General features: G+C 35.7%; 4 protein-coding genes across 4 annotated transcripts; 1 reads left to right on the top strand and 3 right to left on the bottom strand.

The window, feature by feature from the left end:
• Positions 1–6,586: 6,586 nt before the first annotated feature.
• LOC128984385 (uncharacterized) lies at positions 6,587–12,282 on the bottom strand. The gene is made up of 6 exons (XM_054403702.1): positions 12,151–12,282; positions 10,629–10,690; positions 10,125–10,259; positions 9,698–9,830; positions 7,881–8,171; positions 6,587–6,643 (listed from the first exon to the last, which is right to left on the bottom strand). Exons 1-6 carry the CDS (start codon positions 12,280–12,282, stop codon positions 6,587–6,589), a joined length of 810 nt encoding a protein of 269 aa, XP_054259677.1.
• Positions 12,283–34,764: 22,482 nt separating this feature from the next.
• On the bottom strand, positions 34,765–36,018 carry LOC128984384 (ATP-dependent DNA helicase PIF1-like). Its single transcript, XM_054403701.1, has one exon. It carries the CDS (start codon positions 36,016–36,018, stop codon positions 34,765–34,767), a length of 1,254 nt encoding a protein of 417 aa, XP_054259676.1.
• A 534-nt stretch (positions 36,019–36,552) lies between these two features.
• LOC128984383 (uncharacterized) lies at positions 36,553–38,568 on the bottom strand. Its single transcript, XM_054403700.1, has one exon. The coding sequence runs from the start codon at positions 38,566–38,568 to the stop codon at positions 36,553–36,555; it is 2,016 nt and encodes a 671-aa protein (XP_054259675.1).
• Positions 38,569–66,748: 28,180 nt separating this feature from the next.
• Positions 66,749–67,501, top strand: LOC128984382 (putative nuclease HARBI1). Its single transcript, XM_054403699.1, has one exon. The coding sequence runs from the start codon at positions 66,749–66,751 to the stop codon at positions 67,499–67,501; it is 753 nt and encodes a 250-aa protein (XP_054259674.1).
• Positions 67,502–72,089: the final 4,588 nt, after the last annotated feature.

Here is a 72,089-nt window from a genome sequence, read left to right as displayed (position 1 = left end):
CGTTATTTAGATTAAAAACGTATTGTAGTTTGTATAAAATCAATTATTCTATAGCCTAGGCTAACCTTGTTCTGTGTAGGGAGATTTTTTAATGTAGAGTAATACTTATAAAAAAAAAATTGTCACTGCCTAAATTTGAACAAGAAGGTAAAAATGTTAAACATGTAGGCCTATAAAAAATTGGCTTGTCAACAATTTTTCCAACAGCCTGAGGACTTTAAGTAGCCTATGTAAAAGGTATCCAAAGAAAAAGAATGTTTTTCCCTTGACCGAGGTTGTTTTGCTTTCAACATAATTAATTCAGATTTTAACGTTTGTTGTGCATGTATTTCGATGTTTAAGGCAATAAAGACATTTGATCACGTAAGTTAAATGTGGGTAATTTTTGCTAAAAGTGGGTATTTTTTGCAGGTTTGGTGGGGGAATTGGCAAAACTGGACCAACAACCCTGCATACAAGCATTCAAGCATACAAAACAACGAAGTCAATGAAAGTATTCAGAAAAATATGATTGAATTCGAAAAAGATCTTATTAAAACGATGTGCAGAATGAAATCAAAATGAAAGAAGGGGAAATGATACCAATGCTCGTAACACCTTTGATGAAAATAATGATAGACACAAGTAAGAAATTGTATTGAATTACTTATAGCACCATTGAAGAGAGCATCCGATTTTGATGAAATTCTGTATAATCATTTTTACCTACATTTATTCGAACGGGTTCGCGAACCAGCATGATCGGACGATCGTAACGGGGGCTTAAGCTTGGTGGAAGTAAATAAGGTGTGCTACTGCGCATCGGAGCCGGCTGCGGGCGGTGCGGGGGAGGGGTATCGTGACTTCACCTTGGGGGCAAACATGCCTCGCGACCATATCGAGCAGTGACGCCGCTCTAATAAAATTGTAATTTTTAATAGTAAGAACCGATAAAAATTCCTGAAACTTTGCATAGTCTTGGACTATTAACATAGGATGCTTATGATTTAAATTTTATTAATTTATTTGAAATAAAAACCATTTAACCACCGATCCAGTGTTTCCACTCGCGGGATTTTTATCCCGAAAACGGGATTTTTAGACCCTGTGCGGGATGAAAACGGGATTTTCGAGCATCGGTACCGATATTTAATATTTAATACTGCAACGTCGATATAATGTAGGTTAAACAAAATTTAAAAGCTAATATTTTTTCTAAAAATAATTTATTTTTTATTTTTAGATGAATTATCGATCTATAAACCGTAGTATTAGTTTTCTGTTACTCTATGTAAATAGCTTTAAACTTTGTAAGTTACTATATGTATTCGAGGTGAGCATCATCTCTATTTTTGTTTTCACTTTCTGTCTCTGTCGTCTGTCTGTTTGTTTAGTTTTTTTTTTTTGTTTTTTTTTTATTTGTTTACTTTACAATCTGTTCTATTATAGGGATTGAGCAATAAGTAAATACTATATAATACGAAAAATTGACTTTGGAACATTAAAAATAGCTGTTAAGCATTCTCAACAACAAATCTTTCAATAAAAACACTTTACAAAAATCTGAAGGGCAGGTCCAGAATTGATGGCCTCTTAAGTCTGTAAATTGTATCCATGTTGTTTAATAAGTTAAGAGCTAAATGATTTTCATGAGATTCCAATTTCGTAATATATCGTTCACTTATGGTCATGATTTCGTCCTTAACTGTAGGCATCTTAAGGTCTTGATGTAGTGTTATATTGCTGACATACCATGGTGCATTTGTTATCTTCCTCAGCATCGTCGATTGGTATCGTTGGAGAATTTCTATATTAGAAGTACTCGCTGAGCCCCATAGTTGCACTCCATATGTCCAGATTGGTTTCAATATAGTTTTATATAGCAATAATTTATTTTCTAGACTAAGTTTTGATTTTCTTCTGATGAGCCAATTTAACTGATTAGATTTTAAATTTAGTTGTTGCCGTTTTCTCCAAATGTGTGTTTTCCAAGTTAACTTCCTATCTAAATGGATACCTAAGTATTTAACCTCAGTTACTTCGGGAAGTTGGGTGTTGTTTATTGTGACAGGAGGACAAGAATTTTGATTTAGAGTAAAAGTAATGTGGACAGATTTAGTTTCATTAATTTTGAACCTCCATGTCTTAAACCAATCAGTAATTATGTTCAGATTTTGCTGTAAATTTAGAGAAGCTTGAAATGGATCACGATGAACAGACAAAACCGCAGTATCATCCGCAAATGTAGCAATTTCTACCAACTCATTTTCTGGGAGATCTGCTGTGTAGAGAATATACAAAAACGGCCCGAGGACACTTCCTTGAGGAATCCCAGATTCGATTGGACGTAGGTTAGTGAGTGAGTGTTTTGATTGTTTTGGTTTACAGTTACCGGCTTCGGCATCAGTTATTTTGTTATTATTTGTTAAGTTTTAAATAATTGTTTATATTAATGTTGTGCAGGGTGTTTGTGTTTGTAAATAATGGAACATACTGGTCGCCATTCAGACTCAGATGAGTATAATTCTGAAGAGGAAAAGAGAAATCCCAAGAGGCCTAAGCAAGTCAAACGTTCCGACAAAAAGTTTTTAACGTCATATTTACATGAAAAACAATTCAAAGACTGGTTGTCACTCGGAAAAGATGGTAAGTCTGCCATTTGCACTGTTTGCAACACTAACTTGAAGGGAGGCAAATCTGAATTAAAGAGACATGGGGAGACCAAACAGCATATTAAAAATTTTCAAATTAAAAAGGCTCCCTCTCAAGCAGTTTTGACAAAGTTTGTGTCTCAGACTGACAAAGTTATACAACTAGAGGCATCAATGTGCTCATTTATTGTTGAGCATGATCTTCCTATAAGTTTTGTGGAGCCATTGGCAAACTTTTGCAAATCTCTACCAGAAAAAGAGACAATCAACAAACTGCAGCTTGGGAAGCAAAAAGCAACAAATGTACTAAGACAAGGGTTGAGGCCATTTTTCAATAATGAACTAAGAGAGAAGTTGTCAACTACACCCTTTTCAGTTTTCATTGATGAGACAACCGATGTAAGCACTAAAAGCCAACTCGCAGTAGTTACCACCTATTTTGACAGTATCGAGCAGGAATCAAAAGTAGATGTCATAGACATCGTAGAAATGACAGATGCCACAGCAGAGGGTATATATAATAAATTAAATCATGTCCTCGCCGAAAATAATATCCCACTTAACAACTGGGTAGGATTTTGTGCTGATACAACATCTGTTATGATGGGCCCCAACCACTCTGTGTCAACGTTAATTAAAACAAACCACCCTCAAGTAGTAATAGTAAAATGTTCCTGCCACCTAATCCACTTGGTGGCATCGTATGCCTGCAAGATGCTGCCCAACTCACTGGAAGACTTAGTTAGGACCATCTATAACCACCTGAAACGAAGTCCAAAACGTACTGCAGAATTCATTAAATTCCAGCAGTTTTTTGAACCAGATTTTTCCCCAAAGAAAATATTAGCTCCAGGCCAGACACGTTGGCTTTCTTTGCAAATGTGTGTAAGAAGAATCCTGGAGTGCTGGGAATCCTTAAGACAGTATTGGACTGTTGTTGTTTTTGAGGATAAAACCCATGCAAATGATCAGGTAAGAAACACTTCATTATCTGTATTTTTTTGTCCTCAATTTACTTATAAAAATTGTATAGGCCTAGCCTGTATTATTTGTTTTCTTGCTTATCTTCAGAGTTTCTGAGATATCTCATGCATCTTTAACAAAAACATTTGTGTGCAATGGTTATCTTTAAATTATTAATACACCAATCAAGTTATGGTACGGTATCAAATAGTTTTTTAATCGAATCACACAAGCTTACTATGTAGGCTGATAGTCTAAGAAGTTTGAGAAGCTATGATTTCCTAAACAAAAAATATTTCAGACTATGGTATAACTCACCTAGGAAAATGCACACATATTTTTGTAACATAATTTAACCAATTTTGATAACCAATATGTTTCCAGGCATTCCCAGTTTTCCATATTTTCTTGGTTAGTTAGGCCTATTCCAGTTCCAGTTTTGGTTAAGTAGGCCTATGGTCAGATTTTGAAAATTCTTGTCCAGCTACAACTAGTTCTTCCAGTTAATTTGAGTAGCCTATGTTTAGGACCCTTTCTGGTAAAAAATAAATTCACGGGTTTTCCCATTTTTATGGGGTTTCCAACTTTTGCATGGGAAAAATTCTCATTTTTAGAATCAGAGTGTTATTTCCGGTATTTTAATAAAAATTTTAACTCTGTAGGCTATAGGTAGGTATTGGTACTGAAAAAGCATAAGTTACCAAATTGGCCTCATTGACCTCCCATTAACCGTTAGATAGCCTACCATATGTGTACCAAGGTTTAAAAACAATGATACTTTTCAGGTTCTTGCAACACTCAACAACCCACTGCTGAAGGCAATGATGGAATTTGTGGAGTATGCCCTCGGGTTATTCAATGAATGCAATACACTCTTCCAGTCAGATGCCCCCTTATTTGGAGAATTGAAACCTCAGGTTAGAGAATTATACTTTTAAAACCTTCATATAGGACTGATAATCTTTTTTACATTTTAAATAATTTCACGTGGTATTGCACATTGAAATACAATTACTGAGTCAAATATATTTTGAAATAATGGTCCTAGGCTCCAGTGGTTTGTCTGTCTTCTCTGAATAACAGGTTAAGGAAAATTAAAAATGAACTAGGCCTACTCTAAGCATATATAAATGTGTCTATTTTTTCCTCTACATTCAAAGTAGAAATGCATCAATACCTCACTCCCCTGTTGGTGCTGTACTTCCATAAAAATAATAAATCACAAATATTTCAGTTCAGTTACCTGGGGTGGGGAGTGTCATGGAATATTTCTTGATACTACAACTATATAAGAGGCACCTTGGGTATGTTCTTCCCAATTATAATGTTATTTTTTTCAACCAGTAAAAAGGAACTCTAAAAATAGTGGCCTCCGTATGATACCAATGTACCCTTGACTACCACATGCTAGGGTTTAAAATCCTATTAAGAATGAAACAAATTTATTTCAAACATTTTACAAACTTTCAGGTCAAACGGCTGCTGAAGAACCTGTGCCTTAATTTTATGGCACCAGAGTATGTCAGGTCGACTGATGCTGCAAAGCTAGATCCGCAAAGAGAAGAACATTACGTTCCGCTTGAGAAGGTATACTTGGGAGTTAGGGCAACAGACACACTGTGCGAACTCACCGACGTAGATCCAAGAGAGCTGGACCGTCTGAGAACATCAGTTAGACACTTCTACAAAGAGGCTGTTATTCAAATTCAAAACAGATTTGCATTCAATGAGCCTGATAGCAGCATATACAGGGATGCTGAGTTCGTACTCCCCTCGAATGCACAAAACCTACAACCCATAAGCCTTGTACCAATTGCAAAGAAGTTTCCTGGCATACAATTTGATTTCTCAAAACTTGACAGCCAGTGGCGGGAGCAGAGCGTAATGAGTGTTGGGGAACTTGAGACCTCAAAATACTGGGCGAAGATTTTAGCAAGTGTAGATGGGCTAGGTAGGCCCAAGTACTTTGAACTGTCCAAGTTAGTTTGCATTTTTTTTCACTGCCCTTTTCAAACGCAGTAACAGAAAGGCTGTTCAGCTGCCTGAAGAACATAAAAACAGATAAAAGAAACCGACTGGATGAGGAGACATTGTCTTCGATTTTATGTGTTAAATATGGAGCAAAAAGAACAAAGAAGGACTCAAGCTACTTCATGGCCAACCCCATTCCTTACAAAACCAAAGTTGTAGCCCGTGCCACAGCCTCTCAGGCTAAAGAAAAAAGGTTAGCTACTCCATCATCTACAAGTACTCCATCTCCATCATGCACAAGTACTCCATCTACATCATCAACTCCATTCACCTCATCAACTCCATCCACCTCATCGAGTAAGCAAAACTAAAGTGATGTGAGTGATGACATAGCCTACCTACTCTAAGTAGCATTTATTCCAAGGAGGAATCAAAATGTATTCACTTTATTCAAAGTGTTTGTTTGTTTGTTTAGTTAACATTTTATGTTGTTTTCACCTACGGTGTGTTACTTAATATTTTTACTCTAGTCGGTTTTACTACTTCAGTATTTTTAGGGTAGTTATTAAGTATTAATCCTTTTTTTCCATGCTATAGATTCTATCACTGTGTTTTGTGGTTGTTTTTGTTTATTACCTTCGTATTTATTTATCTTTTTAATTAGGCTAGGATAGGAGATGTTTATTTTATGTTCCTATGTTGTGTTGTTTATTTGTGTTCCATTACTTTATATTGAACTTTTAATTGAGTCAGTTGTATCCCTATTTTTTTTTACTATTTTTGACAACCAGTACAGATTGCCTCAGAGCATTTACCAAAAAGTGAAATTTACCAAAGAAATAAGTGTTTCTTACAAGAGACATTTATGTGCAATTATGAGGTACCAGTAATGATTATTTAATGTTACCTTTTAAAACATGTTGTTTATACTGTACCTATTCTTTTTTAGTGTTTTATTGTTTTTATAAATATATTTTTTCATTTAGTCTTAGCTTTAGATATGTTTTCTATCATGTTATAACTTACAGCAATTGATCAATCAATCTTGATATCCACTTGAGAACTCTTTGAGATTTTTGCTGTGAGTTATATTGTCTGTGAAACATGTTTTCCTGCATAGTGCCTTGCACAGTACCTTAGTACCTACCTAAGCCTATTTTTGCAGCTTGGTCAAATTATGAGACTGACATGAAGACTGATTTCATAAAATTAATAGGAGTGGTAGGAACTAGATTTAGTCATTTACATCAATTATTGATATACAATTTATAACTCTTCGAGATTTTTGCTATGAGTCATATTGTCCATGTACATGTAGCCCTGTTTTAAATAAAAGTGTAGACTTGTTAGAAATGTGTTTTTATTTTTGCCTATACACCACCATTTTTCAGTTATTAGTTGTTATTTTGCTTTATTCAATACTAGTGTAATGAAATGACCGATCAAACTTTAAACCTTTTCATACTAACACAAAAAAGTTAGTCGGCTACCAAATCACGTATTATTTGGTCAGGTTTATCAGACCTGCGGGAAAGTTTTAGGGAAAGGTTCTAATTTAACTGTAGTATCGGTTGGATATCGATAAAAGATTTACTTTTTTAGCTACGATGAATTATATCAAGCGGCAACGGAGCGCGCGCTCAGCCGATGCCACCGTTTATTGGATAATAAGGCCACGCATTTATTATCCAAAACTCTGTAGGTACATGTTATAAGGATATACTTTGTATTTTACATTTTAAATTAAATATGTAATATTAACATGTGACAGATATAATAAGTTTTACATTGAAATGCGTTGCAACATATTCGTTTATATACAAATTAACTCTCTTTGATAACAGTTGCCATAAAATTTGTAGGATCAGAAATGAATAACATTTCCTTAACCAAAAACATAGTTTATTACATTAAGCAATCTTATAAAAATATTTACGACCTGAAAGTAAACATCTAAAAAATTAAACATTTCGTCACTTCTGGATTTTTCTAAACTTTTTTAAGTTTCTTTAGAAATTTTCTTTTTTCGCCACTAGCAAAATTGCATTGTCTTAGCCTCCTGTTGATTTGTTTGATTTTGATATATGTTCGTATCGTTAGATATCTTCTGACAACGTCCTCTTGTAAGTCACCATTTACTAAGTAAAATTTATTGGTAATGGTAGTTACAGAACCTGGTGCATTGTTAATGTAGGGACTGTGAAAATCGGAAAAACATTTTTCTGCTTTCTGTATAGCAGCAAAAAGTTGTTGTGATGGCGACATTAACCGTCCTCTTGTAATAAAATTAATCCAGGTTGGGTTTTCATTTCTAACTGAAAATTCTGAGTTTTCTCGAAGCTCTGGATATTTGTGTCTAAATACAAAGGCGATGTAGCCAGCCAAATATCGCAAACCTTCCTTACTAATTGTGTTTTCCTGTTCAGGAATTTCCTTATCTTGCTCGATAAATGGTTCTTCTAGTGGTTGAATATCATCTACAAATTCCTCTTCGGTGATTAAATTCGACATTAGATTTTGTGTCAGACATCGCTCCGATTCGGTCAAGATGCTGTAGTTGACTGTTTTTACTGTATCTTCATTTTCTAGGGGTTTTTTGAACACATTCTAGAACATTCACATTACTTGAACTTGCTTGATCTTTATGTTCCTTAGATGTTTTAAGAATTTCACTAGAATGTTTTCCTAAAATATACCATCTCAGACGATATTTAAAATCCAGCGCAGTTGGGTGATCTTTAGAGATGCCAATTCCTCGGATGTAAGAGAAGAAATTCTCTAGTATGTCTTGATTAAGTTTTTGGGTCATAATATATTTAATGCCATATGTAGACGAAACGAATCCAAATAACAGTTTCAACGCGTTATTTGAAGTAAGTATGCCAATTTGAAATGGCAGAAGAGCAGGTTTTTTCGTTTTTTTCGAAGTGTTAGTTTGTTTACCTGTCAACGCACTTTCATCGGAAGAACGGGCCTTGGACTTCTTTTTTCCTGTCGAAATTGATTTTGTTAACTGGTTCATTTCATCCAAGACTTTGTTTTGATGTTCGAGGCTAATGCCAAATACGTTGCTGCTTTCGCTTTTGCCATAGTAATTACTCGAGTTCATTGTGTCAAACCAATCGTTCACTGTTTTGAATATTTTGCTGGCGTTTTTCCAGTTACCTTTCAACAAACCCCGTTCACCGAGCCAATGAATCGCTTTTGCTGTGGTGATTGAAAATAATTGTGTTGCTGGCCACACACGTTGGCGCTGGGACCCTTTAACTGTCAAGTGATTATGTGACAGTTTATGCGCAATCTTTAATTCACTTTTACTTTCAAGTAACAACAGGTCTTCTATTATTTTCTTTTCAATTACTCCCATGTCAATGACTTCCAATCCATCGTCAATGAAATGGTTCCTTAAAAGTTTGATCAAATGGGGAACGTCGGCAAAATAATAAACGTTTCTATTTTGGTCGTGAGGGTTTGCAAAATAGGGCGTGTCGGGCTTAATATTTAGCTCTCGCCACACACCTTGGTTTGAACCCCCCATGTCACTTACTATCCCTATAACTGGATAGCCAATAACTTCCAACTGTTGTACAATGTATTTTATTATAGTTGCTGTCATGGGTTGGTCAAACTTGTAATAAATAGGTTGTTTCCATTTCCCAACTAATCCGCGAGCAAAAACAACTTGCACAGCTTGACAAGGACCTAGAATGTGTTCTTTCGTTCTGTCGTATCCAACCTCTTCTGATAAATGCATTTCGTCATAAGATAATACAGTAAGACGTTCAATTTCTGTTAATGTCCTCGAATTGCTTTGTAATATTTTTAAGACGTCTTTTAGAACTCCCTCTTCTAAGTCAAATGTTTTTAATGCTCATTTTCTAAGGGTGCTTAATGCTGGAAGAGGGAAATTCATTTTTTCTCTAAGGTATCTATACGCTTTAGGGCTAACACTTCTAAGAGAGATTGCCGCTGTATAGTCGTCTATGTTCCACTTTACCCTTTTTTTTCGAGACATCAGGGATTTGATTTGACCCTCAGTAAATAGTGAGGATAAAATCGATCGAACTCTACTTTCAATTTCAAATTGATTGTGTTTTTTTTTTTACATTTTTTAGTTCTTCTTGCAATCTCACTTTTTGTGTTTCAGAGTCTTTTAACTTTTGAGAAAGCGAGTCTCTCTCCTCCTCAACCATTTTCAAATTCTTTTCAAGCTGTTCAATTTTTGATTTGAGCTTGCCAACTACGTCTTGTTCGTCTTCTTGTGATCTGAATAAAATATCAAAATAATTACTTCCAAATAGTTGTTATTATTATGTTATTATTATTATTATATTTCACGTGAAATGACATCGTAAAAATGTATAAAGTAAAAAAGGTTGAAATTCTGATTTAAGACCAATTGAAATGTTTTAAAAATAAACGAGTTCAGTTTACAAGACAGTTAGTTTTACTGATTTCTGTTGTATTTTAAGTAAAGTTTATGTTGGACTGTGTAATGAAAAAAGGAGTTATATTAAAAATTGTAGACAAAAGTTTAAAATATCATGCGTCAGACTTTACCTGTCCAATTCATCTGCATTCTTATTTCCACTTCCCGACAATTTACTTTCTTGATTTTGATCAATTATTGATGTATAAGTTTCTTGGTTAATATCACAAATGATATGTTCTTGATCTGTACAGTCTTCTATCGGTCTAGAAATAAATACAAATGTTATTACCATGTTTAATCCTTATATCATTGTTTTTTGTCGGAACGTCAGCGTGCTGCGTGTGAACTCCTTTGTTTATTTTAATTATGCTAATGTTTTTGCGCAAACAGGTTACATTTAAAAATATATAACTTCGATATCGAAGCTGCGTGCTCTCACTGTATTTACTATTTTAAACTGTATTAATATTTACATTTAAATTATTAAATTAAAATTTAATTTAATTTTTTTTTATTTAAATTTATTAATTAAGCTTAGTACATTTAAATTTTAACGCTTTGGCTGTTTAAACAGAATTTAAACAGATTTTAAATCAAATTACTGACATGGATTCTTCTAAAATATGCTGTACTTGTCTCCTACTATCTCTTGCTTCCAGTCTCTTTTTCCTTTCGACCGACACAGTTTTAGTTTCTTTAAACAAATTCAAAGTTGGCAGTGCATCCTTGGTAAGCCTTCTTTGTTTTTTTGGAGAATATCCCAATAGTACTTGTTGTAATGGTTTTGGAAAGGAGTTTTTATCGAAATGTTCTGAACATATTCTTGCTATAAAAAAAATAATGTAAACAATTTTATTAGTTAGTACCATTTAGTTAGGGCCACAGTGCAAAGTTATCCGAATATACTTTGTTTATTAATTACTTAGTTTTGTTATTAGTAAACTACTGGATAGGTTTTGCCCTCAAGGTGACGTCACATCGCGATGCGCAGAACGGTCTCAAACTCGTCCGGCTGAGTAGCACACCTTATTTACTTCCACCATGGGCTTAAGGGGGTTTTATGTGGTAAAAATAGTGTTTTCCCACTTTTGACCCTAAAAAAATAAACATTTTGCAATTTATTTCAAAACTATTTTGTAGAGCTTCAAAAAACAAATGATTAAGTATATTAAAGCGTTATCATGCGCCTAATGGTTACGGAGCAAATTCCAAAAAACTGTAAATTCAAAATTTCCCTGTTATTCTTATGGAGAATAAGTAAACTGTTGTATTTTCCTTGTTTATGAACATATTTTGATAAAATTTTGAAGATGCATTTATTTCTCACTTAACTATTGACATTTTACAAACAAACAAAAAATCACTTTTTTACTCTCCCTGTTGCAGCAAACCTAAGTACTAGTAGTTAAACTAATTCTATTTAGGGATTAAATGTGATACTTTTAAAGGAGACTTTGTGTGGTGAATCAAAAAAGACAAATGGAAATTCGTAACTCTGCAGGTTTGCTGGGCGAGGTTATTTGATTCTGTCGTCTCCGCCAAACTTTCAAATGTCCAAAAGTCATCAGATTTTGAGGTAGCAGGTTCGTCTGAAAGAATTAAATATAAATCAATGTTAGAACAGATGATTTCACATGTCCATCACATAAAAAGTTAGGCTTATCTTAATTTTTGGGGGCTAAGACTTAAAAGTACATTGCGATATGCAAAACAAAGTAAGTTTACGGTAGGTCAGCATTTTTGCTAATTGATTAATGTTTAATATTAGGCTATCATAATTTATCCAACATTTTAGCTTGACGTAAAATTATCAATAGGCTACTCATTAGAGCTTATACCATCCACGTTAAAACAACACGAGGCAAGCGGCCAACTTGGATAGTTCCAAACAGCTGCTAAAGAGTTATTTATAGTCCAAAAATATTTTTTCAAACTCAAAAGTGATTACAGTTTAAGTATCTAGTAAACTTCCTCTCTATAATGAAGGCTTTTTCAAGGCGTAGTTGAACAGTGCAAATTTGAAATGAGGATCCAAAGCCATGCACAATTTGCGTTCTCTACGTTAACGAATCTAATGACATTTTGGAGGCATCTACATACGAGGGTCGTCTCAAAAGTAAGTAAAAAAAATAAAAAAAAATTGTTTGAAATCACAGCGTCGAGCGCTAGAAAGCTGGGAATCGCGGGGAATTTTCGTCTGGATGTAGTGGCAACACTGTAAACGTCGCGGCCGCCTACGGCAACGGCACTCGCCCCTCCACTCTCCAGTATCGCTTTGGCAATCATGGAGACACCAGTTGCTCCCACCGCCGATTGTGAAATCCGTGCAGTAATTAGATTTTTGACTGCAAATAATAAAAATGCGAGTGAAATTCATCGAGAATTGTGCAGTGTTTATGGTGAAAATGTGATGTCTAGGCCAATGGTTTCCCGCTGGCGTCAATCGTTTATTGACGGACGAAAGTCGTTACACAATGAACAACGAAGTGGCCGCCCGTCCACTTCCCGCACTTTGACTGTTGTTGAAGATGTCCGCAAGGTCATTGACACCGACCGGCGCTTGACATTGGATGAAATCATTACACAGCTTCCTCCAAATGTTGAAATTAGTCGTGCGTCGCTTCACAGAATCATTTCGGACGATCTCAGTTTGTCAAAAGTCTGTGCAAGATCGGTGCCACGCCTTCTTTCAGAAAGGCATAAGGAGCAAAGGGTTGATGCTGAACACAAACACAAGACCTTCTGGAATCCTTCCGATGGGATGTTTTCGGCCATCCACCTTACTCTCCTGACTTGGCACCGAGTGAATTTCATCTCTTCCCGGAGTTGAAGCGGCATTTAGGCGGGAAGCGCTTTGAAAACGAAGACGAATTAAAACGGGAGGTGGAACAATGGCTAACCAAAATGGCGTCAGTGGCCTGGCTTTTTTCTAGAAGTCTTTTTTTCTAACAAGTTTTCTATTGTGGAGATTAACGGGTAGATGAAGGGCTCGAAATATCAACATATTTTCTGCCATTTTCCATTTCACGGATGATCTACATATTAATAGGCAAGCATGTTTCTTTAAAACATTTTTTCTCAGCTCGTGTGCATCGGAGGGAAAATCTACGTATACTGTTAAAAAGATATTTTCCTGTAGATGCGCAGAATCTCTTTAAAAATTAAAATAGGTTAAAATATAAGCACAAAAAATTGTTTTGAAATTAAAAAAAATTAACATGGGCTTTATGGTTTCCATGCTGGTGACAAAATAACAACGAAAAATAAACAGAAAATCAAATGGAAGAATTACAATCATATGTTTTATCTACAGCGTGGGGTGAAAATAGAGAAGCCTGTCAGTACTCTTGCCTACAACTATACATTCCAACCCTATGTTAAAGTTGTCACCAGTTTTTAATTAAATTCGTCGTATTCAATGTGGGCCACCAACTGATCTAAATGACTAATTTCTCTCGAATACACAATGTTTTTATCAACTCAAACTTATAGAATGACTTATTAAGAACTACAGCAACTAACTGTTACGACCCATCAGCTTTGCCAGCAGCAAAAAAAAGATGGAAAATATAATGTTGGACACGCAAACTGTGTCTGGTTCACACAACTACATGTTAAAAATATGGCGACAAATGGTCCATGTAGGCTAGATGGAATTTCTACATCAGTATCCAATATTCAATGCCGGTCATTACATATTTTCTGTCGAGTTTTCGACCACTAGTAGGTTATTACTGTGTGCATGTGACGATAGCAGTTATTAAGAAATTGCTTATTTTTGCAGACCAAGTTAGTATAGGATAGTACTACTGTATAATCTTTTTTTAGGTAATCATCTAGCAGGGCTCGCGTTACCTCTTCCGGTATTCTTTTATTTAAAATTATGATTTGAGCAATGCATATCTTTGCAAGGTTATGGCAATGCTGCTGTGAGGGATGTTTTCTCAAATTATCAATCGATTCTTCACATCTATTTGATAGATGGTTAAAAACCATAATGATATCATCTGAGTCAGGTAAAATATCAGGCTCAACAACTTTAGTTTTTCTTCCACTTTTTTCTGCATTGCTACCTATTTCAAATCTCCTTTCTGATTTCATTTAATATAAAAAGTCATCAATAACCTTGGATTTAGATACATTTGAGTTTTTACAAGAGAAGCATCGTTGGACATCAACGTGTCTTTAAGGTTGGGCACACCTTTGGCGCCAGTGAGGGTTTTTTAACTGTCCCTGTCTGCATGAAAACATTTCCCTCACATATTCCATTAGAGGTGTTAGGCAATGTTCGAACAGTTCAATATTTAATTCCGTTCTTTAATCAGTGCCATATGTTAAGCCATATCTCTCATCCTGGTAATTACATATTTATTTTGGTAATCATCTCTGTGATAACTATTGAGTTTTAGGCTCAAAGCAACAATTAGCGGATTTGACCGCGCTATTAAGGAGATATTATCTCCACAGCGTTTGCATATCTTGTTTTTAAATTGGTGAGGTGCAGTTTTGTTTTCAGGCTTAAATAAAACAGAGTTACTCTTTAAAATTCGTTTCTGTATTCTTTGCCTTCAGGACTGATAGTTTTTTCTTCAAGTTCTTTTTCTAAATTGCTATTAGAACTAGTTTTCAAGCGCACAAATATCAACAATACTTAATTTTGCGAGTTGAGCGAGCTATGAGCGGTTGCGCTACTATTTTCCGGGTTGCAAAAAGCTGTGGAACACCAGTGTCGCCAATTAGTTGCTCCACCAATACGGCTAATAGCGGCCTAAGATTTGTTCTAATGTCATTTGTATTACCTTTCCCGGAACAGCCCCTATAGTCCGGTTGCGAAACCCTATATTTTTGGCTAACCCAAACATTTTTGATTAAGTTTTTTTTTTATTATTGGATAGTTACTAGGACATGTTAAGCTTCAAGAAAATGCATGATGCATTCTGTCACGTTTGGGCAATTCGAGATTTGGCCGCCATCTTGCATTTTTCCAAATATTTTTGTATTATTTTTAAATACTGTAATATAGGGTTGTTGTATATCATTTTATGTGTTTTTATGTAAGCTGAGTTAAATGGGAGCACTAAAAAGTATCTAGTAAGAGTCATTTCTTAGAAACCGCCGCCATCTTGAATTTTCCCAAATATTTTTGGATCATTTTTATATTTGTAATATAGGGTTGTTGTATATCATTTTATGTGTTTTTATGTACGCTGAGCTCAATTGGAACACTAAAAAGTATCTATAAATAGTCATTTCATAGAAACAGCCGCAATCTTGAATTTTTCCAAATTGAAGGAAATTGTTTTTTTTTTTATGGAAATTCTACTGCAGTGGACGCTGTGAACCTCTTTTAACTGCTGGTGCCCAGCGAATAAAGACTATTATACAATGTAGTATACAATACGACGATAGAGAAAGTATTAAATTGAAGACGAAAACACTGATCAAGACTTTATCATACAGTGTCATAGAAGTTGTGAATCTACCTACACTTCAAAAACACACTTGAAAAGAGCAAAACTGCCAACTGGAGGTAATTCAGAAGCAAGTTCCTCTCATCCAAAGCTACGAGGCCAATCAAAAATGCTTTGAATTTCAGAAACACTGCCTTTTTTGTGGAGAAAACTGTTATTGAAAGAAGGACCCGAAACACCCTGATAGATGAAGAGCAGCTTATAAGTTTAGAAAATTGTCTAAACTTATAAGCTGCTCTTATTTATAAATATAATTATTTATAATTATAAATAAATAGTAAATCCATATAAGGCTTATTGAAACATGTGGTGCTAGGAACGATACATTAGCTTCAGAAGCTCGACTGACTGTCTGGTGTAGTTAGTGACTTACACGCTGTTGACGCAATGTACCATGTCGATTGTCGAAATAAATGTATGAGTACCAAAAATGTTGAAGATACAAAACGGAAGAATGAAGAGGATGAATCAGTAGATATCCCATTCAACGAAACTGTAGGAGCATTTGTAGCAGATATAGAACGTATGTGGAACTCTGTCGAAGTACACACACTGTATACTGTAACTGTATGTAATAGAGGATGTCTATATAACAGGTCAAGTTTGATTGAGGCTCTTAAAGAGCACTTCTAGTTGTACTCTCTGCACAAGGTTATGCTCACATAATCACTTTCCTAACAAAGCAGCATTTATTTTAAGATTACGCACTGATGATGTCGATGACGAACTTAATGCTGCTATTACTAAGGTGGCAAAACAACACGTGAAATTGCAGGACTCGAAAACAATAATAAAGAGAAATACAACTTGCACTTAAGTCAATACAATGTTGAGGAACATGCAAACATTACCCTGATGCGCTTGTGTACAGCACTCAACAAAACCGGTTGAACCATGCCCTCGTACCTGCACCCAGACTAACGAAAAGGAAGCGTGATCCATGCGCAGGCCCGAGGAGCGGCTCACAAAACTTTACTTAACAAATGAGAACCATGGATGGAGGTTCAAGAACAACACGCCATTTGAGAGAAACGAGCTGTAATTAACCATTTAAAAGAAAAACACAACAATAATTAACAATAATACATGAATTAAATACTCTCAATTAAACTTTAAAAAATTTTGATACCACTCTGACCTACTCACTTACAAACATTAATTTAAAAAAATTCAAAATAGGCTAATTTCAGTCAAAGTAAATTTAATCAGTTTTAACCTTTTAAATTAACAAATTACAACAATGAAATATCTAATGACTCTTTTAATAAATTCATTTCATGGTAACTATAGAAAATTTAGGGGCCCCAAAATTGAAATTTAATAGAATATGTAAAAAAATTATAAAATCTAAAAAATCAACAAGTAGCCTAGGCTAAAGAATTTAAAATTTAAAAGGAATAACAATTAATAGAGATCTGTGCACAAATTAACAAAATAACAATTAAAATCCCTCAGTCCATAGCGGTAACAATAAATTAGGTCTAAGTAACTTGCGGTAGGGCGTTCAGTTCAATGGTTCTGGGCAAGCAGCACCGGAGGGGGAAACGAGCATGACGGAAGAGGGGGGCCATGATCCAGGGGTGGCCAAGAGCAGTAGAATCCACTCCGTCAATGCTGATGCGGCTGCTACATGTTCCTCCTCACGGGCCCTGAGTAACAAACCCAGAAACACAGTAGTACCAGAAAGAGTTCAAGTCCATATCCGCAAAATTCACTGTCACACATTTCACTATTTTCACTGACTTCCAAAAATCCACAGATTAGGCCTAACATAATATTTTCAAAAAAAATTATAAATTTTTAAAAGGTTTATCTCTCTTTAACAGCTCTTTATCAATGTAAAACATTTCAAACAATAACAATTTTTAAATAAAACAACTAACAGGTTAAACAGTACAAGAATGGTAACATTAATATTTGCGGTAAAACCGTCAGCAGGCCAGACAGGTATGTGACAGTGGTAAATTTCACCAAAAGAGAGAAAATATTTAAATTGTCTGGTCCAAAGTGGCCAGAAGAACAAGGTAACAGAGAACAATTGACACTTAAACACAGAAAAATACTTTAAAATTGACAAAAAACGTTCCATACAAAAATTTTAGGCCTAACGCAACGACTCATGTATTTTTGCTAATTTCTCCAAAAGTTGTGATCCGAATTTGTTCGGAATGGTCTTAAAAGCTGGGGGAAATGTTCCAGCAGCTTCTCCAGACCATCCCAAACCTTAACTCAAAGGCTGAAACCAGTTGGCCTTATGGTTACCCAGTTCAAACCTGAATGGAGAATTGCCAAACTAAAAATTACTGTAACTTTCTTAAAACTTGAGTAAAATGACTCAAACTTTCTGGGGAGCTTTAAGAGCAGTTAATTCAACTTAATTTAACTAGTTTGGCAAGGACAAAGCAAAATAAAAGACTTTAACCTTACTTGACTGGGTAACACAAACTGAACATTTTACAAGACAAAACAACACTAAAAATTGTACGGGACACAGAAACAAAAGACTACCAGAGTAGTAGCCTAAGACAATTACATTTACTGAGCAAAAATTGTAAGCCTAGGCCTACCACAAAACAGTCAGAAGGACCCAAAACTGACTTGGCAGTTTCTCTCAAATAGCGGCTTTCCAACAAACATTTCTCAGTCAATTCTAGGCCTAGCATTTCGGGCAAAGCCCTGAATTATACAAAACAACAGAGAACAGGGAAACTAACTATCAAAAGTCTTCCACGTCCCAAGACTAGGTTCCAGACCTAGTGCAACATGTGCTCTAACCTAAGTATCAGAAAATAGTCCAAACTTACCCATCAAGCGCGCTGGGCGCTCTTAATTTACTGCATAGTAGAGAATATCTTCACACAAGTAAGAAAAAGGCAAAAATACAACGCAAACATACTACAAAATTAAGATGTAAGACGATGCAAAATTTATGCCGATGCAGCGCTAACGAAAGTCTCGGAGCCTCTGAATCGTCGGCGGTGGGAGTAATAAGAACAAAACCCACAGCCTTGTTCGGGGTCGTGGAGTGAGAAACACTGAACTAGCCTACTATAAAAAAAAACACTTGAACCATTGATCATGAGTCGTGACATTCGCCCGGTGGAAATAGTCACGGCTCAACCTCCCTCCCCAAAAGAGGACACTCCTCTCCAAAAGGGACAAACAAACAAGCCTCTCCCCCACTTCCTGAAAAGAGATTGACCTGAAAGACAACTCAAGTGTCTGTGGTGGGGAACGCCAAGGGACTTCCAAACTGAGGGGAAAACTCACCCCCAGGGTTTGCTCTGGCCAGAGCTGGAAAATTTTGTGAGGGAAATTCCTTCGCAGAACACAGGGGACAGGAGAAGTGATCAGGTTCTCTGGCCCAGTGCACTTCCCACCCAGACACAAGAGGAAGGAAAATTGCCTACGGAAGAGTTCCGCGGAAGGGCTTGAGATGAGAAATGTGCGCCCTCCGGAACACTTTTCCAGTCCGCGGATCTCCAAGCTCCGCCGTGACAGGCGTCAAAAACCTCAGGATGCGGTGGGGACCTGACCACCGATGACACAACTTGGCAGCTCTCTTGTCCACAGCCGAACTGGCCGGATGAGCTTTACAAAACACCAAATCCCCCACCTGGAAAGGGTTGTCTACTCTACCACGATTTTGCTTCCTCCGGACCAATTCCCTAGCTCTGATCAAGTTTCTCCTGGCCGCTTGCCAAGTTGCCTTGACATCAGCCGCACCAGGAGGTGGCAGAAGGTCGCCAATTCCCCACACATTCGCTAACGGGTTGTTAGGCGGATAGCCTAGAAACAGCTCGAAAGGGACCGCCTTGTGACTCTCATGGTGAGCAGTATTGAAAGCAAACTGAAGCCAAGGGAGTTCCTGATCCCAGGTGGTCTGCTTGTCAGCATGGAAAGCTATGAGAGCGGAACGAAGATTGCGATTGAACCTTTCAGCATGAGAAGGCTGTGGATAGTAAGGGGAAGTAGTCACATGGCGGATTCCGTGCCCAAAGCACATTCTTTTGAACAGATGGGAAACAAACTGTGTTCCGTTGTCGGAAACAATGGTGGCGGGTATTCCAAAATGTTGGAAGAGGTGAGTTCGAAGTACCTGCACGGTGAGCTGTGCAGTGGCATTCCTTAAGGGGAAAAGCCAACAAAACTTGGAGAAGGCATCCACACAAACAAGTAGGAACTTATTTCCTGACTTGCTACGCGGGAGAGGCCCTACATAGTCAATGAAAACCTTCTCCAAAGGTCTTTCCGCCACCTCAGATGACAACAAACCAAACTTAGAGTTTTGAGCGGGCTTGCTCAGTGAGCACGTTTGACAAGAACGCACCCTAGCAGCAAGATCCCGATCCATACCCTTCCAGATGAACATTTCCCTAACCTTTGCAATGGTCTTGTGGATACCTAGATGCCCACCCACAGGAGAAGAATGAAAATACTCAAAGACCATAGGGATTAGAAGACTAGGCAGCACAACTTTAGGTTTACCTCGCTGCCGAGCGCGACAGCAAAGGGCACCCTGGGACAGAAAATATGGGGGGTGGGCTCCCCCATTTTGAAGCTCACCAATGATCTTTGCCAGCTCATGATCCTTCAGCTGATGGGGAATGAAATCAGAAAAGGCGAGTGGAAACTCCAAGAGCACGGCACAACCCGGTTGCTCTTGGTCAGAAGGAGGATCGTCGGGTGAATGGTACATCCTAGATAGTGTGTCCGCAATCACATTCTGAGTGCCTCGAACGTGTTGCACTTGGAACTTAAGGGACGATATTTGGACAACCCAACGACCAATTTTCCCAAGCTGGCGTGGATGTGCAAGAAGCCACGAGAGTGCCTGGTTGTCGGTTTCCAATAAAAACTCCTTGTGTTCCAAAAAGCGTCTGAATTTATTGACTCCAAACACGACAGCCAAACACTCGAGTTCATACACAGAAGAGCTTTTCTTTTCGCAGGGACTCAAAGTGCGTGAGGCGTACGCAATTGGCTGCCGAACACCATCCACCTCTTGTGACAACACAGCCGCAATTGCGACGGAGGAAGCATCTGTTTGCAAGACAAAGTTTTGATTGAAATCCGGCATCGCCAAGACAGGGGGCTGCATGATAGCCTCCTTGAGAAGATCAAAAGACGTCTGCTGCGCTTCACCCCAGACAAACTTGGCGCCCTTCTTCCGAAGCTCATTGAGAGGAGCCGCCAATTCAGCAACATTGGGTATGAAGCGTCGGTAAAAACCTACCATGCCGATGAACCTAGCAATACCCTTGACATCTCTGGGAGGAGGAAACTCCCTGATAGCCTGGGTTCTAGCGGGGTCGATGCAGACGCCTCTATGAGAGATAAGATGACCAAGGAACGAAATTTCCGGCTTAGCGAAACTAACCTTGTCAGGATTCACGGTAAGGCCAGCCCTATTCAATCTACTCATGACTTCTTCAAGATGAATCAGGTGATCTTCGAAGCTCTCACTATACACCAAGAGATCGTCGAGGTAATTGAACACAAACTTGAACTTGACATCATGAAAGATGGAATCAAGGAGTCTGGTGAGAGTCTGGGCCCCCACAGCAAGACCCATCGGAACTCTTGTGAACTGATACAAATTCCACGGAACGCAGAAAGCAGTGAGAGGTCGAGACTCAGGTTTCAAAGGAATCTGATGATAGGCCTGATTCAGATCAAAAACAGAAAAATACTTGGCCTTACCGAACCAATCAAACGCAGAATGCAAATCGGGGAGAGGCACAGAGTCGATTTCAATTTGCGCATTCAATTTGCGATAGTCCAAAACCATTCGGGACTTGCCATTGGGTTTTGGGACGAGAAAGGCTGGACTAGCGTAGCTCGAACGGGAAGGTTCAATGACACCATTTTCCAGAAGTTCGTCAATGATTTTTCTGAGAGTTTCCATTTTGGGTGGAGCTAATTTGTATGGGTGAGAGCGAACGGGACGGGTATCTGTTAGACGAATCTCGTACTCTAACAGGTTAGTGACTCCAAGCTTTGGCGTCAGCACATCTGGGAAACGAGAACACAAGGTTCTGATGGCTTCAGCCTCGCAAGTAGTCAGATGCCCTAACGGATCAATTGTTGGCTTGCTGGGTATCTCAGGCTCGACTACCGCAGCACCACCACCAATTTCATCAGCAAAAGATATTAATACCCGCCTCGCAAATCGGAAAAAACACTGACCTCTGCCTAAATCCAAAATTAGGCCAGTGTGCTTGATAAAATCCGCTCCCAAAATGACAGGGAAACAAAGGTCCTTAGCCACCCAAAAACTCCAAACCCAAGAAAAATGTTCAATTTTGAACTTGAAACGGGCTTCATAGATGATGGGAAGGGGTGAATTTGACGCAGTCCAGCAGATAGGGGTTTTTCGCTCAACCTGCTTGATAAGCCCAGACGATTCAAGTTTTTCAAAAAGGGACAAGGAAATGAGGCAACGGGCTGACCCAGAATCCACTAGGGCCTTCTGCACCGTGGAACCTATGAAGATGTTGAGACGTGGGCAAGTTGAGCGCGCCGCTTTCACGCCCATGGTAGCAAGGCCCGCAATCCCCCGCAGCAGACGCTCGGTCACAGGCACAACACTCCCAGAAGGGGAGGCAACAGAAACATTAACTGACTTTAACTTAGACTTTGACTTACTTGAAAAAACATTCAAATTATTGCCCTTTACATTATCACCAACAACCTCACAGGAAGGATTGGGCAATTTTTCCTCCTGCGAGCAAACTAGTTTTTTGGACCACGTCCAAAATTTCCACCTTGACGGCAATGCCGCCGAATGTGACCTGGTTGCCCACAACCAAAACAAACGACAGGTTGCCTCTGCCACTGCGGCGGTTCAGGACCCAACCCCACGGGTGCTACGACAGCATGATGACCAGCTAGGGGAAGATGCCCCGCCGCTTGGTCTCTCTGAAAATCAGCGTCCTGGACAGATCTCGAAAGGATGGAAAGTCTGTCCAGATCCGCAAAAGATGCAGGCCGTGGTGCAAAAACCAGACGGGAGCGTTCCTCAGGCTTCAACCCCTGAAGCACAATGTCAATGAGCTCAAGCTCACTGATCCCCAAACGCAAGACCCCTTCCACCGTGCGAATGTCCCCCACGTACTGGCTGAGAGACTCGGCTGGCTGCTGAGGACGAAAAACTCTCTCAACTTTCAGCTTCTCCATGACCCGACGGGGCATGAAAAGCTCCAAAACTTCTTTATGAAAAACATCAAAGGTGACGCCTCTGCGCAAACAATCAAGCAATCTGTCCCCCAACGGTTTCAGACAGTATGGAGCAATGAGTTCCATCAAAGTTGCGTCTGACATGCCAGGGTATTCACGCATGCGCAAAACACTCTCCAGAAAAAAACAAAGACCATTCACATCTAACCCGTCCACCGGCCGGAAACCACTCAGGACAGAGGCAAGGGGATGGGGAAGTTTGCCAAAGGAGTTAGAGATGGAAGGGGAACTATGAACTTGAGAAGGAAAGGGAGATGGGGACTGGACATTCAGCGTAGCCGCAGCCAAGGTGGACGTGAGAGAGGGGGACGGTGTGACATTTGCATTTGACATTTGAACATTTGCAGGCAACTGGAGCAGTGTACTTGGCGTAGGCGGAGCCTGGGGGGTACCCACTGGAGCCACAACTTCAACAACAGACTTTGGCACTTCGTTTGAAATTTCCAAAGAACGGTTGTCTTCAAAAATTTCGACTTTCTCTTTGACAGACTTTCCTGCCTTAATACTCTCCAAAATACCTCCCAGCTCAAGGATTCTGGCCTCCACCCAACTCTTGTCTTCATCCTGGATTTCAGGTTGCCCCAAAACCAAGAGTAGACGCTTACGCCAGTGCGTCAGCTGTGTGATAGCCGAACCCTTAGCTGGGCCCATAACCCAGAGGTCCGTGGATCGAAACCACGCTCTGCTACCAGATGAACCATGCCCTCGTACCTGCACCCAGACTAACGAAAAGGAAGCGTGATCCATGCGCAGGCCCGAGGAGCGGCTCACAAAACTTTACTTAACAAATGAGAACCATGGATGGAGGTTCAAGAACAACACGCCATTTGAGAGAAACGAGCTGTAATTAACCATTTAAAAGAAAAACACAACAATAATTAACAATAATACATGAATTAAATACTCTCAATTAAACTTTAAAAAATTTTGATACCACTCTGACCTACTCACTTACAAACATTAATTTAAAAAAATTCAAAATAGGCTAATTTCAGTCAAAGTAAATTTAATCAGTTTTAACCTTTTAAATTAACAAATTACAACAATGAAATATCTAATGACTCTTTTAATAAATTCATTTCATGGTAACTATAGAAAATTTAGGGGCCCCAAAATTGAAATTTAATAGAATATGTAAAAAAATTATAAAATCTAAAAAATCAACAAGTAGCCTAGGCTAAAGAATTTAAAATTTAAAAGGAATAACAATTAATAGAGATCTGTGCACAAATTAACAAAATAACAATTAAAATCCCTCAGTCCATAGCGGTAACAATAAATTAGGTCTAAGTAACTTGCGGTAGGGCGTTCAGTTCAATGGTTCTGGGCAAGCAGCACCGGAGGGGGAAACGAGCATGACGGAAGAGGGGGGCCATGATCCAGGGGTGGCCAAGAGCAGTAGAATCCACTCCGTCAATGCTGATGCGGCTGCTACATGTTCCTCCTCACGGGCCCTGAGTAACAAACCCAGAAACACAGTAGTACCAGAAAGAGTTCAAGTCCATATCCGCAAAATTCACTGTCACACATTTCACTATTTTCACTGACTTCCAAAAATCCACAGATTAGGCCTAACATAATATTTTCAAAAAAAATTATAAATTTTTAAAAGGTTTATCTCTCTTTAACAGCTCTTTATCAATGTAAAACATTTCAAACAATAACAATTTTTAAATAAAACAACTAACAGGTTAAACAGTACAAGAATGGTAACATTAATATTTACGGTAAAACCGTCAGCAGGCCAGACAGGTATGTGACAGTGGTAAATTTCACCAAAAGAGAGAAAATATTTAAATTGTCTGGTCCAAAGTGGCCAGAAGAACAAGGTAACAGAGAACAATTGACACTTAAACACAGAAAAATACTTTAAAATTGACAAAAAACGTTCCATACAAAAATTTTAGGCCTAACGCAACGACTCATGTATTTTTGCTAACGTTCCATACAAAAATTTTAGGCCTAACGCAACGACTCATGTATTTTTGCTAATTTCTCCAAAAGTTGTGATCCGAATTTGTTCGGAATGGTCTTAAAAGCTGGGGGAAATGTTCCAGCAGCTTCTCCAGACCATCCCAAACCTTAACTCAAAGGCTGAAACCAGTTGGCCTTATGGTTACCCAGTTCAAACCTGAATGGAGAATTGCCAAACTAAAAATTACTGTAACTTTCTTAAAACTTGAGTAAAATGACTCAAACTTTCTGGGGAGCTTTAAGAGCAGTTAATTCAACTTAATTTAACTAGTTTGGCAAGGACAAAGCAAAATAAAAGACTTTAACCTTACTTGACTGGGTAACACAAACTGAACATTTTACAAGACAAAACAACACTAAAAATTGTACGGGACACAGAAACAAAAGACTACCAGAGTAGTAGCCTAAGACAATTACATTTACTGAGCAAAAATTGTAAGCCTAGGCCTACCACAAAACAGTCAGAAGGACCCAAAACTGACTTGGCAGTTTCTCTCAAATAGCGGCTTTCCAACAAACATTTCTCAGTCAATTCTAGGCCTAGCATTTCGGGCAAAGCCCTGAATTATACAAAACAACAGAGAACAGGGAAACTAACTATCAAAAGTCTTCCACGTCCCAAGACTAGGTTCCAGACCTAGTGCAACATGTGCTCTAACCTAAGTATCAGAAAATAGTCCAAACTTACCCATCAAGCGCGCTGGGCGCTCTTAATTTACTGCATAGTAGAGAATATCTTCACACAAGTAAGAAAAAGGCAAAAATACAACGCAAACATACTACAAAATTAAGATGTAAGACGATGCAAAATTTATGCCGATGCAGCGCTAACGAAAGTCTCGGAGCCTCTGAATCGTCGGCGGTGGGAGTAATAAGAACAAAACCCACAGCCTTGTTCGGGGTCGTGGAGTGAGAAACACTGAACTAGCCTACTATAAAAAAAAAACACTTGAACCATTGATCATGAGTCGTGACATTCGCCCGGTGGAAATAGTCACGGCTCACGGTTAAACTCCACCAGCTTTGCTTATTGGATGTATAGCGTCAGCAACTCTATCTAATACAGCTACGAACCTTCAAATAGCTCTAGGTGTAAAGTTTCGCAATTCCAAGTTAGCAGTAAAAATATTGAATAAATTCCAGGTGTCATGTACTTACGATGAAGTCCTACGCTTCAAGAAGTCAGCAGCTAATGAAGTGTCGAGTAAGTGTCATTTGTCTGGAATATCAACTGATAATACCAGCGAAACCTTTACTCAAATTGTGGCTGACAATTTTGATACAGAGATATCATCGCAAAACGGGAACATGTCTACGCATTCACTAGAGGTTCTAATTGCCTAAACGAAACCATTAACGAGTAATTCCGTAATACTTCAATCACTAATAATCCCACCATCAAATGATTGAAAATGAAAGAAATTCAGTTTGATATAGACCATCAGACACTGATAGAAAAATATCTCGGACCAGAGAAGCCACCAATGCCTAAGAATTTATCATTGAGATCACATTTGTCGTTACAGCTGTTGTGTCGTAATGTCCTATCAATTAAAAGAACTAATGAGATCGATTTTGAAGTTTTTGAAAGACATTGTGAGTGACCAAAATTGTCCAGAGTTCAATGGCTACAATACGAAACTCGTATCCTATACGAAGAAAAACGTATCGTTGCTAAACTCATGTAAAATTATATGAAACAACTATATACACCAACTATAGAATTAATCTAAAATATTTCGTAAAATTCTAAATGGCAGCGATTTCTGAAAACTCATTGTTTCTACACACTTTTAAGTGCTTTTACAGATCTCAGCATACTTAAAACATATAACATGATATAAAAATACCCTATATTACAAATATTTAAAAATAATCCAAAAATATTTGGAAAAATTAAATACGGCGTTGGTTTCAAAGAAATGACTATTTCTAGATACTTTTTAGTGCTCCCATTGAACTCAGCGTACATAAAAACATATAAAATGATATACAACAACCCTATATTAAGGAGGCGTTCCGCCCCGCCATGTCCCTCAGCGGTACCCAGCTGCTGCAGTGTATACAGTATATTACATATACAGGGTGAATTTTAAATGAGTTCCCCCCCTACTTTTTTCTACATTTCTTAAGATATCATCTCCGGACCACGTCAGATCATTGTTTAGTAGTAAGTACTTCATTTTGATTGGGTATACATTTTTGGCCGCCATCTTGGATCCGCCATATTGGATACAAAGTTTTTTTTTTTCAAATGTAAAGGTAGGGTTGTGACCCATTATATCAAACTAGAATTTTACGATGATTACAATGCCGCAATTAGTTTTTAAAAATCTTGATTCGTTCTAAAGTAATGAGGACTTTTTATAACTTTATTTTTAGCGCATTTTAACATTTTGCATTTACAAACTAAGACCATAATCTCAAAATAGTGCTAGATAAAGATAAGTATATACCACCATTCATTGTCGACATATTTTCACTTGGTTATGACGGATGTAGTTTTTTTTTCAGCCGCCATCTTGGATCCGCCATTTTGAAATGTGATCAATTAATTTAAATATGAAGGTGGTGTTGTGACCCATCATTTTGAGTTACTTTTTTATGCTGAACTCAATGCCGCAATCCGTTTTCCATTGGAATCTTTGGATTTTGAAATATTGAAATTTTAAATAAGAGTATTTTAATATTTCATCAAGAAAGCTTGATAACCAAAAACGGATTGCAGCATTGAGTCCAGTAAAAAAAGTAGTTCAAAATGATGGGTCACAACACCACCTTCATATTTAAATTAATTGATCACATTTCAAAATGGTGGCTCCAAGATGGCGGCTGAAAAAACTACATCCGTCATAACCAAGTGAAAATATGTCGACAATGAATGGTGGTGTATACTTATCTTTATCTAGCACTATTTTGAGATTATGGTCTTAGTTTGTTAATACACAACGTTAAAATGGGCTAAAAATAAAGTTATAAAATTCCTCATAACTTTAGAACGAATCAAGATTTTTTAAAACTAATTGCGGCATTGTAATCAGCGTAAAATTCTAGTTTGAAATAATGGGTCACAACCCTACCTTTACATTTGAAAAAAAACTTTGTATCTAATATGGCGGATCCAAGATGGCGGCCAAAAATGTATACCTAGTCAAAATGAAGTACTTACTACTCAACAATGATCTGACGTGTTCCGGAGATGATATCTTAAGAAATGTAGAAAAAAGTAGGGGGGGAACTCATTTAAAATTCACCCTGTATAAAAATAATACGAACATATTTGGAAGAATTCAAGATGGCGGCCAAATTTCGAATTGCCCAAAGGTGAAAGAATGTCATCATGCACTTTCTTGAAGCTGTATACGTCCTAGTAACAATCCATAGATAAAAAAAAACTTAATCCAAAATTTGTCGGTTTTTGGCTTGGCAACCGGATTACTACTTTTTATTTCATGTTTTAATTCATCCTTACGAAGGCGAAATGTCTATATGGTTCGTATTAATGAGAAATTCCTCAGAGCTGCCAAATAGAAATTCGACAATATAAAACCCGAAAAAAACAGATACATACAATAAATAAAAAATACCCCCGCCGCAACAAACCTTTAGACCAAGCGAATTTCCATTTACCTGATTTCATTTTTAATTAAATCTTTTCAAATAACATTAGGTTTAACGAGTACATAGGTTTGCTGTCTGCGTAATAAAGTGTGTTTTTGTAAAATAATAATAGCTTAGTATAAAATAAATAGATTTGCCAGGTTTGATCCAAATATATACTTAAATAAGCAAACTGCAACAGTTTACTTATTCTCAATATGAAAAACATGGGAATTCTTAATTTACAATTTTATCCGTAACGAATAATCATGCATAAATACTGCAATATACTAACCTTTTTTATATATACTATATATTTTTACTATTTTGATATACAAATGTATTATTAAATACTAAGTGCTCTTTTTGAAACTCATTTTATTAAACATCGACTAGTTACGACAATTCTGTAGATTGTTGAGATTGTTAGATATAAAAACAACATGACTATATCATAATTGTCGAAACTAGTTGTTGTTTAGTACAATGAGTTTAAAAAAGGGTACTTTTTTTAATAATGCATTTGTATATACATGTGAAACATATATATGGATTTGAAGGGATTGTGTTTTTGGTTTCTAGGGACATCAAAATGAAAAAGTAAATCGGTCCCGGGTCCAAGTTTTAACATGAGACCTACGGTAATATTCCATGTATAGGAAATTCGCTAAAACCGTTTTATATCCTAATAACATGCATATCCGTAAACACACATACAGTATCAGTAGATTCTATAATACAACTTCAAGTTTGCAAGATCAATTTTATTAGGCTATCTTAATTTTACTAGGACTACAATTCTTTCCAAAAGAAAATTTATTGTTCAAATTCTGAAATTTTCAAAATAATTTCCATTTTATATGCAAAATAATTATTTCATCCTTGCCGACGCTTCCTCTCCAAATTCACTACCGGTACACTGTTGAATTTCCTACGATAGAATATAGGACCCGAATTCGAAAATTTGTGATTTGGATCTCGCTCTGGTTTATGCTACCTGACTTGACTAGGCTTGATGACTTTCACATACAAGCTGGGGCAATTTACCCAGGGGGTTTTCTTTCACGCATAGCGCCTCGTTTTTCTCTACCAGAAACTGATGAGCACCTCATTTTAGAGAATAGGTGGGGGGGGGGGGGGGGCGTGAACCTGTTAGACATGCATCATGAACACTTATTTGTTCTCTTCACCACCTGACTCTCTTCCTCCCTCTCTCTCATTTTCTAGCCTCCTGTTCCTTTCTGGTTCCCTATCCTGTCTTTGTCTCCGCCACTCTTGGTATTGTAAAACAAAATACACTGTAATAATAGTTCACCAAAGTGATTTTACCTGAGTGGGTTTCTCCCTTTCTCCATGTCAACATGCTCAACCAAGTCTTCTCTGTGGATCAACATCTCCTGCTTTTGTAAGGTAACAAATAACTTAGGTGGTTTCACGCCTGCAGTAAATTCATTAAATGGTACAGACTTTAATACTTCTCTACAATATATTTCATCCGGAACTTTTTTCTGTGTTAAAAGGCTATTTTCATTTGAAGTTATTTCTCCTGTCCTTTTTGCCACTTGTGCAAGTGCATTTTTTGTACCTCTTACAATTTTTTAAATAGTTTTCATAACGTTTTCGAACGGAAAACTGGAATATAAATGAAACTCCGCTCATTTTTTTTATTTACAGTTGTAAAACAAAAACTTAGTTATGATTATTGGCAGATTGTCATTTTTACTTTCTCCCCCTATACCATAGTATATGGAGAAAGTATTGTTTTCGTCAAAATTTTCGAGTTTGAGTTTTGAGTGGATATATTCGTTTTGGGTCCCCCTGGACCCAAAAAAAGTGGTTTTCGAAGTGATGTCTGTGTGTGTGTGTGTGTGTGTGTGTGTGTGTGTGTGTGTGTGTGTGTGGGTGTGTGTGTGTGGGTGTGTGTGTGTCTGTGTGTCTGGATGTGTACAGAGCTAGGGACTACACCTGTGGTCCGATTTCGATGAAATTTGGTATGTAGGTTCTAATCCATGGTATCTCCAGGCGTTTTTTTCTTTTTTTTGAAATTTTGATTTTTAATGGGGATTTTTCCATAAAAACCCATAAAAAACCGGAAAAATCGAATTTTCTCAAAAATTGCCCGAACGATTTTGAAAAAAATTTAGTATGTTGTAGCCCTTTAAATTCTGAACAAAATGGTACAAATTCCATTTCTCTAAAAATTACGGTTCAAAAGTTATGGTAAATTATGTTATTTTCCCATAAAACCCCCGTAAAATAACGAAAAATAGGATTTTAGGAAAAAAATCCGGTTTTAGTTTAACATAGTATGTTATGGTCCTTAAAGTTTTGATAGTTTTTTCATTAAAAAAAAATAATTTTTTATGGGAATTTTCCCATAAAACCCCACAAAATAACGGAAAAATAGGATTTTCCCAAAAACGGCCCAAACGATTTTGATACAAATTTGGTATGTTATAGTCCTTTATATTCTAAACAAAATGGTACAAATCCCATTTCTGTAAAAATTACGGTTCAAAAGTTATTGTATATTATGTTATTTTCCCATAAAAAACCCATAAAATAACGGAAAAATCGGATTTTCACAAAACTGGCCCAAAACGATTTTGATAAACATTTTGTATGTAGCCTAGTCCTTTAAATTCTTAACAAGATTATACTAATCCCAATTCCGTATATTTACTCTCACCGCTTACAAAATATGATAAAGGTTGTTGACAAACTTATGGGAGAAAGTATGTGTCAGAATGCTGATACCGTTTATTAGGAATTGAGATGAGATGCCAGTCAATTCCTTATTAAGAATTAAAATTTCTGAATCCGTCCAAAAATGCAGTCCATGCTAGATTAGTGTAAGACACAAATTATTGTCTAACCAAGGCAGTGATTTCAAATTTTTAAATGTTTCCAAGCCTTAACTAGTAGTTCTTGTTTTTTTATAACCTTTCAAAATAAAATATAGGGTTTCTAACTTTACTAAGCAAATGGCCCTTAAACTTTTTATTCAAATAAAAAAAAAACACAAAATATGTGACTCTTGGTTTTGTATTTAAAAAAATTTCTTTTTCACTTTGCAGCTGAGTAAAAATCTGAAATAAACTCTGCTGACAACTTCAAATTCCAATATATTTTTTTAATTTATTTGTTGAATTATCAACTTATGGCGAGAAATAAAAAAATACAATATAAACTCACAATTAAGAATACAACAGTTAACTATTCAACCCTGAGTAATCGATTATTTAACAATATTTTTAAAAAAATATACTGCATTGAATTCCTTGAAAACGTTTTGCATTGTCTAAATGGAGAAAAGTGGTCATACATTACGAAAACAACACGTTTCTCTGTTATTATTTATCGAATCTTAACAAATAAGGTATCATTGAAAACTACATAAAATTTACAAACATTTTTGTCTCTTGCAATATTTTTGTAAAGTTAACGGTTTTTGTGAAATTTGGCATCAAATATTTTAAATGGCCGCCATTTTGAAACGGTTAATGAGTTTTTAGTATAATTTCTAACAATAATGGGTCTTAATAAGATTAACATTTTTGCAAAATATCAAAGCTGTATCTCAAACCGTTTAGGATTTATTAATGTTTATGTAAAAAACACATAAATGCCGACAGTCGGTAAACTAGACACCACAGACCCATGTTCCTATGGTGAAATGTGTTTGTCTTGACCTAAGGAATAACGCTATGTACAAGTGTCCAGAGAGTTACGGGACACTCTGTATAAACTGCAGCATGGAGCACAAGAAAGTGGTCATATAAATGATCTGGCAAAACACCTTTTAAAACAGCAGGTCCAAAGTAAAATATTAATTACCTAAATTCAGTAGCCTTTCAAAACTTGAAATAAATAAAATCACTAGGCTTGCATGTAAATTATTTGGGAGTAAGCTTTGAACGAACCAGCAGTCTTTGATTTAAAGTTTGAATGTGCAAAGAACTTAACCTAACAGATGTAGGTCGTTTAAAAACCCACACGCTAATGAATATTTTGACACAAATGTATTAATGAAAATGTTGTTAAGATCCATTGACTAGCATCTCTACTTTCTCTTCAGTAACCAATGAGAACCTTTTCTGCTAACGAGGGGGGGGGGGTCGTGGGAGAGCCCGTCACGTTGATTCAATAAAAATTCTGAATGATGATACAAAGTTAATTAAATGATATAATTGTACAGTTCAGAAGTATTTGCATTCTAAGCAAAATATTTGACAAAAAGTGGCCATGGCGGGATTCGATCTGGATACCTCTGAACCACCAGTCAGCCACAAACAACATTAGCTTCACTTCGATTCATTGTGGTATTGTGTTATCTAAAGAGAAGAGTGACATCATGCCCCTCACTCCTTTGCTAAAAAAGGTTTTCATCGATTCCTGACCAAGAAAACAAGGCGCTAAAATATCCATGGTAATTAATAGTTCTATACTCTCTAATATTATCCACCTATGGCAATCTGACAATAGGTTCAAGGATATAGAATTTATTTGCCATTTTGCAGTTGAAAATGCAAGTTTACAATAGGCTTCATCAGTCATGCACATTGCAGACAGTACCCAGACATATTAAGTTTTCGTAACATTCAGTATCAAATTATTTAGGCTATTCAATTTTAAATCATTTCACTTACCCAGCAACCCGGCCAAGAGTGGCGGCCTTATATCGGGATACAACTGAATTAGCACCCGCATACTGTCGCACATTCCTCTCCCCTCGGCACTCACTGTAGCCATCATTAAGGTATAGGACGACATCTAAAAAATAACGATATACATCTATGTTAATGCAAAACTAAAAAAAAATATAAAAAATTATTACCTAAATTATTTGTTTAAAACAATATGATAACCTGATGGGGTACAATTTCACAGATAACATACGTTGTATTAACGTATCATAGTTATCATATTACATTTTTTTTTATTAACGATAAACAAATTTTTTAAATACAAGTCTTGGCCTGATTTAATATTTTTGCTGTGCAAAAAACATTAGAGCTAAACTTAACTCTTGTATGACCCATTTAGAAGTGAACAAGTTTTATTTGTTGAATTTTGGTAACACCAAAAGATATCGAGGCTGCACTTAAGTAAGTTTATTAATTTTTAGTAAGTTTATTAGTTAGGTTAGTTTATTCCTAACCTAACTATTCAGACTTCATGTATCGAATGACATAATCGATAAATCAATCGATATATTCATTCGAATGAGTGTAGGACGGGTAACTTAATAACCGATGTTGCAGCCGATATAAATAAACATATTTTGTTCGTTATAGCAATAGTTTATAGGCTTTTGATAATATTTACTAGAGGTAAGTTAGGCTTATACTCAAGAACGGGACCATCTACCACGGTTTTACCGTGTGCTACAGCGTACAAGTTACGTTAGGTTAGATCGGTTTAGGTACTTAGCTTAGTTCAGGATAGGCCTAATTACAAACAAAATAAAATTTATGAATGAGGCTACTTAATTACTTACCCTTGTTTGTTTTTGGGACAATCGGCCTAGGCATAGTGTATTTGCGGAATTAATAATCATCCAGCCTATGACTAGGCCTGACTTAAATAAACTAGGCCTACTGGTCATCAAGGCTAGATGATTATATGTTCTATAACTTAGGTCAATATTTTAAATTATAATATCATGAATATTGGCTTTGGTGAATATTAAAGTACGATTTTCAGTACAAATGCTCAAACGCTGAAGCGCAGTATGCCTATTTGTAAAGGATATCTTAGTTTCATCAATGCAAAAAAATGCAATTATATACCCCTCATCTTTTCGTCAAGTTGGTACTATATCTAGGCTAAGCGTATAAAATAATATGACAAGGTAATTTATTTATATACTTAAATTAAGTGATAAATAAAACAACATTAGTGTAATTACATTCAATACTTACGATCAGCTAATAGATTAAATTTGTGTGGAAGAACAGTGAAGAATTCAATTCCAGGCTCACAGAAAGCAATCAACGCGGAAGGAAACGCAGCCAAATCAATCCTTAGCCTCCTGTATCAAGCAATAACGACAACAATCTAAACGAAGTTAAAGCATAGATTTTAGGAAACAGAATGCCGCCCCGGTTTAGATATATTATACCGTTACACATAATATGGTTATACTTCTGACTACCACTTGCTTAATTATACTAGGAGTACAATGCAGTTGTCTGCTTGCAATATTGAGCGGAGCAAGCACATTAATCAATAATTTTGAAAAATGTAACGACAAATTTATTGTTTACGTCATAATTAGTTTTAATTTAATATATTAAGTTTTAATAATTTTTAGTTACTAAAAAATTGACTTAACAGTACAAAAAAGCATTTATTTACATAATACAAGTTAAGAAAACATTCACACAGTTAAAAATACATGATTTCAAATCAAATCAAATCAATTTATAGGAATTTTGCAGAGTATTAAGTAATAATGAAATAATAAGAATAATAATAGTGTTCATTGCTGTATAAGTGAACGCAGACGTGCCAGTTCTCTACGTTTAGTTTCCCAACCCGCATTATTGTTGATACACTTGAGAAGGCGGTCTTGAGAAAAGCCTGGTTCAATTATAAGTCCTTCGATGGACCGAACCCGTGACATTGCAACATACGTAAGACCCAGGGCAAACTCTGTCGTACCAATGTCAACTACTGCTTTGTCAACTGTCATTCCCTGAGCCTTATGGACAGTAATACCATAGGCAACTTGCAAGGGAAACTGTCTTCTTGTACAGGACACGTTGTTTTTTCGGTATCCAACAGTGAGTGGTAATATCGGAAGAGAGCCATTAAAAGTTGGACCTTCGTATCCATCAAAATGGACCAAAATACAAATTGGAAAGTCTTCCATCGATCTATTCGGTCCATAGACAATATCAACAACATTCCCCAGACTGCCGTTGCACAAGCCTTGGGAGGTCCAGATGTTTTGGCGTAGTATTACGCGACAACCTTGAGATAGCTGCAGAGTTGCTTGTAGTCCTTGGGCTTCATCCTCTGATGCACCACATGCTGTTAAGTTGTTATGTTTTGCTTTTATTAAAGCAACAGGCTTGTTTGAAGACCGTAACATGAGTTGATTGTATTGATGTACGGCGTCTTTCCTTGCTTTTATTCGAATTGCGCTTGTGAAACTTTTTACTGTAGCAACGTTGTTTGATGAAAATCGTGTTTTAAGCAATTCATAGTCAGATAGAGTTAATTGGCCTAGAGCCATACGCTTTAAAGTTTCTCTGAAACAGTTCTGATCATCTCCAATTTGACGCATCACCTGCTTCAACTCAAATACTGTTTTGAACTGCTCAAAAAGAAATCTTCCTTCAATTGAAGAAACTTTTCTTGGGTCTGCTGGAGCTAGTAATGTGCGATCCAGAACTGGTGGCAACTGGTTGAAATCACCAAAAAAGTAGACAATACAACCACCAAAAGGTAATTCTTGACGATTAGTGAATGCTTGACGCAGACGTTTGTCTATCATGGAGAGCATTCGAGTGCCAACCATTGACATCTCATCGCAAATAATTACTTTGACAGTACGGAAATCTTCCTGTAATTGGCGCTCCGCCTTACCTGTAAGATCGGAAACAGTACCACCTCGTGTTTGGACTATATGTAGTGCGTTGTGTATTGTTTGTCCGTTTATATTATTGGCAGCCACACCTGTTGGCGCCATCAAAATAACACTTGAGCTACCATGCAGGGATTCAATCATATGTACCATTTTATTTATAATAAATTACTTTCCGGTTCCAGCCCCCCCTTGCACGAGTGTAAGCTTTTCACTTGATTCATTCGCTAGTTGCTGTGCTAGGTGGTCCAGTATTTTCTGTTGACCCTCATTAGGCGATAACACATTATTAGAATGATCGTTTGTAATATTTACTTGTATTTCTTTCTGTTTCTGTATGAAATCTAAGTTCTCTTCTAGTCCAGGATATTTGTCATAAGTGCCAAACCCATTGTACTCTCGATCCATATCACGGTAACCTAGTATCACATCCTGAGGTGCTTGGTTGGGAAGTGTTCTTGCCAACTTCTGCCAGTCATGGTGGTCTTCTTCTGGTAGTACTACGTGGTCAGTATCGATGTCTTCAATTTCTGGTAGTTCCCACAATGAAAGGTTCCGTGAAGTAAAGGATTCTTTCCATGTTGTGTGTGTCTTTAAAGCTTCGCAGTTTCGCCATGCAATGTGCATCAGTAATTTTTGCTTGTAGTAAATTTCATCATTTTCTTCATTTATTCCAGGTTATACTACCGGACGGAGCTGAAGGACACGTGATTTTCTGTGGTTGATAAGCCTACCACGAACAATCTTGTGCTTTGTGGCAAACTCGCATAACGTCATTGGCTCAAGTGTTGCTGATCTCATAGCATAGTGATCCATGATAGAAGTTTGTATAAACTCATCTGTATCTGTACTTGTATTTGCCACAGCAACATAGTCATCAGTAGAAATGTATAGCTTTACAAACTGCCTACTGGAATGGTACAGAGGATCGCCCGTGAGGAGATGCATGACTTCGCATGCTGAAATATCTCGTTGACCTATCACTTTAGTTAACATTTTGGTGAATGCCTTTTTTGCGTGATCATTGGGTGTACAGCTAGTCATGATTTCTTTGAAAAGTGTTTGAAAATCTTGTGACTGGGGTTCTCCTTTTGTCGCATATTTCGATATATAGTTTACAATAGCGTGTTCAGATGCTATGATCTTGCAATCAGTGTTTGCTCGCCACAGTTGGGACACAAAGGGGTTGTGGTCATTCAAGAGTTCATCATTACGCTTTGATTTATATTGCCAAACTCCTTGTTCGTCTCTTGACAATGTAGAGTCCAACAATTTTGGTTTTGGAAATTTAAAGCGACATTCTTGTGGATGTGAGGGATCTTTTAGACAGTAAACACTGTGTTGAGTGTGTCGCTGCACTCTGTTCAATAGTTGTGCAAAATGTATTGGATCTCCCAGAACTATATCAGTTGCCCAAACACTTGAAGGATGCTTTTCAGCTCTTGGTGCGTCTATTCCAGGGTTGTAAGCTGACACGATAGTGTCATAATACGCCTTATGAACTGCTAAATCATCAATTGATGCAGTATCGAATGTACGGACATCAGGCTCATTTTCAAGCCAAAGAACAGCATGAACGTGAGGACTACCGCGGTGTTGGTATTCAAAACGCCACCAAAAATCTGTTATCTTTAACTTTTCCTTCAATATGTCCATAAAAATGCAAACACGCTTTGAAAAGTACTCGTCTGCAATAAGTGGGTTTTCACTAAGTTTTTCTTGCATAACTTGGCTTGCTTGCTTCTCGGTAAGTAAATTTAATTCTTCAACAGATATACCAAAATGCCTCGCCAGACAACTCCACCAAAGGTCTGCTGCACTTAACGTAAGAAACAATGTTGGTATGCCCAGCTGATTAACCATTGACTGAAGCTCTAAACGTCGTTGGTACCAAAATGATGAAGTGCCACGGATTTTGGAACCCCATGTCAGCAAACGTTTTATTATTGACGGGTTTCTAGCTACTTCCACTTCTAACTGTGCTATATTACCACAAAAGTCATTTTTTTTAGCGAATATAGCACTCTGTCGACAGGCATCGTGTCTTTGCATTGTATTCAAGCAGAAAAATCGGAATCGAGGATCTTGAGAAAATCGTTTGTCTTCATATCTCATAAGAAACTCACACCACTCTCGAAATGAAACCTTGATGTTCCTAGTTAGGTCAAGGAAATCTGCAGCACCGTTTGGGAACAAATGGGGGAATGCTTGTGGAATATAACCGGAGTGTGTAAATTCATTGATGGGAATAGGTGAAGCTCTTGGCCATTTTATTTGGTTTATTATAGCGGATTCTTGACTTTGTCTCGGAATTAGTGGAACTGCTGTTTCTTCAATATGATCTTTGTCAAATGATTCATTAGATAAACCACCTTCGTCAATATATCTTAATTCATCAGCGACACTGTCATCCAATGGCAAAGACTCAATAACGTCCATATCTATATGAACATCAGCATAATATTGATTATGTGTTTGTAGCCAATGAAGTGCTTGTAGGACCTTTTGCTTCCTCACACGGAAATCGGAATAACCAGTTACTCCTGCGCGGCGTACAATCACAATCCCAAGGTGTGAAGGGGCGATTGGCAGCGATGTAGCGATATCAGTTATATCTTGTTCAACATTTATTACATGTCCTTTGTAATGATATTGACCTAATGATCTGCACGCTTTAAACTGGTATACCCGCATGACAGGGTGGATTCGAGCTATTAACATTTGTTCAATCATTGAAAGATTTTGGAGTTCTGCAGGAACGATTGATGGTTGCATGTTGTTTGCCGAAGAGAATTTTTCGGGATTTTTGATGCATGATGTACAAATGTAGTTATCATTGCTAACTATGTCCAAGCGTTTACAGATTGAGCATGGTTGATACGAAAGTTCATCCAAATTCTGCTTAAACCTCTGAGCATACTCTTCATCAGTTGTAGTCGCCCGCCAAACATGACGGGATGCGTTAACGGTGCGTCGCCCAAGATTGGCCCCACCTCTCCGTAAACGTGGCATTTGCCTGAGAAAACATACACATTTTGATAGTTAACTTGAAAACAACCCTCATAATTAAGCTAAATGAATCAAAATAGTAAATAAAATCAAAATATTAATTTCAAACAGTGTTTAGTAACAGTCAATCAGATATAATAATTGACAATTGGATACAGAAGTAGACATCCTACATTCCACCTATATGGACCAGCTTTTGCCAAAATATATTATTTTTTTTAAACGTAGTCGTGTGAGCCAGTCACAGAATGCGCTAGTATCTAAAATCCTATTTTCTAAATATTTTTTTATGAAATAGTTTATGAGTCATAACAGTTGTTGCTATAGCTCATATTGAGTCAATCCACCAGTTTGACAATCAAACAGGACTAATTTGCCAAAAACATTGTGTATTAGACAGAAATTATGTAGTAATTTAGATCAGCGCATAATTCAAGACAAACTTGATTAAAACAGGCAAAAACTTCTAACATGGTGATGTTTAATGGTCTACTTGTACCAATAGTTAAGGGTATAATAATTATAAGCTGTATAATAAGAATCAACATACAGAATAAAAGAAAAATTTAACAATCCTTCATTAAAAAGTACACTTGGAGACAATAGCTTGTGTCTTGGCTCGATAAAACCATTTGCATAGACTCGAAGCTGTTTAATAGTAATCAATCGCTCTTTCTTTGATAATGTAAACTGTTAAAGTAATGTATAGCTGGCTTATAAACTTGACAAAATTATATGCTATTCTTGTAACCAAAATGTCGCACAGCTTAGTAGCCAATGTTAATATTACTATTTATTACATTTAAAAGTAAAACTTTCACGATTTCATAGTTAGGAAAAAATTTAAATGGACTTGAGGATTGGACTTTTGAATGAGAGAAAACAGTAAGATAGGTGACACATTTTAAGTAGCCATAAACATACTTTATTAGTGGTATAAACCAGAATTCAGTTTCAGCAATATACCAATAGGCTTTGCAAAAAATATAGATATTAAGTTAATACCTATATGCTGTTATTTGTATGCTGTATCATTGTACACTAACTTGCATTAAGTTACATATATATATAATTTCTATTAAGTGGTATAAACCAGAATTCAGTTTCAGCAATATACCAATAGGCTTTGCCAAAAATATAGATATTAAGTTAATACCTATGCTGTTATTTATGTTGTATCATTGTACACTAAATTGCATTAAGTTACATATGTATATAATTTCTATACTGCAAATGAATCATGGTAGGCCTATGTGAGACCTGTATTATTAAAAGGTAATAAAGATTATTATTATATTATTATTACCTCTTGTATGTAGAATTTCCTTTCCTCTATTTTTCTTCAATGTCTTCTTGGTATTAAAACAAAATCAAACTCACCAATTCAATTACTGTACCTCAATTTAACTGTTAACATTGTTGTGAGGGGTTGGGGTTAGCCACGGGGATCGTGGAAATAGTTTTAACACATGTTTAAAAGCATTGTTGGTTGCCGCGCCAGTTACTGGGATTGCGGAACAGAAATGTCCTGTCGACACCGTTGATTAAACAGCGTTGGTGGTGTAGTGGTTAGACTACCCGACTGACGATCGTGAGATCCCGGGTTCGAAAATCGTCGGCGGTCATAACTTTTTGCTTCCGATTTTGTTAGAATATAATTTTCCCTTAACTTCACTAATTAGTTTTTTTTTTATCTGAACCATTTATAATTTAATTTGGGGATTAGAATGCATTTTTTATAAATACAATAACTTTATGTTTGTAATCATTTCCTAACAGCAAATAATTGATATAGGCTAATCGATTATTGAAATTATCAATTCGTTTAAGTATAGGCCTATAACTTAGGTCTAGTTTTATTTTAGCAGTTAAAAGTAAGAAATATATCGTCGACCACTTTCAAAATTTCCCTTTTGTGCAATAAAATGTAGGCCTATCAATACGACTATGAAGTAGACTAAAAATAATAAGTGAAAACTTTAGGAATTGGTTTACGTTACATTACATTTGTAATAAAACATCAAAATAAGCAGTTTGCTTAACCCTAAACCTTATTTTTCCTAGTATCTGGTACCTATATATTTTTCAACTTAAATTTAGACTACTATATGGCAATGTTTAAAAACTATTTTGTTAATTAGTATCGCAGGGTAAAGCGAGGTGGTAGAAAATAGGTCTACCGGTTGGCCTATTTTGGTTAAACGACGATGTTAAATATCTTGTCATGAATTTGACAGAGGAGCAAAGTAGGCCTAATTCAATTGGTGATTAATTTTTGTCGAAGTGCACACGGCAATATTAGTTAATCCTTTGGGATTTTATTGTCTAAGTTACACCATTTAGTTTTAAATCTTACCGGTAAACCAAGTGGTTGTGATTTCATTTCGCAAAATGATTTTGTATTTTTAGCTACATTACATTTTTTATAAATTTACTTGCAAATCAAGGGCGGTGTGATATTTGTTATTACATAATTATATGTTGTAGTGTTTTTAATAACCTCGTTTTATATTCTCCTTCTCCACACAACATAGGCTTAGGCCTAATTAGTTGACTATTCATTGTTGTTAAAAATAACAGAACGATTATAAAATTGAATAAAAACGGCATGAATTTAATCACTCAATATAGAACTGATTGTTAATAAATTTCGTATTACATGCAATAGACTAATATGCACTTTAGTATTTATCCGACTTTTTCCTTTGTACTGTATTTACAATGTGTTAGATTTGTTTACTAACATATGTCGAGGCTCTTGTTTACTTTTTAGTGTTGACTCGCAAATAATGTCATGGCAACCAATTAACCCATAAGGCCCATGTTAAATTTCTAAAAGTTTGCATTCATGTAGGGAAAATTCCTATGGTCCGATTTGTACCATTTCAGATTTATACCTTCCCATGGTTGGTTACTATGACTGTGTTAAATTTCGTGAAGATCGCTTCAGCCGTTCAGGAGAAGTATTTGTAATAAAAAAGCAGGAGTGTAGTATAAGAGCTTCGCTCGCTTCGCTCGCTCCGCTCAACAAAATTTGATTTACTAGACTAACACACTATGTTGTATGTTGTTGATTCGGATCCGTTGACAATCAATAAAAGACTAAATTACATGTGTCCGCCGATAGATCCTGAAGTATCCTATTGCAGGATATGCATTTCGGCGAAGTTAAATCGCCATCATCAGTCCTTAATACAAGATCTTGAACTTCCCCATTAGGTGTGTTTTAAAGTTAAAGTTTTGACAAAACTCAAAATCGCCCTTTATGAATAAAGCAAATGTGTGTTTTGTTTTTTTGCTATCAATGAGAAAAATCTGCTATAAAACCTGTAAGACTCATATTAGTTTTTAACACTTAACAGAAAGTTTCCAATTTGTCTTTCTGCAATGTAGACTTAGAATAGTAATACTTGAATTGATTCGACTAACCATGAGCCAAGAATGTGCCCAGTATGTTGATGTGGTTTTCGCTTAATCCACTTGCAGCTGCCATGGTGGCTGCTTCCTTTCTTAAATTTATTCTAATAATCATTTCAGGAAACTGCAACCAGCATTCGTTACTTGTTCCCCTTATTACGTTCAATCCTCTGTAGTGTGAGTTTGCAGTTCCTGGGATCGCTAAACATCCATCCTTCTTACTTCAGCTTCCACTCTTGTTTCTATTAACGTATCTGTCATTATTTTTATCTGACGTGTTACGAGTATTGGTATTGGAGTATTGTATTCCCCTTATTTACTCTTTTTTATTTGTTACATAGAGTTTTAATGAGTTCTATTTCTGTTTCTGAACGACATGTTTTTAGGAGAGGTGTTATTTATTCACGAAGATTATTGTGGGCAGAACCTACCATCACTCTCACTGTCATCATGTCACTGTGTGTGACACTTTATTTTGTGACTCACCTTTATTTTTGTCTGTGATGTCCGGGAATCGTCTATACAGCACAAAAAATCGTCCCCGGCATCAAAAGTCCGTCGTTTCGCGGAACTCGAGAAAAACGTTCCGCTTCCTCAGGGTGGAAAAATACTATTTTTATCCCGCACGCGGGTCGAACGCCTAACCACGACTCGAGTTTTTTTATTTATGAATGTCATCAGATGTTACGTTATATTAAGTGTAAATAAAATGTATGAATGAAAGAAATGTGTAAAACTGAGGTTCGTATGAAATTTTCATCTATGTGAATTTATTATGATTGATGGTTATTTAAACGTCATAATCAATGAAGGATTATGAAGTGATTGATGTTTAGCAGTTTAAAATTGCAATCTTTACAAAAATATTTTTTAAATGAATTTATCTTAGTCCGTATGTTAATTCAAATTTTAAATAAATGCATACGTTAAATTTTATATCGCCCGTGAAATAAAATTGCTATTACAATACATTTTAGAAAAATTTAATTTTCATAAACTTATATATTTAAAACTTTTTTCCACCTCTCAGTTCTTACACAAAACAATCTCAAATTGAAAAATATGGGTTTTTTTACAATAACTAAAGAAAAAAAGAGCAAACAATTTAAGTAAAGAATCATGACAAAGAAAGAAATGGAAGAGACATTTAGTTAAAATAATTTCTAACAATTCTGTCTCTTACCGTCCTGTAATTTGCATTGTTGCCTGGGGCAACCACTGGGACCTTTTCATCATTTACTAGGTGTTCATCTACATTTAAGAGTAGTGGAACATTGTCCCTGAGGCACAAATTGTGCAAAGCTGCAGAGCAATTGATTATCTTTGCGGCCGTTGGTGGATAATAGTGGAGGGTTCTATCGCTCAGCAGGCAGTGAAATCTATTTGTCAAAAGACCAATTTAACACTCAACAATGGCCCTCGCTTGCCGTTGCCTCTGATTAAACTGGAACTCTGGTGTCCCTTCTTCTGCATTGTCGAATGGTTGTATGAGAGAGGGCTCCAGCCCATATCCGCTGTCCCCTGAAACCAAAGAAGGAGAAGGATAGGGTGAGAGAGGGAAGGGAAAGAGTGAGGAAGACAGGTGATGTTGAGTGATGAGTGATTTTAACAAATATTTACAATTTAAAAAGAGGCAAAACTAATAAATTACATGACATAAAACTGTACACAAATTATGAACACACATTATTTAAAAAATCAATTCTTAAAATAAAATAATTATTATGAAAACCAATAAAACAAGTTAAAAATATATTAATATACAATACAAATACATAATTAAAAAGGGTGGTAGGCTTACTGTATTAAATTCCCGAAACAGGAGGAAATTTGATCTCAAAAGAACAACTGAGTCAAAATTGCAGCTGTTTATAAAATTTTTAAGATAGCAGATTCAAGAAATATTTAACTCGGGTGTATATAATATGTTGCAATTTGTTCATCCAATGTTAAGGCTATTAAAAATTGTATCAACAACTTCGTTTGTATAAAAATATCTTAGTTTAAAAAATTAAAAATGTTGTTCGAGGACGTTGAAAATCAGTAATATGCTGGATATATAACCAGACGATACACGCAAAACATTGATTCTATATAAGTATACTAAACTAAAATGATGACTTTAATGATTTTCCTATAAAACCGTTAATTAATACTATCGACAAAATTGGGTAGAAATATCCCCGCCGCAGCAAACCTGCAGACTTAGCGAATTCCGTTTGCCTGATTGGAATTACACTAAAATGTCTCCTTGAAAATATCACATTTGTTCCCTATTTAAACAGGTTTGCTGCAACAGGAAGGGTAAAAAGGTTTTTTTTTATGTAAAATGTTAAAAGGTACTGTAGTTTAGTAAGAAATTAATGTATTTTCCAAATTTTATCAAAATATGTTTATAAACAAGCAAACTACAACAGTTGACTTATTCTCCATAAGAATAACATGGGAATTTTAAAATTAACATTTTTTTGAATTTTATCCGTAACAATTAGGCGCATAATAACGCTTCAATATACTAAATTGTTTGTTTTTTTAAGCTCTACAAAATGGTTTAGAAAGAAATTGTGAAATTTTGTGTTTTTAGGGTCAAAAATGGGAAAAACCTATTTGTACCCCATAAAACCCCCCATAAACCCCCGTTCCCATTGTCCGATCGTGCTGGTTCGCGAACTCATTCAAGTTTATCCCGCCTTACACCTTCAAACTAAATTTTATCAAAATCGGACAAAAATTACTCAAGTTATTGTGCGGATGGACACACACACACACATATATATACTAGTGGCTTGTAGGGACATAAGTCCCTAAAAAGCTGAAATGTAAAACAACATATTGCAATTCCGGTATTTAAACAAACTCAGAATAACATTATCCATGTGTCAGAATAGGCATCCCTACACCATATCTTTTGTGTAAAAACCAGTTTGTTGTTCTTCTTTGTTTGCTTTTGTTGATGTCATTTTCATAAATAATTTGAAACACTCCAGTGGTTAAACATGAAAAGGCAGCAAAAATATCATTGTTTGTGAATAAATACTGGTTTACTAAGGTAGCTTTGGTCTTGTGGTTAATGAGGATAAATAAAAGCTTCCTTTTCCTGGAATATCTTTCTTACTGGCTGAAAAATAAGCAAAAGCCATCGCACTGTTGTATTGTCGAATGAATTTATACAGTTGTGGGCTCTCTTCAAACAAATTTTTAAGTTCTACATTAGTTTTTGGCTGAGGAAGGTTAATAAGTCCGTTATGGCAACATGTCATAAAATGATTATTCGTTAGTTCTTCTCTAAAATGAAGAGCACTACATTGAATGCACTCTTGGTCCAGTAATCCTGCATCATGAACATTTACATTTCTCTCGTCTACCATGGGTCTCCTAAAAAGGGGTTGTAACATATCTTGATTAAGTTCATCATTATCTACTCTTGCTCTTCTACGCGCACTGCCATTCCTATGAACAGCTCCCCGCCTTTGTGGTCTTCCCCTGGCGTTCATCTGGCGTTCATATTAATTACAGTACTTATAATGAAAAGAATATATTCAGCAGCCTACATACCAAAACATCTTGAATCCCTGGTGATTTTATAAAAGTATGATCGAATATGATTACTCTACGTTGTATATTCACTGCACTAAAAAAATATTTACTTACGAAGGAATGCAAATACACCATTTTAGAACCAATAACATTTGTAGGTTATTTTAGTTGTATATATTAACACAACCTTAACCTTAAAATGTGTAGAAATATAAAGAAAACAACATCATTTAAAATAAACTTGAACATATGATTTAAAAATAAACAAAGAATGGAGACGTTTTTCCGATTAATCTTCAAGATTTCAGTTTTATTATAGTATACATTTCATAGCATGTCATAGCCATAATAAAGTAGTTAAAAATTAGGTAAAGTAAACCAAATGCGTGTATTGATCACTGTTTTCAAGATATAGCACGATCAGCTGTATTGAAGTAAACAGAAATCAGCAGTAAATGACTTCTGTTTTAATTTCAAAAGATGTAAACAAATTAAACCCCATCTTATTCGAATTTATGGAAAAAAAATAAGAAAAATGAATAGTTTTCCCTCAAAATTCACGTCAACACCTTTAAAATAAGACCCCTCCCATTTTTCTACGGCCATCCAGTCACTCACAATTTCTTTACAAAAATTTGACTTACGGAATTATATATAGCCTATAGATATATATATAGACAATTAAAAAATAAAATTTGAACGAATGGTGTTTTTGGCCTCTGGGGACTTAAAAATGAAAAAGTAAATCGGTCCCGGGCCTAGGTCTTACCATGAGATATAACTAATAATAATAATAATGATAATAATAATAATAATAATAATGGTAATAGCTACTTCCCTATAGGGAAATTCGCTAAAACCTTATTTTACCGGTTTTGATTGACATTTTTTTCCGCTCGTATCTACGCCAGTGGCATTTTTGTTATGAAGTCATTAAAACACTTATAAGGAAAGCGGTTCAAACCCATTAAAGTTTTGTCCCATTGTGTACGTTGTTGTCCTTTTGACTCCTAACGTAATGGTAAACCCCTATTGCTAAAAAATAAGGGTTAATAGAGGTATTTTATTACTTTTGGGATTTCTCGTTAAATTATCAAAGTTTCCATCGCAGCGTATTCATGTTTCCTTTTTTTTTTAAATGAGGGCTCTTTCTGTATGGGCTGATGGCAAGCTTATCGGAGAAAGTATGTGTCAGATTTCTGATATAGATTATTTTGTTTGTTGTTATCAATTGTATTGTTGTGAGTGTAAATACTGGAAGTTATTCGTTCAGGAAAATGGCATTTGGATGTTTGTGTTTGTGATCTATTAAGCATGTCAAAAGATTTTTGTAATGAATAAATTAATTCCACTTTTTAATTGGTGTAAAACTGTTTTCTAGCATTGTAATAGAATTAATAAAAATTAAAACCCACAAACCTCTTTGCTGTTGCATTAAATAGTTGCCAGTCCAAATTCTTGTACCTTTCACCAGAGGCACTGCGAAAAGTGGTAGAAACATACTTCAATCCGTATGTCTAGGAAGACTTGTCAACGCTTGCAGCTTCAAAATCCACACTGACTGTGCTCGGCCTCCAATCTGGAATTTCTTCCATCAGTTTCTCAAACAGTTTCTTGAATGTCTCTTCTTTTTGTAGATGGGAGGGACATTTATTTCATTTTCACGGCCTCCTAAATCGGCATGGTTGCTGTAAATCTGTTTGATCTGGATTGAGCAGCTTTTAAAAGTCGCGTCCATAAAGAAGTGACTCTTCTCTGTCATCATTTTCTTTCCTAACTCTATGCCAAGTATAATCATTCTACCATCTTCAAGATTGAAGTCAGCCACGAGAAATTAAGTTCCATTTTACATTTTAATCAAGTCGTTATCCAAAACTACGTCCTGTGCATTTTGTGGCTCCCTAGTTACCCCAAGTGCTCCTCTCCGTTGCCTGTACAAGGACGTCTTAAAGATTTCGTACCGCAGGATCTCTGTTACGAGTTCTAGTCTTCTGTTCAGGAGCGATTCCATCTCTTATCGATATATCTGAAAATGTCGTAAAAACAATTTAAAAACTGACTAGCAGCCTGCGTCACTTCGTGATTTCAAAGTCAGTGACATATTTGATAAGGTTGGAAACGATTATGTCTCATAATATAGTTACTACTTCCATCGCGTGACCTATTATTTTCATTGTGTGCCCGATCTCTTCGAGGCATCTTAGTAAAATTACTAATGCTAATGAAGCACACCATAAGAACACAAAATCCCATAACAACACAAAATCCAAGGTAAGTCATTTTCTTTTTTAAATTTTATACAAATGGAATTACAATAGTTTACTTGAATTCACTGTAACATCACCACTACAGATAACCCCATTTTTGTATGGATGTAATGGTATGTTACGTTACTAGTCCTGAAAATAGGTGTTAACCGGACGAGTGTGGTCGTTCCCGTGCGAGACGAGGTCCGGAGTTTTGCATTAGCCAAAAATAGTTATTACAGAAATAATTAATCGTAAAAAAAATTAATTATGAACATATTTTATGATTGGTTTGGCTATTTTTTTACGTTTTATACATTAAAGAAGCCGAAACAAGTCTTATCTCAATATCATTTGTCTGTCTGTTTGTCACGTCCCAGAAGGAATTTTACGCGGCCTTCTCCTAAAAAACTAGATAATCGATCGTGATTCGATTCAAATAGTCTTTTACAATACTAATACATACTAATACCAATACCAAGTGAGATAAAAAAGTTACGTAAAAGTAAAGTTACGAAAGAGAAAAATATGTTCTACATTCGTCCTTCACTTATGACGCAGACGGATTAAGTTCGCCACATGGATTTTGAATCTTCCATTTGAGGACTAACTCCCATAGAACTAGGTCATTATTACGAATTTCTGCCGTATTAAAAGTGTCTACTTCCTTTGGAGACCGGAGTTTGTCTTCATTTGCCATGATGACAGGAAGATGTAGGTGCGGTAATCCTTGTTTTTGAAATTCTATTCTGTAAAAAAAGTAGATGACTTCCCAATAATCTGCTTCTTACTTATATCTTCAATTATGCTGTCAAATTTCAATTCGGCTTTCCTATCCACATTGTCAGGTCTTTCCTGGATGAGCTGTTGAAGTTTAGAACCATCGGAGAGCTCAATACATGCAGCTTCTTTTAATTCTGGCCATGTTGGACTGCACGTTATTGTGATGAAAAAGTCTGGAGAGCCAAACCTTCGGACAATTGCCATAGCGTCTTCGAAGTGTTCGGTGAAATATCTAGTTGATCCGGGAAAAGATTATGGTAAAATAAATTTTTCAGCAACTGTAGCATTTTTCTTTTCAGCCAATTCATTAAAAAAATGTGTTACTCCTGCATACTAATCAGCTTTGAATATAAGTTTGACTTGAGTATTAATTAATGCTTCTCCATTTTTATCTAGTATAACTTTAAGTTTACCATATAATAACTGGTTTAAATTATCAACTAAGATCTCTCCTTTTGGTAATGTTTTTTTCCTCTACTATGAAATATGTTAGAGTATTAAGTGGCTTTTTAACATTAAATATAAGAACACTGACTTTAGCTCTGGCTCTATACCCGAAAATGTTATAGTAAATGAATCCATTTTTATAAAGAATATATAAATGATAAACATAAAATTCCACAAATAGAACTATTTGAATCTTGTATTTGATCGGTTGTATATAAGATTTTATGTCCCTCAAAATATTTAATTACTTCTTTTGGAGGTTGGATTACAAATGGGTCAAAATAAATTACAATATCTTTATTTTTACGATATGCTGTCCAATGTGTGCCAGATGACCTGTCTAAATTAACTATTCCGCACTTTACTTTTGGTGTTAGATTTTTTAGCTCGTTTTTTAGGTACACCCCCCTGAAGTGAGGCGCGTCTTTTGCGGCCTCTAACAGCTGGTAGTTGTCCATCTTTTTTATTAAATTTTAATCCCATTCTCATTTTTGCTTTTGCCTTCATCAAATTTGTCACGGCATAAGCTGCTGCTTTTTCAGCGAGATTTGCATCCTTGGCCGTAACTCTAGTCCAAGCTAAGTCTGCTAATTTCATGTCTGCTTTGTTCCGAGCAGCGGTATCGGGATTATTCATGTAGAATATGACATGCTCTTTACAATAAGAGTCTAGTTTATTCTTTGGAGGTACATTTTTGGGTAAATTTTCACGTATATTCTTTCCAGGTCCACAGTACCGATATGATGGTATGTGAAGTGGGAATGGAAGGTTAAGAGTATTCAATAACCCTCGACCCCTGTAAGGCTTTAAGAATAAACCTTTGCCCTTTTTACATGTTTTCTTATCATTTTTTAACATTTTTATTATATAAAAAATGTCTTTTATTGAACAAAAACACAAATTTAAAAAAGTACATACTAAGGAAAATATACCAAAGAAGTTGGGTCTATTTCATACCAATATTCGATGTGTTATTTGTGGTCCAAGTGGAAGTGGGAAGACGGTTGTAATTTATAACTTAATTGTAAGAAAGGAAGGATTAAAATTTACAAACTTATATTTAATATTCAAATCTTTAGAACAAGAAAAATATAAAAAAATAATTGAAATATTTAGTTTGTGTGACGAAGTGAAATTACACACTACTTAATTACTTACCCTTGTTTGTTTTGGGGACAATAGGCCTAGGCATAGTGTATTTGCGGAATTAATAATCATCCAGCCTATGACTAGGCCTAACTTAAATAAACTAGGCCTACTGGTCATCAAGGCTAGATGATTATATGTTCTATAACTTAGGTCAATATTTTAAATTATAATATTATGAATATTGGCTTTGGTGGATATTAAAGTACGATTTTTAGTACAAATGCTCAAATGCTGAAGCAGTATGCCTATTTGTAAAGGATATCTTAATTTTCATCAATGCAAATAAATGCAATTATATACCCCCCATCTTTTCGTAAAGTTATACTATATCTAGGCTAAGCGTATAAAATAATATCAAGGGCAATTTATTTATAAGGGTGGCTGAAAAGTAACTTCCACCCCCCCTTAACTTTTCAACCATTTGAGATATTTGAACTCCGTTTGCGGCAAATTTCTAAGATGTGAGGGGCTACAATAGTTATGGTAAATTTTGAAAATTTTACCCTCAGGTGTAGCGGGGTAGGGGGTAGCTCAAAATTTTCAAATGGCAAGTATAGTCGAGTTTGGTATCATTTTATAGGTCTTGACGAAACAAAACAATCGACGTAAAGAAAACTAAAATCGGCCTACTAATAACAAAATGGCGCTCTAAAACAATTTAAATCTACAGAACCATGAGGAGGGCTGAAAAGTAACTTGCACCCCCCCCCCCCTTAACTTTTCAACCATTTGAGATATTTGAAATCTGTTTGCGGCAAACTTCTAAGATGTGAGGGGCTACAATAGTTATGGTAAATTTTGAAAATTTTACCCTTAGGGGTAGCGGGGGTAGGGGGTAGCTCAAAATTTTCAAATAGCAAGTATAGTCGAGTTTGGTATCGTTTTATAGGTCTTGACAAAACAAAACAAACGACGTAAAGAAAACTAAAATCGGCCCACTAATAACAAAATGGCGCCCTAAAACAATTCAAATCCAATCATCCATGATAATGAAAATTTTCGTTAAAAAGTCGTTTAAGAAATGGTAGAAAAAATTACCTTTTATTTGATGAGATGCTCGAATTGCTTTCCCTGTACCTCCATGCAGTAGTACAATCTCTGTTGAAACATGTTCCTTTCATTTTGGAAAGTTTGATTGTTTATTTTTCTGCATTCTGTTTCTATCCGTAGTCTTAATTCTTCGAGGGACCTTGGCTGTGAGGTATAAACCGTTGACTTTAAATGGCCCCATAGAAAAAAATCTAATGGATTTAGGTCCGGTGATCGGGCTGGCCATTCAATACTACCTCTTCGACCAATCCAATGATTAGGAAATTCAATGTTCAGTGTATCCCTTGCATCCCTAGCATAATGTGGAGGAGCTCCATCTTGTTGAAAATACACGTTATCTCTATTGTAAATTGGGTTTCCATCTGGTGTTGCAGTTGTTTCTATTAAGTTGTTAATAGCTGGAATTATTTGTGTGATTAGCATGTTATTGTATGCTGTGCCATTTAAATTACCATTTATGATAAAAGGACCTATGATGAAGTTACCAATGATTCCAGCCCAAACGTTTAGCCTCTGCGGGTGTTGAGTGTGACTTTCTCGGTACCAGTGGGGGTTCTCTTGCGCCCAATACCTACAGTTATGCCGGTTAACGTGTCCGTTAAGTTGGAATGAAGCCTCGTCACTAAAAACTATTTCGAAAGTAGAGATTTCTCTAGATTCCAACTTCTGTGTCATTAATTCACAAAATTCAATTCTTCTATCAAAGTCATCTTCAGACAGTTCCTGGACTAACGTGATCTTATATGGATGGAATTTGTGGTTTTTTAAAACTTTGTTTACTGCCTACCTACTTATATTATGTTGTTGCGCAACTCTTCTTGCAGATTGCTGAGGATTAACAGAAAACTCTGCTAAAACTCCTGCTTCTGTTAATTCACCTGTGCTGGGCCGACCGGATCTGGGCTCATCCACAACACTCCCTGTACGATGAAACTTTTTTACTAGATTAGACACAGCTTTTCTAGTGATTTGATGTTCAGGATGCCTTTCGTTAAAGGCGTCAGTTGCTCCACTGTAAGTGCCAGTTTGCCCAAACAGTAAAACAATTTGCACTCTTTCTTCTAACGAAAAAACCATGACAAATTACAAACCAACATACAACAATCAAAAAGTAGCAATAGTGTAGGCCTGCAGTTTGGTTATGTACGATATGGGCAGTTCTCAGTACTGTACTGAACTTTCACCTAGAGAAAGAATTCGACAAACAAACAAAAAAGGAAAATGGACAGGAATAACTGATAACAGCAATTATGGAGTTTGGGATTTTCCAGGCACTGTTTACTGACCACGCATCTTATTAGCAATGATCCGAAATAGAAAAAAACTTTGGCTGGATACAAATTGAAAGTAAATTAAAATTAGCCTTTTTTACCACCAAATTGCAATTTTCTGATAAGGATGTCATTTATTAAAAGTATTTTTTAGCTGCCATTTCGTTATTAGTTGGCCGATTTTAGTTTTCTTTACGTCGATTGTTTTGTTTTGTCAAGACCTATAAAACGATACCAAACTTGACTATACTTGCTATTTGAAAATTTTGAGCTACCCCCTACCCCCGCTACCCCTAAGGGTAAAATTTTCAAAATTTACCATAACTATTGTAGCCCCTCACATCTTAGAAGTTTGCCGCAAACAGATTTCAAATATCTCAAATGGTCGAAAAGTTAAGGGGGGGTGCAAGTTACTTTTCAGCCCTCCTCATGGTTCTGTAGATTTAAATTGTTTTAGGGCGCCATTTTGTTATTAGTAGGCCGATTTTAGTTTTGTTTACGTCGATTGTTTTGTTTCGTCAATACCTATAAAATGATAAAAAAACTCGACTATACTTGCCATTTGAAAATTTTGAGCTACCCCCTACCCCCGCTACCCCTAAGGGTAAAATTTTCAAAATTTACCATAACTATTGTAGCCCCTCACATCTTAGAAGTGTGCCGCAAACGGATTTCAAATATCTCAAATGGTTGAAAAGTTAAAGGGGGGGTGGTAGTTACTTTTCAGCCACCCTGTATACGTAATTAAGTGATAAATAAAACAACATTAGTTTGATTACATTCAATACTTACGATCAGCTAATAGATTCAATTTGGGTGGAAGAACAGTGAAGAATTCAATTCCAGGCTCAGAGGCAGAAATCAACGCGGAAGGAAACGCAGCCAAATCAATCCTTAGCCTCCTGTTTTAAGCAATAACGACAACAATCGAAACAAAGTTAAAGCATAGATTTTAGGAAACAGAGTGCCGCCCCGGTTTAAATATATTATACCGTTACACATAATATGTTTATACTTCTGACTACCACTTGCTTAATTATAAAATTTTGATTTACTAGACTAACACACAATACTAAAATGAAATTTAATTACAATAATAATAATGAATTATTACAACGAACAATCCTATATAATCTGATTTACAAAATATAATTTATTATTATTGTTATTTATTAATGCAGTTTATTTGTATTCATTTTCTAATTATAAAACCCCTCCAATTTATATACCCCCAAATTGGCCTAATTTCCTCAAATCCCGGCCCATCACCAAATATTAAATCTAAACTAGAGAACCCGTGCGGCTCGATGAGCCGCATAGTATGAAACATAACGCCGAGGAAAACCTTATGCTTAAATTCGAGTAATTTTAGTTACATCTTAGAGTTGTTTTAAAACTTGTTAGAAACTAATTGAAAATATCTCTATTGGTGTCGTCAAGGTTCATCTACATAATTTCTGATCTCAGTTTTATTCATCTTACCAAGTGAATGTGTATCTGGATGGGTATCTGTTAGACCAGGCCTCTCTTTTTCTACTCTCCTCATACGCACAAGATATCTTATTATTAATTGTCTCCTCCTTCCGTGTTCAATATTTCTTCTTTGAACTTGATAGGCATTTTCTGTTCTTCCAACAAAACTGATTAACTGTTTAACTTGGTCTTAACCTACTGAATATTACAAACATCAATATTTACTCCCAAAAAGCTAATGAGTTTCTTTTTATAAACAGCTGTTTTTTGTTTTTAAATTTGTTCTATGTATTTCTTGTGGGGAAAACCCGACCTTTGAGAGGGTCTCATGCCCTTAAGAGCAGGAATTTTAAAATTCTAAAACCTTATTGCAAAACTACATATTGAGACGAATCTTTTGACACCTCAAACGTTGAAATTGGTCCACAAATAAGGGAGGAGTTGCGTTAACAAAAAACGGCTTCACGTATTATATATATAGATGTTCACTTGAATCATTTTGTCGTATATTTTTACTAGGCGAAATTGTTTTTCTTTTCAGGCGAGTGATTTTCTATCTCCAAACCTAGGCCTACAGCTACAACGGTTACCTGACTGTTTTGTGCATCTGCGCCAATGTCATCTGTAGATAAAAATAGCTCATTAGCTTAAAAAATAATGCTTTTATTTTCAGTTTGTTGTTTAATAAATCATGATTATTGAAATGAATATTATCATCGAAATCATAAACAAAATCAGAGTCTACACCAACACCAATTGTGACACCAGCTCAACGTTCGATTTCAACACCATCAATCACTTCTTCATTTTCATCACTTTAACTTGCGTTACTATCATTTTCAATTATAGTTTCATAATGTCCGACGCTATAACCTCTAACTACGCCCAAATTATCATCAATATTATCATCGCCTAGACACTCGCCCGCACGATCCATGTTTGTTTACAACTGTCGTCTGTCCAGAGAGCAACAATAAGTCACTGACATCGTTCGCTAAATTGCTACTCCAAAGGCTTTTAAATAATACGAAATATATAAAAAGCTATATGTAATAAAATGAAAACCCTAAAAACGCCCCAGAACAGTATCTTTAATTAAATAACAGTATTTACAACAAAAAAAAAAAAAAAACCCTATTAAAGTGCTGCCGGGTATTTCTCGGGTTACGACCGTTCGGGGCAGACTATAAACCCGGTTCATACCCGGCATACGACTGCAAAGGGTTGATTGGAGATCCTTTGACTTTGTAGATTTTCCGTCAGTCATGTGTTGTTTCCTGTTGAGTTGCTGTGCTTGGTTTGTCACTAGCATTTACTTCCAAGCCACTTCTAATTGCCACTACATTTAACAAAAAGTTTCCAATTTGCCTTCCTGCAATGTAGACTTAGAAAAGTAATACTTGATCTGAGTCGACTAATCATGAGCCAAGAATGTGCCCAGTATGTTGATGTGGTTTTCGCTTAATCCACTTGCAGCTGCTTCCTTTCTTAAATTCATTCTAATAATCCCTTTCAGGAAACTGCAACCAGCATTTGTTCCTTATTCCCCTTATTACGTCCAATCCTCTGTAATGTGAGTTTGCAGTTCCTTCCTGGGATCGCTAAAAATCCATTGGCTTCTTTCATTACTTCAGCTTCAACTCTTTTTCTCATTAACGTCTCTGTCATTGCTTTCATCTGAGGTGCTACGAGTATTTGCACCACATTCCCCCACTTCCCTTTTGATTCTATTCTGCATATAGTTTCAATATTTTCTTTTTCATATTCAATCATATTTTCTGAATACTTTCATTGACTTCGTGGTTTTGTATGCCTTTATTGTATGCTTGAATGCTTGTATGGTTCCATCGATTTCTGCACCGCTCCCAGCTCCACTTGTTGAGGGAGATCCTAAAGCGGGAAACTCCTTAGTGCATGTGAGAGGTGACATTAGAGAACTCGGTATTTTTTATTTCAACAACTAATTTCAGATATTTGTTTGAGATTATGTTGTTGTACAATCCTTGTCACAAAGTAAACTAAGTAATTTACATCATAATATGTTCGTAGAATACAAGAATAATCGTATATGTTTACTCAGCTTGGCATATAAAATAAACATTCGACATTGGCAGAGAACTTGGTATGCATATTAAGTTTTGATCTTTCCAGAACTGTTGAAAGAAGACGAAAGTTACTGAGTACAGAAGAAAACTGAGACAGGCGCCAAGAGAAGAACATAAGAAGATAGACGAAGAGGGTCAAACCTATGGTGCAGGAGAATTTTATAATTGCAAAAACGGTGAGTGATTCAAACTTTCCGATATATAAAATTTGGCATATGCGTAAGACTTTTACCTATTTTGTGGGTTAATAAGATAATATGACAATAAAGAAATAGCTTTATTTTATCAGTTTATTTTCATTTATTTCATTGATACACCATAAAAAAAACAAAAAAACACCAAATTTATAAAAACCCATAAAGAACACTCTTAGAATATCGACTTTTAAAAACCCCTCCAAATTGACCAAAAAAACTATATTTTATTTTTTCCACCTCATTAAATAAAAAAATCACCCTTTTCAGCTGCGAATCCCCATCTGTAATAGCAAAACTGTTCATTGCTGTCATATTCATTATCACAATAAAATTCAATACCCCTGTGTCTTTTATCAATACTTTAAAATCCTTGAACCATTTTACGGTTAACGTCAAACGACTGTCGGGTCGAATTTTCATCACATTTGTCGGTTGTTGTAGATGCGTTGAGATTGCTTTATCTTTTAAGATTGGCATCTTCATAATCACAGTCACTGGACTAACATTGAAAAAAATAGCATAGCCTTCAGCTGGCAATTGAATTACCTGTAGGTTACCCACACATTGAGTACGTAAACATGATGTCAGCTGGTTTCCATCTACCAACACATATTTAGGTGCATTTTCATCGACATTCGCTTTGATCTTGTAGCTATCGTAAATAGCGAAACCCGTTGGTTGTTTAAAAACACCAGTAGGAATATTACTACCTGATTCAGAGTCACTAGGCCTAGAAATATCAGTTTCTAGAAGTATAACCTCACTTTCATCACGAATGTCCATTTCAACACTTACTAATTCTATGGGCTACAAAATGTTTCTCTTGTTTCGCACTGCAGTATTTATTTCACCCTACCCTTATTTGGTATTTTAGCTTATAAAATAATCACTAATGGTTACATAAAAACCAAAACATCAGACACAATCAACTCATTGCTTCTTCACTAAATCCATCGCCTTTTTTTATTACTTTAGCTTCCACTCTTGTTAACGTCTCTGTCATTATTTTCATCTGACGTGTTACGAGTATTGGAACCATTTGCCCCTTCTTTCCTCTTGTTTATTTGCTGGATAGAGTTTCAATAAGTTCTATTTCGTACACAGTCATTTTCCTGAATAATTCCATTGACATAATAGTGTTTACGCCATCATAGTTTTGTATGCATTCGTTGTATGCTTGAATGGTCAGGTTATTGGTATCCCCGACACGTTTATTATTAGCTGTAATTATACAACCGATGGTTATTTTTAGCTAATTTCTCTATAGGGAAGTAGCTATTACGTAGTTGGCACGGTAAGATCTAGGCCCGGGACCGATTTACTTTATAATTTTGATGTCCCCAGAGACAAAGACACGATTCGTTCAAAAAATTGTATAAACAATAAAGTCTTAGACCACTTGGCCGGCTTCTATAGCTCCAATATGAAAGCAAATGGAAACCTAATTGCAACTGGAACCCCCTATTTTGACCCCAAGTAATTCAGCTAAATTATTTTCAAACCCAAAAAAGCACCCCAAAGGGCAGATTCGAAGTCGAAGTCGTCCGGTTGTAGAAGGATTTGACGCTGACATGTCAGCGTTGCCCGGGGTGCGCCCGATTGTGATGTCGTTCATAGCGTGTAATGGTCACAATCTTCGGGGAGGCTCCTTCTATGCACCCCTGGGGTCTCTTACCAGACGAAGAAAACATCTTGTGCGCGTGACTCAACTAAACTTGCTATTTGAAAATTTTGAGCTACCCCCTACCCCCACTACCCCTGCCAAAAAGACCTAATCTTAGGGATGGAAGTAAATCTTTTATAACTCAAGGTCCCACTTCTTCAATTGATACCAGTCCATACCGCTAGTATGGGAATTTTAATGATGTATCTCATGAAGCTCTCTGGGCCGCATTTTGTTTTTCAAGTATCTTACAAAACATCATTTGAGCTATTTTACTCTAGACTTATTTTCAGTAGTAGAAGTCAGCTAAAGTAAAATTATAAAAATTTTAAAATTTAAGTGAGATACTATAATATAGGTTCATAATTTCATTCCTTGCACACCTTTTGAAGGGCAGGGGGTGGTAAAAAATCGTTTAAATGTGGGTTGTTACAATATATAAAAATCGCAATTGTATGATTTTCATAAAATTTGATGTGCTGGCCCTTTATATGTTTTCAGCTCATTCGCCATAAAAATGTTATGTTTAAATGTTAAACAAATATTTTTCTTACGTAAATAGTACCAGTTATACCACACAAAAATACATCCATAGGTACAATTAGGTTCAAAACATTTTTGAGATCGGGTTATTTTAATTTTTTCACAAAGTTTATTTTTTATTATGTTTTGTTGTTCATAGAACACAAACAAGTTGTTTCAGAGTTACACTTTAGTATTTTTTATTTAATTATTCAGATTCTCATGAAAACTCAAAGAGGAAGGTTGTGGGAGAGTGGGTGGAAAATTCCAAGAAAAAGGTTGAAGCGATGTAGCAATTCTTCTGTCCTTAATAACATCGCCAGACAAATTGGGAGATTGAAGCAGAGGGCTTTGAAACATATAACAATGCTACAAATTGAATTTTCTGGACGTAATCACTGTTTGTATTTTTAAAGATAGCATTAGGTAGTTTTTTGTTAAGTTTGTTGTTTTTTTTTATTTATGAATGTTATTTTTTTAAGGGAGAGGAGGGAAAATATGAAAATGTAAGAATTAAAAAAAAATGTGTAAAACTGATTTATAATTCCTTTGAAATTTTCATCTATGTGAATTTATTATGATTGATGGATATTTAAACGTCATACTCAATGAATAATTATGAAGTGATTGATGTTTATCAGGTTAAAATAGCAATTTTTACAAAAATATTTTTTAAATGAGTTTTACTTAGTCCGTTTGTTATTCAAATTTTAAGTAAATGCTTACGTTACATTTAATATCGCCCGTGAAATAATATTTGCTATCACAATACATTTTATAGAAATTTAATTTTCATAAACTTTTACATTTAAAACTTGTTTTCACCTCTCATGAGTTCTTACACAAAACAATCTCAAATTGAAAAATATGTTTTTTACAATAACTAAAGAAAAAATGGATAGAAGAGCAAACAATTTAAGTAAAGAATCATGACAAAGAAAGAAATGGAAGAGACATTTAGTTAAAATAATTTCTAACAATTCTGTCCCTTACAATCAAAGCCGTCCTGTAATTTGCATTGTTGCCTGGGGCAACCACTGGGACGTTTCCATAATTTATAAATTGTTCATTTAAATTCAAGAGTAGTGAAACATTGGTAATCTTTGCGGCCGTTGGTGGATAGTAGTGGAGGGTCCTATCCCTCAGCAGGCAGCGAAATCTATTTGTCAAAAGACCAATTTAACACTCAACAATGGCCCTCGCTTGCCGTTGCCTCTGATTAAACTGGAACTCTGGTGTCCCTTCTTCTGCATTGTCGAATGGTTGTATGAGAGAGGGCTCCAGCCCATATCCGCTGTCCCCTGAAACCAAAGAAGGAGAAGGATAGGGTGAGAGAGGGAAGGGAAACAGTGAGGAAGACAGGTGATGTTAAGTGATGAGTGATAAAAAAAAAAACATTTACAATTTAAAAAGAGGTAAAACTAATAAATTACATGACATAAAACTGTACAAACATTATGGACACACATTATTTAAAAAATCAATTCTTAAAATAAAATAATTATTAAGAAACCAAATAAAACAAGTTAAAAACATATTTATATGCAATAAAAATACATAATGAAAAATGGTGGTATTAAATTCCCGGAACAGGAGGAAATTTGAGCTCAAAAGAACAACTGAGTCAAAATGGCAGCTGTTTAACACTTTTAAGATGGCAGATTATATATAATAAATTGCAATTTGTTCATCAAATGTTAAAGCTATTAAAAACTGTATCAACAACTTCGTTTGTATAAAAATATCTTAATTGAAAAAAATTAAAATGTTGTTCAAGACGATGAAAATCTGTAATATGCTGGATATATAACCAGACGAGACACGCAAAACATTGATTCTATTTAAGTATTATACTAAACTAAAATGATGACTTTCATGATTTTCCTATAAAACCGTTGATTAATATTATCGACAAAATTTGTAAAAAAGCTTATTTTACCGGTTTCGATTGCTTTTTTTTGCATTTTTTTGCTCGTATCTACGCCAGTGGCATTTTTGTTGAGAAGTCATTTCAAACACTTTTAAGGAAAAACGGTCCAAACCCATTAAAGTTTTGTCCCATTGTGTACGTTGTTGTCATTTTGACTCCTAACGTAATGGTAAAACCCTATTGCTGAAAAATAAGGGTTAATAGAGGTATTTTATTACTTTTGGGATTTTATCGTTAAATTATCAAAGTTTCCATCGCAGCTTATTCATATTTCCACGTTTAAAAAAAATGAGGGCTGTTTCTGTATGGGTTGATGACAAGCTAATCGGAGAAAGTATGTGTCAGATTTCTGATATAGTTTATTTTGTTTGTTGTTAACAATTGTATTGTTGTGAGTTTAAATACTGGAAGTTATTCGTTTAGGTAAATGGCATTTGGATGTTTATGTTTGTGATCTATTAAGCATGTCAAAAGATGTTTGTAATAAATTAATTAATTCCACTTTTTAATTAGTGTAAAACTGTTGTAATAGCATTGTAATAGAATTAATAAAAATTAAAACCCACAAACCTCTTCGCTGATGCATTAAATAGTTGCCAGTCCAAATTCTTGTACCTTTCTCCAGAGGCAAAACATCCTTCAATCCGTACGTCTATGAAGACTTGTCAACGCTTGCAGCTTCAAAATCCACACTGACTGTGCTTGGCCTCCAATCTGGAATTTCTTCCATCAGTTTCTGAAACAGTTTCTTGAATGTCTCTTCTTTTTTCAGATAAGAGAGACGACATTTATTTCATTTTCACGGCCTCCTAAATCGGCATGGTTGCTGTAAATCTGTTTGAACTGGATTGAGCAGCTTTTAAAAGTCCCATCCATAAAGAAGTGACTATTCTCAGTCATAATTTGCTTTCTTAACTCTATGCCAAGTATAATCATTCTACCATCTTCAAGATTGAAGTCAGCCACGAGAAATGAAGTTCCATTTGACATTTTAATTAAGTCGTTATCCAAAACTACGTCCTGTGCATTTTGTGGCTCCCTAGTTACCCCAAGTGCTCCTCTCCGTTGCCTATACAAGGACGTCTTAAAGATTTCGTATTGGGGGATCTCTGTTACGAGTTCTAGTCCTCTGTTCAGGAGCGATTCCATCGCTTATCGATATGTCTGAAAATGTCGTAAAAACAATTTAAAAACTGACTAGCAGCCTGCGCCACTTCGTGACTTCAAAATCGGTGATATACCGGGTGTCCAAAACCACCCGTACACCCCTTTAAAAACGATGGAAACCTTTTCTTACAAACAAAAAATAATACAGAACTAGCTAAACTGGGTACGGTCTACCAAATGGTGATAATTTCAAATCCAAAATCGCACCGGAAGTGGCTTTTTTAGACCGGAAGTTGACTTTTTTAAATGTAAGCTACCAATTTTTATTACAGAATCGGATTCTACGTTGAAAAATACATAACTTTTGTCTAAAACACTTTTGAAAAAAACTTGTTTTCTATCTCTAATTCCCTATTAAAGTCAATAATTTTGGGTAATTCATCTGCCAAAGTTGATTGAAACAATAATAGAGATAAACAAATAATAAAGATTACATAAAGACATGTGATAAAAAGAATCAGCTGTTCATTGTAAACACTATAGTGATTGAGTAACAGCTGGTCTACACATTGCTTGATTTCATTTTATTTTAAAAATAAATAATTTGTTTTTATATTAAAGTAGTCAAATGTAAAAACAAATGATTTAAAAAAAATCAAATTAAGCAATGTATAGACCAGCTGTTACTCAATTACTAAGGTTTTTACAATAAACAGCTGATTCTATTCATAATATGTCTTTATGTAATCTTTGTTATTTGTTTTTCTCTATTATTGTTTCGAGTAACTTTGACAGATGAATGACTCAAAATTATTGATTTTAATGGAGGATTAGAGGTAGAAAACAAGTTTTTTTTCAAAGATTGTTTTAGACAAAAGTTATGTATTTTTTAACGTAGAATCCGATTCCGTAATAAAAATTGGTAGTTTACATTTAAAAAAGTCAACTTCCTGTCTGAAAAAGCCACTTGTGGTGTGATTTTGGATTTGAAAATATCACCATTTGGTAGACCGTGCCCAATTTATATAGTTCTGTATTATTTGTTGTTTGAAAGAAAAGGTTTCCCTCGTTTTTAAAAGGGTGTACGGGTGGTTTTGGACACCCGGTATAGTGATATAAATATATAGTGATAAGGTTGGAAACGATTATGTCTCATAATATAGCTACTACTTCCAGCGCGTGACCTATTATTTTCATTGTGTGCCCGATCTCTTCGAGGCATCTTAGTCAAATGACTAATGCTAATGAAACACACCATAAGAACACAAAATCCATTAAATGCATCCCGGAAAATGAAATGGTTATTGAGCAGCGAGGAAAACACTTAATAACGCTCAAGAACATTGACAGCCGAGTAGAACCATTCACCTAACCTCTCCTCTACCCAAAAGGAACTTTTGGATTTTCTGTAGGACTTCCTCTTAAAATGCATCATGCAAGCCGTGCACATATGACAAGGATGGAGTTAGCTCAATATCGGCTAGCCTTTCGTCCGGAACAAACCAAGGCTCTTCCTCCTGAACCTTTGCTAGAGGGATTTGATTGCTAACGTAGATTGGATTTAATGCTGTCCACTTTGGTGGTAGACTGAATGTTGGACGAATTTCCAACGCATTTTCTGTTCCAGACTACAACGGTCGATTTTTCAAGTTCGTGTGAAGTGTCTAGGCCAACAAACGAACCGTTTTCATTTTCATGATGTTTTTTCCAATTTGTGTTGTAATGATAGTGTAACAATACATGTTTTTGTGTTCTAATGAATAGTTATTTCTTGATATACCTACTTTACACATACACATTGGGGTAAAATAGGTACTTCAATTATTGTTATTATTGTGTTTTACTTAGAAAACATGTACTATACCCGTTTTCCCCCAACCACGGGGTAAAATAGGTATAGTATAAATAATGTTAATCATTTTTATAACACAGTTTATTTATTAACAATAAATATTAAACCATTCTAAGAGATCATAATGACAAGCTTAAACCATAAAATCTTTTTTAATATTAAAAAACATTGTTTATCTAGCCTAGAAATTGAAATTTGCTCGTTTTCATACCCGTTTTACCCCAACCGATCCTACATAGTTTTTATGTTCAACTCTGGGTTGTCAAAGTACTTTCAAGAAGTTGTATTTCCATTGTAATGGCTTTGACAATGAGGAATCGACTCTAAATGAGTTTTCATCAAATCCAAAACATTGGGTTTCAGGTTTTGGAGCTGGTTTGAACGATGGTCTCTCCGTTCTGGAAAATCCTGATCATTGAAAATTTTCCCTTGCACTACCCTTAAAAAACAGTCTGGAAGTTGCATAAATTAATAAATCGGTTCATTATAACCTAACCTTTATCTTACCTAATCTAACCTCACTTCAAAGGACTTAATACAGTCACGAATCCGCATAAAGTCCGACCTATCTTCCTCACATGCTTTTTCTGACATAAAATGCGATTTAAATATCAATATTAAGGTTGGGTTGGGTTAGGTTATATAATACATGAGTTTTAACTTTCCTACTACAGTAACTTATGCAGAAAATATTTTAACTTAACCTACCTTGCTTAATACTTTGGCCTATACAGCTTTGCTGCGGCCTTATAAAACGCGTGGACTCGTTTGTTGTTAGGGTACCGTTTTTTGAATTGGAACTCCGCCAGGTACCCGATGAAATGTTCGGACCTCACCCCGTATTTGGGGATGTGGTCTCTAACGTCTCTCCAACACCGCTCAATTCGGTTTGTATGTGCGCCCGTGACGGGATTAATAAAGTCAGTACTGTGGTTCACAGTTAAATGTTGGAAGCCGTACTCCCGCAATCTGCTGTACGACTTCAAACAGTCAGTAGTAATCGTACTGCCGTGCAAAACCCAGCGGCGGATTAGTCGAATTAGCGTGCGCCTTGAGCGGTCAGGAACGGGGATTATGTAGCACCTTTTTGCTGGGTCGCTTCCGGCACGTAATCTTTTTGCACTCCCTCCAACACCCAGTTTCCCTTCACTCGCCTACCTCGGTTGTAGTTACGTTTACCAAATTTCGCCTCATCTATTTCAACAATCTCACCTGGCCCGCCTAGTCTTTCGGAATTTGTTACACAATCGTCAATGTACACTTCTCTTATAAACGAATACCAATCGACAACAGTTTTACTTGACAGATTGAGATTTGTTTCCAGGAATTTTTGCCGGGGTGGGTAAAAAAAAAGATAATGATTGACTAATCGCCAAAGCGTACGAATTTGTAATCTGGATTTGCCGAAAAAAGTGTCTACTCTGCAAGATCGCACCCAATCACACCTTTTGGCTTTTTTCTTGTTAATTGAAACTCTGTTCCAGCATCTGAAAAACCACTTATCGTTCAATTTTATGTTTGAATGACACCTCGGACAATTCGTTTCATTATTTACAAACCCCTCGCTTAATTAAAAAACTTTTAATTTCATTATCATGGAACACAACCGTTTCATACAAGTTTTGGTCACACGCATTGCAAATATCAGCCATTACTAATATCTAAATCGGCAACAATAATTAAACTTACTTGATAATGAATAAGTTGCTATTGCAGATGTTATTAATCTGGATCTATTTTCTGGGCGCATTTTAGCGTAATAATCCATTGGTTGGTTAGCCTGTAATATAGTTCCACCGAACTACATTACAGCAATTCAGTGACAGTGGCAGTTGACAGTATCAATTTGGCATTGGTGATGCGGTCGTGTTATTGTATAGGCTAAAAAATCCTTGCATTTTACGAGAATAAAATTACATTTATTGATTAATGATAAATGTTGATTTTATTAATAGTTCATGTAGGCCTAAGTTATTGTTTTTGTGTAATTGTATTTTCGGAACGTCTTAGAAGTCCGTCTGCTTTTAGAAATTGAATTCTGATTTTCACATGTCGTGTGTGGTTTTGTCTGTTTAGTATCGAATGTAAACAACTGCCAGCTGTTTCCACTCCACAAACCTTCCGCCCCTTTTTGTGTTAGTCGCCACTAGAACTTGGACTCGTCCATACCACAAATATGTTCACAAATCAACAAAACTTAAGCTTTATATGAATTATTTAACAGTACGGACACTTAGGAATCTCTCCGACCAAAACTGATTGCATTTTTGGATTCAGCGTTAAAAATACTGTAAGTAGACATATCAAAATTACATAAAATCCCAGTGTAAATAGGGTAAATAATTACCAACCTTTTAATAGTAACTTGTAATAGCTTTATCAAGAAACCTTGGCAGACAGCTACTTCCAAACCTCCCACGTTAAGTCTGTAACCCCAAGTATGATTACGGGGCTTTTAAGGTTCACCAGTTTTTAGACTTTTTATTTCTTTTTTAATCATACATTTGGAAAGAAATGAATCTTGCAGCTCTTTACCTTGGTTATAAAATGAAGAAAAATGAAGAAAACAGTTCCTCCTGGGGCCTATTGCATAAAACTACAATTTTACAATTTTACAAGTTTACAGGCAAATTTCTGAAGAATTCTTCAGAAATTGTAATAACAGGTGTTGCAAGAACTACAAGTTACAGACTTGTAACAACTACTCAAAAACCCAAATTTACAGGCATTTTTTTACAATTTTACAGGTGTATAAACTTGTATTTCCAATAAAATTATTACAATTTTACATATACCTGTAAAAATGTAAGAATTTTTTACCTAGTTTCTTTGGCCTGTAAACCTTTGTTGCTATTGTACAAGTTAGTCTTTTAAGACAAAAATGTGGAATGGTGATGATTCTTCCGATGAAGAGCCTCCACAACGCCGAAGAAGGACCTTCAAGGTGAGAAAGAATTTCAATTTTGAAAGTGCTTTTGAAATTAACGAAAGATTTCGAATGCCACCTCAAAAACTAGAAGAGATGTTAGAAATAGTAGATCCTAACCTCGAAAGAGAAACGGCACGGAACCATGCACTAACATCAAAACAAGTTTTATGTATTGGCTTACATTTGGATGGGCAATGGGAGCCAATACCATGGCCTCAGTGACATGCACGGTGTGCATAAATCGACTGTATGTCGTGCCGTCCATAACTTTGTTAGAGCAGTGAACAACACTCTCTTTCCGAGGGTGGTTGATTGGCCTGACGACATAGTACAAGTTGTTCAAGGGTTCCATGCAATTGCAGAAATGCCACTTGTAATTGGTTGCATCGATGGAACATTGATTAACATAGACGCTCCGGTTTTAAATGAACAACAGTATGTTGACCGTAAGAATAACCACTCCATCAATTGCATGGTGGTTTGTGGGCCAGACTATTCTTTCTTCTATGTAAGCGCCCGATGGCCTGGAAGCGTTCACGACGCTAGAGTCCTAAGGAATAGCACGCTCTATCATAGAATGGAGGGTGGTTGGCGCCCTATTGAAGGAGGGGTACTGTTAGGAGACTCTGGGTATCCCTTGCTTGACTGGCTGATGACGCCTACCGGAGTAAACCTCGAAGATCCGGCTGTTGTAAGATACAACCGAAAACACAAGAGTACAAGGCGCATTGTGGAAAACTCCCTTGGCAAGCTAAAGGAGAAGTTTCCTTGTTTAAATCACCTGCGAGTGCAACCTGTTTTTGCATGTGAAATTTTCAAGTGTTGTGTGGCCATATACAACTACGCACGGCGTGCTGGTTTGATTGAAGTGGTTGAAAATGAGAACGAAGTCGAAGACGACGTAGAAGAACAGAATGTGAATGTGGAACAATTTGACTGAGACGGGAATGTAAGGTTGCAGGAAATAATCAACCACTTCAGACATTGACAATAGCCTGAACACTGCCTTTACGTTAAATCTCCAATATATGACTGTTTTCACATTAATCAAACTGAAGCTTGTTTTCTGTATTGTGAAATAACTTACACAGATAGATATATATAATATATATATATACATATATATATATATATATATATATATATATATAATATACTTAATTAGTATATTAATGTCATTAATGTAATAAATAAATAAATTCATACAAATAGATATGAGAATAAGAAGAAGGTAATTCTCATATCTATTTGTATGAATTTATTTATTTAGGCTATTACATTAATGACATTAATATACTAACAAAAAACTATAAAAAACAGAAAATCATTAAACTAGTTAAAGTATTCTATTAAAAACATTTAAAAACCATTATTCATAGTCAAGTGAGCTCACTTCGGTCTCATTTTCAAGGGTTTCATCGTCAACAACAATCATATGACAGTTTTGCGCAATTGGAAAGTTTTGTGTGTACTTTGATGGAGGCAATGTTAGTTCACGTTCAAGCTTTAAAATGTTTAATGAACGTTCATATTTTTCCATCCCCATGATTTCCAGTGTCAACTTGAGTTTTTTTAATTTCAACTCTTCCTCCTCTTCTTTGTTGGTCATCTTCTTTTTCATAATTTTTTTATTCTCACTTCGTTCAACTGGAATTTGGTTGTTAGTAGCCTCAGGATCATCAACGTCTTCTTCATATGTTGCATGTTCTGCAGTTATTTCTGAGTTGGTGTTCCCCCATGTGTCGGAGACAGGTAGGCCGGTCAGCACTTCACTGTCCTTTCCAATTGTCTCACTGACTAGAATGTCTGTGTCAGTAAGTTTGAACTCCGGCCCGCCTCCTGTCCCAGTTGTTCTTGCATTGTCATATTTTTTCTGCAAATCAAAAATCAAACTTTTGTATTAAATCTAACTACTAAACAGTTGATACAATTAAAATATACTCTCACAATTGTGAAATCACCCTTTCCTGGTACCTTGAAATAGGGAACATAAAAAAACCTATGGTAAACTTTTCGGTCCGCTAAACTCGAAATTTGTTATTGACACACTATAATGGTTATTAACTAATTGAAACGAATAGATTACAGAGGTAAATAAAGTTGTTTTGATATTTTGTTATCATTTAATAATTTTATAGTATGATATGTTAATCAAAACTAATACAAACTACCTAATAAAAAATAAGCATTACTGCACAAATTTGTCAACATTTCTTAAACTCAAATTATGTCCTCTTTATATTATAGTATTTTAATGATGGTTATATCCACGGTATGATAGAAAAATTGAAAAATGGCTGATTTCTACTATAAAAACTACTATTTTTTTATCACACTTACCATTGAGTTTTTCCTTATGTTTTGCCATAGCGTGTCTCTTGTATATGTGTATTCTTTTTCATAAGGCACAAGTCCCAGGGCGTCGCCTTCTTATGAATCTTATGAACGAGATTTTTAAAATCGGCCGAATAAAAAATCTTTCTCTTCCCGAATCTGTTTTAGAATTTCTATTCTCGCTCCCTTCCTAATTGTATTATTCATTTTACTAAGTGCTTTCTTTTACAAAATGAAATATATGAAAAAGGAAATAAACGATGTTGAATTATTCGTAGTATGCAAATATTGGGCTTGAAGTACAACTGTATAATAGTAGAGAAGGACGAAAGTGAAGTTAATAATTGAGATTAAATAAGATGAGAACGGGAGTAATGATAAATAGTTGAAGGACTAGAGGGGTAAAATGTAAAGAAATTGAGATATTGCAATTGAGAATATGAGAGAGAGAAAAAGTTAACACAGTTTTAATGGTAGTAAGAGAACAAGACACTATTATTTATTTACATTTCTAAAATACAACACATGTTAACGATTTAATTTTATTGTAAAATTGTAATCAGCTGTTTACAATTTTTGTACTTGTTCTTACAAGTATACAAATTATTCTAGCAACACCTCTAATAGTTAAATTGTAATTACAGGGACCTGTAAACTGTAAATTTGTAAACTTGTTCTTGTAGTTTTATGCAATGTGGTGCCTTAACAGGAAAACTTAAGGCATAATTTATGTATCACATGCCATTGCAATGTGGTGCAATGTGTGCAACCTGGTGCCCTTCTGCAAACTTATCAAAACATTTCTCATTACAGCACTCAACTACATTCATGAACTGTTTACCACTTACAGTCTTTCCAGATCAGGAAACATACTCTTCACTTTTAATACGTTTTGTCTTGGCACTTTCACGTTTTAAATTAGTATTATTACAATAACTTTTGCGTTTTCTTTTACTTTTACAAATTGAATCGTCTTCGTCTTGCTCCATTGCAGTAATATTACTTGACTTGGCCTAAAACCTTGCAAACATAACCTCAACACTTTGTATACTCAAGGAACCGCCAAATTTTTTTTTTCACAATTTTATTTACAATCTGTTCATTTTTTGGACATTCAGCAAATACAATAACAATTATTTATAAAACGTTAGTTAGTCTCTGTCCATTGGCAGATCTAACTAAAAATATTTCAATGAAAAAATAAATAAGTAAATAAACAGGGGAAAATTAAATTGTTCAAACAAAACGTGAGCTTAGGTCCAAGACATGAATCCTTTTCAGCCTGTTTTATACTGGTACTGTTGTCCAAAAGGTTTAGAGCCAGGTGATTGGGGTGATTTTCAAGCTTCTTTAGATATTTTGTACTAAATTTGGTTATTTCCTCTTCAACCGTCGGAATTCTACTGTCCTTGTGAAGGATATTGTTATTAACTCTAAGAAAATTCTCAGATGCACCCTGTAAACTACGTCTCAAAATCCACTCTCTTGTCCAAATTTTTCTTTTATGTCTTTTAACACGATTTTTGTACTCATTCAACTCAATCATAAGCATTTCTGCAACAGCATCAATCCCTTCCAACACTAAATCCGCCATTTTAATAGCATCTACTAGTATCCAAGTTGGATTTAGTGTCAACTCAGCTGATTTAAAACTTGGACCAAGTCTACTTGTACAAGTCAACTTGGTCCTAGTCAACTTTTATCGTGTCAACCCGGCTTTACGAGGATTTCAAACAGCTTCATCCGGATAAGCAAATTTCGAAATCCAAATTCTACGAACTAAGACCAATGAATGTTTTACCAGTGAGTCAAATGCCACACACTGAGCCGTATTAATAAAGATGAGGTAAACCTTTTACTTGCGAAAATTCGAGCAAATCCTTCAATCTGTATTAATAAAAACTAAAGCAAAACCTTTTGCTTTAGAAGTAAAAGGTAATCTATAGAAATTTGAGGTTTTGCTCATGACTTGAGAAAATGGTTATTAATAAAACTCACCATTTACTTTTTCTTTGAAGTAAATCCTTCAATCATGATGCATCTGGTCAGTAGCAGATTATACGTTGAAGTAAAAGGTGTGTGGTGATGTTTAGTGCTACATGGCAGAGGTAGTGAACGTAAGAGAGGTTAAGTTTTACAAAGATCGAAAAAGCCCACAAACCAGAGACTTTAAAATGTTATTTCGCTTTGAAGAAAATAATGTACAGTGGTTATCAAACTACTTTTTAGGCCAGGTTGATGAATCCCGAGGAGGCGCTCTTTCATCTGGATCTTTTCTCTTTTAATCCAGGCTAAGGAATCATGGCAAAATAATTACCAATTCCCAACAGCAATTGGAGTGATTGATTGTACACATGTAGGAGTATTACAACCAAGACTTCATGGGGATGAATACATCAACCGCAAAAACAAGCCTACACTTAATGTTCAAGCGACATGTGACAGCAAGGAGATGTTCACAAGTGTTGATGTCAGTTGGCCCGGTTCCGTACATGACGCCCGAATTTGGAAAAATTCTCCAGTTAGAGAGGTCATGCGTACAACACGTAACACTGTACTAATAGGGGATGACGGATACGGTTTAGAGCCTTGGTTGATGGCACCGTTCTCAGTTCTAGATAACGAAAGTGAAAGCAAATTTAATAAGTTGTTAAAAAAAGAAAGGGTCGTCATAGAAAGGTGTTTTGGGCAGCTGAAGCGGCGATTTCCAATACTGCAGTATGTGTGTCGTGTCAAACTTGAAAAAGTACCAAAAATCATAGTTGCTTGTGTTGCGTTGCACAATATTGCAAAAAGATTAGGCGACCCTGATTTTGAACACGACGAGGATATCCTTGAAGAGGATGAAGACTTGGGCGATATTGCGGGTGATGGAGATATCAGTCATCTGCGTCACGAAGGACAAGCAGTGAGAAGGAACTTGGCTGAAATAATAAGTCAATTGATTTAAGAAAGACAATTTTATTAAGTTACAAAACCCACACATCAAAACATATTTTAAATAATCTTAAACAAGTTTATAATTAAATGTTATTTTAAGCTAAATGTTAATTTATAATCTGTACAAACAATAATACAACTTTCACTACAAAATAGCATAACATTTGTCACCTTCAACAGCAATATTTGTTTGTTTGTCATTTGTGTTTACATTAAATAGTTTGCTTTCCATCAATTGAATTTTTTTACTGTAA

The sequence above is a fragment of the Macrosteles quadrilineatus genome, unplaced genomic scaffold (genome assembly GCF_028750875.1).
Source record: "Macrosteles quadrilineatus isolate MER2022 unplaced genomic scaffold, UCM_ALF_1.0 Scaffold_2__2_contigs__length_208266976, whole genome shotgun sequence".
NCBI lineage: Eukaryota > Metazoa > Arthropoda > Insecta > Hemiptera > Cicadellidae > Macrosteles > Macrosteles quadrilineatus.
Note: the sequence above shows the minus strand (reverse complement) of the source record. Positions and strands in the feature narration are given on the sequence as shown.

Excerpts from the sequence above, each read along its gene's own strand:
- LOC128984383 (XM_054403700.1), bottom strand. The coding sequence starts at position 38,568 with ATGCGGGTATACCAGTTTAAAGCGTGCAGATCATTAGGTCAATATCAT.
- LOC128984384 (XM_054403701.1), bottom strand. The coding sequence starts at position 36,018 with ATGATTGAATCCCTGCATGGTAGCTCAAGTGTTATTTTGATGGCGCCA.
- LOC128984385 (XM_054403702.1), bottom strand. The coding sequence starts at position 12,282 with ATGATTGCCAAAGCGATACTGGAGAGTGGAGGGGCGAGTGCCGTTGCC. Across the intron at positions 10,691-12,150 it reads GCTTTCTAGCGCTCGACGCT|AAACTAAAACTGTGTCGGTC; the intron begins GTGATTTCAAAC and ends ATTTGTTTAAAG. Across the intron at positions 6,644-7,880 it reads GAGAAAACTCAGAATTTTCA|CAAAAATCTCAAAGAGTTCT; the intron begins GTTAGAAATGAA and ends TATAACTCACAG.
- LOC128984382 (XM_054403699.1), top strand. The coding sequence starts at position 66,749 with ATGGGCAATGGGAGCCAATACCATGGCCTCAGTGACATGCACGGTGTG.